This window comes from Telmatherina bonti, assembly GCF_933228915.1.
Source record: "Telmatherina bonti genome assembly, chromosome: 6".
Lineage (NCBI taxonomy): Eukaryota > Metazoa > Chordata > Actinopteri > Atheriniformes > Telmatherinidae > Telmatherina > Telmatherina bonti.
The window spans coordinates 27,544,705-27,605,652 of NC_136624.1; the positions used below are offsets into that span (position 1 = coordinate 27,544,705).

Consider the following 60,948-nt stretch of genomic DNA (forward strand, 5'->3'; position numbering starts at 1 on the left):
AGGAAGCACTGAAAGTTGTGGTGGCCCTGGCATATGAAAAAGTATTGCAACATTTGTTGTATGTCAGTTGTTATAGCCACCATCTCTTTCCTGAACCTCAACAGTACTCCCAGGTTGTTAATCATATTTGGACCAGGTAGGAGCACATCATTCAGATTTGCATCGTGATGGTTGGCACTACATCATGCAAGATAACCTTCAACTGTCCAGATCCCAAAGTGTGGCAAGTACCATCCTCTGACTGCAAAGAAGAAGCTATTTCAGCACGTCTATTTTCAAAGATTTTTTTCATTATATCAATTTAATGTTGTCTTCTCTCTGGGTTTTGACTGCTGCTACTGAGAAGGGCTGAGAGGAGTATGGTAAGAATTGAAGTTCTACTTGATGTTGACTCTATTGGGAAATGAACTCATAAAACTGGGGCATCCATTTTACAATGCTAGTCCTGGATGTGCTTATGCATGATGTTTGGTGCACTCCGTTGAGGCAGACCTCTTATTCAAACAACCAAATGTTGTGCAAAGGCGGCATGCTGTGGTCCACTCTGCAGTTTCAGAACCTTAACTTGGATTACATCTCTTCCTTAAAGAAGCAGGATCTGCACTTTAGGGCCAAATGGGGTATCTTAGGAACTTTATATTTCAAGTGGGGATGGAATCTTACAGCTGCTGGAGTAGGGATCTCCAACCTATTATCTAGTCACACTCAGTTAATGAAGGTAGGCTGATAGCAGCCTTCCCATCAGCTGACTTCATGATAAAGTCCCTCTGCCCCATGGACAGTGACACACCTGTGCATGTGCTGGGAGTATAGGGAGTATAGGCTTCCATCAACAATGTCAATCTGCTCAAAGAAGGGGTGATTTTGCCAGAGATCTATTACTTTGGTCATCTGTTATGATATATGCTCTCACTGCCTTCTCTTGATGGTTTTGGGGTGCACAATCAATGAGACAGATTTGGAGCATGACCTTCTATATGCTATTTCCGCAGAATTTTGTGCATGTTGATGTAGTTGGTAAAGACAAAGATTCTTCCTGATCCTCACCATGCTACACATGGGGGGGTTACAACATTCCTTATCAATCATGGTGCTCAACACACATGGGGAGTTGTAATATGCTTGTCACTGCTACACCTGACTGCCCTGCAGTTCTTCGCTTGGTGGGAGGTTGTGGAACAATATCGTGTTTTCTCAGAAAAGCTTTCTGATCCTCCAGCAATTTCTCCCAAAACGCCTGACATTTATGCAAAGGGTATGGTTTCTTACTAATTGAACACTGCCCCTTAATGTCATTTTGTTTTTTTGTTTGTTTTATATCAGTTTGCCTTTTCTGTTTACTCCCAAGTCTCTCCTCTTTACCATCACTTTGTTTTTGTTGAGTCATTCTTTTGATGGGGTACACTAAAATTAGTAGTACTAAAATTGGATCATTCCTCATTCTTGTTTCTTTACAAATTAAATTACAAAAGACAAAAATAGAGGTCAAAAGATGTTCTAGTTCCATGCACCATCCATTTTCCTACAGACTGAAAAGTAGTCTTCCTAGTTCAGAGCCAGTGCCTCTGGCAGTGCTGAGATAGGTCAAGCCAAGTTGATGGCCTTGCTCTTTTGCTGACTGCAGCTCAAGGAGGAGATCTCAGAACTCAGTCAATTGCTTCTGAAGACCTGTAGCTCTCCTCCAACCATTCCCAGACCACAGTGGGATGTGTGCTGTAGACTGACCTCAATTTTCTTAGATGTTCAGCAGTTTCTGGACCAAGCCACTTTATCAGTAAGATGTGATCCTCACTGGTTTTGAAATCAAGGCCTTCAGTAGCACTGAAAAAGCTGATTCCCCCACCCAATAGCTTTCAGGTTTGTCATTAAACTTTGTCAGACCTGGAGGGAATTGGCCATGGTGGGCACATTGCTGGCCCCACTGTTTAGGTGGTCTTCTACAATTGTTACACTAACCCAGGCCATACCTTACCATCAACAGGTGACAGACACTGGAAAAATTAACTGGGAGGAAGTGCACAGACTCACTTATTTACGCACACACACACCTGCACACAGACTCGCAATCACAATCACAGACACACCTCCCAGTGATTCACCGTCTTCTTTGGACCCCACCATGGTGACTCCACTTCTAGGCACCGGTGGACTGGATGCACTTATCAGCTGCATCCTCACCTGGTGTACTGGGAGATCCTGTTTTCCTTCTCCACCCAATTGTATTTCTTATGTTGTGACCATCTGTGTGTGCTTATTTGTACTGACATGTTTTTTATTGGATCTGGGCTGGGCTGACCTGGACCTGCCGCTGCAGTGGCAGGCAGGTACATGCTCTGGTGCCTGGTTGCGACCCTGGGACTTGGGGAGTGGGGGGTGTTTGATAGTATGGATGGGATGTGTGTGTGTGTGGAGGGGTGTGTGTAGAGGGTGTGTGTTGAGGACTGGTGGCGGTACATAGGTGTGTGGATGTGTGTGGGTAGGGAAGTGTGATGATGCGTGTGTGTGGGGGAGTGGCGGTGGTGCATGTATATGGGTGTACGTGGGTGTGTGTGTGTGGGGGGGTGTTGTGGTGTCTGTGTAGGGGGGGGTAGTGCCGTGTGTGTGGGGGAGTGGGGTGATGCGTGTATGTGGGGAGTGGCGGTGGTGCATGTATACGGGTGTGTGTGTGTGTGTGTGTGGGGCGGGTAGTGCCGTGGCGAAGCATGAATGCATGTGCAGGTGTGTGTGTGTGTGTGTGTATGTGTGTGTGTGGGGGGGAGGGGGGGGGGGGTGGATGGGGGCAGGGGTGTATGTATGGGGGAGTGGGTGGTGCATGTGTGTGGTGGGTTGGTGGATAAGTGTAGATGTGATGGGTGGGGGTGGGGGAGATTTGGATGTGACGTGGGGGTCAGGAGGATGGTTTTGAGGGTGGGCTGAATGTATGGCTGGGTGGACCTGTATGTGTCGGGAAGTGTGTGTGTGTGTGGCTGTAGGTGTGTGTGCTGAGACAGTGGCGGATGTGCGTGAAACTGACGATGTGTGGACAAGGGGGGACTTCATGTCCCCAGGTGGGGGTGTCCTCTGTGAGTGAGGGGGCGGTGGACAATCGGTCTGGGATTCCCCTTCTGATGCCCCTCCTCTTCTTTGTCCTCATGCCCCCCTTTTGCGTGTGGTGAGTTGGTCCCCTCTTGGGTCGGTGATGACTCTCTGGTTAGAATCGCCGAAGGCTCTGGTTACGGGGATGGCTGCCCCTGGCTTGTCCTGGTCCTTGGGGGGCCCTGGGAGTAGGGGGCATGCCTAGTGTCGCGGGCGGCTCACCTTCTGGAGGAAAGCTCACTTTCCTCCAGACTTAAATCCCTCAACCCCTCTTCCTCCCCGCTCCCCATCACACACAGGCAGGGTATTGGGAGGTGTGCATGTGGCGCTGGGTGGTGAGAAAGGCCATCAAGGTGGTCTTGATCGCTGCACCCAGCCTCGGCTCACCTCCCAGTTTTAATTACACTTAGACATCAAAACACCAAAACACTGACAACTCACATGATTAGGGGGAAGGGCATGCGGTGTATGGCGGGCGGGGCTGCTTAGGTGGTCCCTCTCCCAACACCGCGTGGCACTTCCCTCAATTTTAATTGCAACTAATACATACTTCACAATCAGTCATAAGCGGGGGGGGGGGAGGCAGGGGCGATAGGGTCCTCTCATACCCCTATTCTCGGGGCTTTACTGGGGGAGGGTACAGGTGGGGGAAGAGTGCCATCCATTAGACCTAAGTCTGGGCTGGCCTGGCTGTAGGAGAGTTTTCGCCGGCCCTGGGGGGGTGCTGGGTCAGCTGCATCTGTGGAGTGGTGGGGGGGGACGCTGGGAGTGGTGGGCTGTAATTATGGGGGCCCTGATCGGGGCCATCCTGTCCTCTGCCCCCTCTGGGGCATCTCACATGGGACATGATGGAGGGGTGAGGTGAGGATGTGTGGGAGCGGGTGTATGGGGTTACAGATGGATGGTGGGATGGTTGGGGGGGGGGGTATATGCGGAATGGGATGTGTGAGTGAGGGTGAAGTTTGGAGGGGGGGCTGCGGGTGGTGGAGGGGTGTTTGGTGGGGCATGTGTGGTTGGGTAGAAGTAGAGGGATGGGGTGGCGGGGTGTGAGCGTGTGTGGGGGCGGGGTCGGTTGGGGTTTGTGTGACTTGGTATGGGTGAGTGAGTAGAGGTGGGGTGGGGTTGTGTATGTGATGGGAGATGTGTGTGGATTGCGGAGGGGTGTGTGGATGGGGGCTGAGAGGGGAGTGCGTGTTGGGGGAGGGAGGGTATGCATGTATATGTGTGTGTGGTTTGGTGGTGGGGGGGTGGTGTCCTGTACCCGGGGAGCGCAGCTGGTGCACTGGGGTGCGACCTGGCTGCCGCTAGGTGGCGGTCTGGGGATCCTGGTCCTCCGTCGGTGTGGGCTGTGCCCTCTGCCTGCAGGGGCGGGGGGCTGCTCTCGGGCTCTTGGGGCCCTGGGGCCTGCGCTCTGTCTGCCCTGGGTGGCCAGTGCCCAGCGGGATCTGCCCTTGCCGGCCTGGGCCTGCTGGGGCCTGTTCCCCCTGACTGCGGGGGACTCTGGTTGGAGACCTCCTTCGCCACCTCCTGGGCAGATGCATGGCTGGCTCCGGAGTGGGGTGGTTGGGGTCTGTGCCTGGGGGTGACTGTCGGTTACCCGGGTCTCTGGGTTCTCCTGGCCTGCCTCTAGCCCTAGGCGGGCAGGGTCACATTGGCACGATCACTCTTCTCTGAACACGTTCCACTCTAAATGTTCTGCATGAATGTTCTGCATGTATCACAGTCACTGAGTCATCCAGCAAGTTTATTCATTAACAGCAGGTAGCTCTCTTTCTGTCTTTTTGATTTAACTTGCTAGTTTCTGGTCCTCCTGATTGTCAATGGTTTTGTTCTCCACAGGGACCATGAATCTAGAGTTGGCTTGTGTGGGTGTATATATTTATGTGTGTGGGTGGGTATGTGTGTGTACATATGTATGTATGTATATGTATGTATGTGTATGGATATGTATATATATGTATATATGTATATGTGTGTATATGTATGTATGTATGTATGTATGTATGTATGTATGTATGTATGTATGTGTGTGTGTATGTATATATATAATATATGTGCGAGTGTATATACATGTATATGTAGGTGGGTATGTATGTGCATATAGGTGTATGCATTGATCTCTTTCTTTTGTTTTTTCTGTTCTCTTTTCTGTTCTCTTTCTGCCCCTTTCCTGTCCTTTCCAGTCAGGTCCAGCAGCATAAACTCTGTAATACAAGCTATTATCCAAAGCAAATAGAAAAATAAAATAAGAATCAAGAAATACAAGGGGATCATTACATCTATAAAAGTTCCCCTTGGCAAAATAAATTTGCTCAGCAGAACACAGCATCCAGAACATCAGTCTGCTTGCTAAAATGCTGGACAAGACAAAAAAAAAAAAAAAAAAAAAAAAAAGAGAAGGGCAAATTTGTCCCTGTCTCTTCATTGGAATGAATCCTTTGAAAAATCCCTGGATCCAGGTGGTCATCTGGATCAGGAATTCTGGTCCTTGAGGACCAGTGTCCTGCTGGTTTTCCATGTGTCCCAGGTGCACCACACCTGATTCTGTGTTTAGGAGACATGTGCAGAGGTAGTCTGATTCTGAGTTCCAGCAGGAACACTTTGAAAACCTTCGGGACATTGGTCCTTAAGGACCTGATCTGGATCACTGCTAAAATCCAGTCACAGCCTTATGAGATTTCTAGAAAATGTAATCAAAATCTGTCTTTTTTTTCCCCTGCTGCAAGACAAAGATTAAAAATTATAATAATTTAAAAAAAAAAAAAATACAAGTCATTTTCTCTCTTTTTTTTTTTTTTTTCTTGGATCGGGCTTTAAAGGATTAATTAGATCAGTAACCAACAACTTGCTCCACGCAGAGGCATACAAATAAAATAAATTACGACTTACAGAATTTGAAGGTTTGATCAGGTGTAAAAAGACAAATTGAAAGAGGATATGCAAGGAAAGATGAACTGGGTTGCGTTTGGATGACCCGTTGATTAACTTTCATACGGATGCTGTATAAGTTATTTAAGTTTTACCCTATTTCCTTGAAGGGTTTCGCCCATTGCCGTGGCGTGCGTATGTGTGAAGAAGCGTCAGCCAGAAGAATGGAGTGGAAATTTGGCTGTGACTGCACTTTTACGTTTAAGGGGACTAGACAGCACTTCCCAGGTGTGTTAATGTTTGTTCAAAGTTGTAATCTGATCAACAATTTAGCCGAGAAATTGAACATATGTCCATTTCCATTCTTGTTTTTTTCTTCTTATTATTCTTCTTTGGAGGGTGCACATACACCAAGGTAGGTGTTTCAGCAGGGATAGGGGGAGCTTGCGCAGTATTTCTTAAAGTTCTACTAAAGAAAAACCAAGTTCTTTTTTCTCTTCTGGAATAAACGTAAAGGCGAAGGTGACTTAGTTGTTTTTATCTTGGTTAACTCTGCGAAGACACTCCCTATTTGACAAAGTGTTTTTTAAAACAAAGTGACCACAGCAATATGCATAACTTTTACGCAGTTAAATCTAAGAACAATTTGGATTATTTGACGAAACCTTAGAATAACAGGAACTCGTAAGTTGTAATAGTTTTTATACATTTATATATTTCTGTTCCCGCGTGTCCGTGATGTGTTTTGCGAGATTCTTTTATTTATTTATCTATTTATTTATTAGTAAATAAGTTAATCTAATAGTAGATTATCTGTCAATATTGCCGTTGCTCGAAATATTTGTTCTGATCCACGCACCTCATTTGTTCATGATCTGGAGCTTAATGATCCAATTTTTTCCCTTTATATTTTAGAAAATATTTATTTTAACTTTCTCCCCAACAATCATCACCGCAACGTTTGTATTCGAAACTTTACTCAGATTTTAGCATAAAAACTAACGAGAACCTGGATTTACAAAACAAGTGTCTTCTGTGTTGATTGCTTCAGGAATATTAGCTGTTTTCATTTTACTCCTTTACTTATTAGTTGTGAAATAACTGCATGAGGTATTTTAAAGTTGTGTGATTTGATGTAATCAAAGACCGCTTTAAAAAAAAAAAAAAAAAACCAAAAAACATGTGCGCTTCTTATTCAACCTCCACACTATCTTGCAGTATGGCTATAATCTATCTATATCTTTGTGAGACCTCTTTTAGAGGTAAACTTTAACTGTAGGGTATCATGTTTTGACTTCCTGAACTTGTCTGTACCTGCCTATAATGTGAACTGCAAGCTCTCTTGAACTTGCAGGATTTTTTTTTGTTTTTTGGGTTTTTTTTTTTTTTGCAATGGCACACTCAGACTGATTACAAGGCAGTTTAAAATGATCAGCATTCTTTGGGTTAAACCTTTTTGTTTGTTTTATATATATGTCGCTCGAACATTGACTCTGACTTACCTTGTGTAAACTTTTTTTTTATTGCTTCTTTTGATTTATTGGCTTTCATATCACAAGTAGATCTATACAAACTAGTCAAACTATACAGAACCTGATCATGCCTCACTGTCTCCATTGGTTTTTCTTCAGGTTTAATTTGAAATTATCTCCCTGTAACAGTTTTCAGTAATAGGTGTTATAACATCCACTCACACCAGCATCCCAGTGCATTTAGTGGTTGGTTTAAGCTTCTTTTTTGTAGTTGTTGTGCATTGATGAAAACCATTGTATGAAAATATTTCTTACATTCTATTTGAAATATTGATTTGACTTTTTAAATTTAAAATTGGTTCAAATCCACTTATTGCTTCTGAAGACAGTTTAATATATTGACTGTTTCTGTGTTCACAGTTGCCAGTTATCTAGTGAGGACTGGACTGCTCTGAATTGTGTCTCTTTACCCGTGCATTGTGCTCTACTGAAGTTGTTAATCATCGCACAGTTATGGGGTATCTCACTCACTCTGCCTTACCTCCACGCATATATAATATGTATATTATTTTGCTGTTGCTCAAAAATATTTGATTCTGCATTATGTTTCAAATGAAATCATGTCAATAATATTTCAAACTTACGATGTTTACTTTGTTCTTGCAGATACAATCAGAAGGCAAAGAATGCTCTGAAATGTTTGTTTATTTTTTCACTCATTCTCTGTGTCGTATGCCTAAAGGTTCAGTTTGTGCAGTAAGTATCAACACAAGTCAATTTTCTTACAGCGGCCCTGCAATTATACCTTGCTCAGTATTGAATAATACTCTATTAATCTCCAAAAGAAAATTATCATGGTTGGAGTTTACAGTATTATGTAGTATTGTGATTTTTAAAAAGGCGTTATCTTAGGTTCTCACAGTGGATTGAAATGACCTGCTGTGAGAACAAAAATAAAAATAGCACATCATCATCTCCATAATTCTCATTGACATGTTTTTGCTATCAGATTTTTTGTAGGTCTCATACCAATGGACAAGTGTTCCTTGGAAAGTGCAAGCATGTTAAACCTGGACAACAGTGCTGATGCTACACTTGATATTTGGTAAGAAAAAACCCAGCTTTTGTAATAGTGGCATTCTTTGCCCCCTTTCTCTTCTTTCTTTTTCTTCTTGAAGGCACCTGATGGTTTTGGATTTATTATTGTCCATCCTTCATGAAGCACTTGACTTGAGAATCAGCAAATGACATAGTTATGGGAACAAACCTGGTCCCTTTCATGCTTCCATGTTTACCTTGTTCAGTATAAATGCACTCTACAGTTTATTTAATGTTGGAAATAAAAAACTACAACAGTTGAATTTTACATATGTAAATGTTTTAAAAATAACTTGTTAAGTGACCCACACATTTGTTTATTTGAAAAAAGAGCAACTTTTCATATCTAGGATTAGCCCATTATAGCATTATATGTCTTCTTGGGCATTATAGCAGCAGAATGATGGTCTGGCTACTGTGTTGTTTTCTCCTAACTGAAATCAGGAACAATTACTAGCAAAAAAAAAAAAGGTTTACAATTTTTTTTGTTTTGTTTTTAATCTACAAAAATCAGTAATATCAAAGAATTTTAAGAATTGCAATTTAAATCGAATCGGCACCCAAAAAATCTGAATCGAATCAAATCAGGAAAAAAGCATATTGTCACAGCCCTAATGTGCATGTATATGTGTATGTATGTATATATGAATGTATGCATATATACATATATATATATATATATATATATATATATATATATATATATATATATATATATATATATATATATATATATATATATATATATGAATGTATGCATATATACATATACATATATATATATATATATATATATATATATACATATATATATATACATATATATATATATATGAATGTATGCATATATACATATACATATATATATATATATATATATACATATATATATATACATATATATATATATATATATATATATATATATATATATATATATACATATATACGTATATGTGTATATGTATATAAATACAAATATGTATATGTATATATGTATGTGTATATGCATATGTATATATATTTGTATATGTATATGTATATGTATATGTATATATATATATATATATATATATATATATATATATATATATATATATATATATATATATATATATAATAACCAAAACTGCATTGAAATACAGTTTCAATTCCCCACCCCTTCGCTCTTCTTCCTACACAGAGTGCTGCTGAGTGCAACAATAACTTTCTCAGAATTAGCGAGGATTGGAGAGGTCTTCACGTGGTCACAGCAAACATTGAGCTTGATGCACTGTTATATTTGTCAAAAACCATATTTAACCACTGATTTAGATGCCTCCTGCGGCATGACTCTTTAGAGGTCCTTTGTCTTTGCAGTTGCCCTTGGTAACGACCACCGATGTAGCTGTGGCTGGGATCAGTGGATCACACCAGACCACTATTTTTGTGACAACCCCTTCTGCATGTGCGAAACATGGTGCGGCGTCGCTTTTCAGCAGCACGGTTCAATCATTGCTGGGTGATCAGTCTGACACACAATGGAAATTTTTCAGTTCTGCAAACAGTAGAGATACACAGTTTAATGTGCATGTGAAGACCACAAAAACCTCCTTAAACATCTTAGAATTATAATACAGAAGTAGGAATGATGAGGTGATGATAGGGTCACATAAAGAGGGGGAGGACAGGTGCTGCAGGTCAGAGACAGATGTTACCCAATGTCATTTGGCACAGCTGGCAGGTTCTGTCCAGAGTGAGGAAATATGGAGCTGTTAGATATGTGTAGTACTGTCACTAGGTTTTGGGAAGTGATTAACATCTCCTTGCTGGTTTAAGTGTTTGTGGTGAAACGGAGGTTCTCAGCAAACGTAAAACGGTTTCCTGTTTCAGTCAAATGTGTATCTTAACATGGTTATAAAATAAGTAATGAAATAAGAAAATGTTACAATAAATAACTGCATATAACTGTCATTAAACTATTCAGTATGGGAACAAATCTATTTTAAGATCATTTTGGCTTTCATGTTGTCTCTTCAGATGTGTGAGAGATGTGTCTCTTATTTGCCCTGTGAGTTTGGCTTTTACACCTACTTCATGTCACAGCTCTTTTATAAAGACAGAATGAAATGAAAGCGTGGAAACTAAACTGTTTCCACTCCAGCTCTGAATGGAACTGCTTGTATTTGTCAGCCTGTTTAACGCTTGTTTTATCAGAATGACCCACAGAGGTTTTGTACAAAGGCCAAACATTCAGTCTAGCACTTTTGTAAAGTTGTCTTGATATTAAGGGAACATAGTTAAGATTAAGTCATGCTTCTAAGTGACACGCTTGCACATCTGTTGGGAGGTTTGCTGAGGGGTTTTTTTTCCCATTATGTAGGCCACAAAGAAGATAATAAGTTGGAAGCAGCTGCTTTTAGTTTATAAAATTAATGAGGGTATTTGAAAATAAGAAAATTGTAAGAAAACAGACATTGAATTGGACTGTTTTCCTGTTGCTTTTTATTATATGATAAGAATTTCTCAGATTTTCATAATTTAACAGTCACTTTTGAGACATGCACAAAAACAGCCATAAAAACAGCATGTCAGTGATCTTCTCTAAAACTTCTGATATGAGTCTTGCCATCAGTAACCCCCCACCCCCCAACCCCAATATAGCCATACGTGTTTTGCACTACTAGGACCTTTAGAACAAACTATATCTTTACATTGATTTCCAGAGATGGATAGTTATGCTGTTACTTTTCTCAGTAACTAATGCTGTAGCACTACTCTTCAAATAAAGTAAGTCAGTTGGTGTTACCCTAATGCTTTGTTTGTTCGTTACTAGCTCAATCAACGCAGCTTTGTAGCTTGTTTTTCTTGTTTATAGAGCTGGTGTCGCAAAATATGAGCAGCATTGCCAAGTCCACATGTTCGTGGCTTGTTTTTTATGAAGTTACCTGTAAACATTGTCAGTTGGAGACTTTGGAGCTTGTTTGTTACGTGTAGTTGCTTACTTGATGCCTCTTCTGCTCCCTTTGTGAAGCCATTATGATTCTTTCACATCTGTCCATTATAAGGAACTAGCCTAACCCCTTGATGGGGAAGGGAAATGTGAATGCAACATTCCCCTTTTTTTTCAGATTTTAATGCCTATATTCCTGTTTCCTTGGTAACTGTGGCTGTCTGACCTACTGCTGTAAATGTTGACTTTTGAGAAAACTTAAAAAGTTCAACAAAAGTTTCCGAGTAGAGGAGCACTTCCTGGAATTGGTTGACTGAAAAGGGGCCAGACACAAAGTGAAAAAGATGATGGCGTACTACTGTATATTTCACACATACCCACAGAGCATCCTATTTATTAAGGTAGAAAATTGTTGTCTATGTGTGTTCTTATGTTGATGCCACAGTTGTGTGTTATGTTCAATGGAGAGAAGTAGACAGTCATCTTTTGGTTATACATTACTAATGGAGCAGTGTGTGTCTTTTTCCTCCATAAATGATCCACTATTGTCTGGCTTGAAGAGCAAGCAATCCTATCCTGCCCTTCAAATGACAACACCTACGGTAACAAGTCATCTTACACATCTAGGCATGCTACCACAGGGAAGCAAAGGTTGACAGCTTAACCTGTGAATTCTGTCTGTGGTAGCACATTTCATAATCCTGATAGAACATGTCCCTGCTCACACACACGTACAACTTCACTTGTCAGAGAAAGAATGACAATGGCTGCAAATAACTAATGAAATATGTAAAAATATAGTAGAGTAGGAGAGTATTGGAAATTAAAGGTATTAACTGTAGAAATATGGAGCATAAGACCAGTCTTTATGCTGATGATATAACATATGTGAGGATATGTTTATCTGTAACATGCCATTTATTAGCACTGCTATCAAACACAAAAATGTTTTAAAAGAATCAACATCCGCTCCTTTCTGACAGCCTGGTGGGAATTTCTTAAACTTACCAAATCTATGCTTATTTCATCAAAGTTATAACGCCTATCTGGAACAACCCTGACTTCTTGCTGAGTAAAAAATAATAACTTTAAGTCAGTGGAATAATAAAAAGTGCAAAGAATTTAGATCACATATTGAAAAAAAAAGAAAAAAAAAAACTTCATATCATTTCAGACACATCACAATATGGAATTAGTAGCACAAAATTCCTGAATATCAGCAAATTAAATCCATAAAAACTAAAAAATAAAACTTCAGCCAAATAGATTTACAGCTTCCTATGTGGGTGGCAAATTTAATAAATGTCAATGCCCCAAAACTATTATCAAAAATATACAGATTACTGGTCAAAACGAAGGATTCCATATCACTCCCATCCTTAACGTGGTAAACAGACTTATCCAGTAGCTTTAGTGAAAAATTCTGGTCACAAATATGTTTAAATACATTTTTAAATGACTAAAAATTTAAACTTACAGCTTGTTCAGCATTAAGTTCACCACAGAACCCACTACACAGGACAGAATGTTCAAGATGGGTCTAGCAGACTCGAACACCGGCTTACATTGCACTGATAATGCACCTGATGACTATTTGCACATTCTGTGGTCCTGTACACCTGTTCAGAGGTTTTGGCTTTAGGTATGTGAGGACCTCTCAATGTGGTTTAAATTACTGAGATGACCCCAACCTAAAAATATCTTTTCTTAGCTCATCTTTTCATAGCTTGGCTCAAAACAGTTTTTTTTATAAATTGAACATTGCCCACATATTTAATTTTTTTCAAGAATATTCTTTTAAAAAAAAAAGGTAAATAAGAAGTTACTTTTAACAGTGACACAGTACTCTTTGGCGTAAGAATTCAACAAAATAATTAAGTTACTTTTTAGTTACTAATAATTATCTAATTACTTTTTTTTTTAGTAACTAGCATCATAACGATTTCCCTTTTTTAAAAAAACAGGAAAAGCACTCTGTTTTAACAAGTATTACTCATAAGTTTTTTGTCCCTTTCCACCAGGGTTCCGGGTATGTGTGCTAAATAAACATTAACAGGAAATGAATCATCAGGGTATAAGTTCTGCCCACGTTCACACTGGAAATAATTTTCTGTTTCAGGTCCAGACATGATGTGCAAACTTGCACACATTGGAAAGCTCCTATAATCTGGGAGGGAATGTTTGAACCTGAGCAATTTGACCAAGCGCACAAAAAAGAAGGATCCTCTGTCACTCTGACTGTGTTTGCAGTTGGCAGGTTTGTTTGTAGTCTTACATTTGGGATGTCTATCACTGGAAGTCCACAAACAAAGCATTATGGATTTAAATATTTAGAACCGATTTTGACCCTGTTCTGACAAGAGAAACTTATTTTTGGCATGTGGGTGCTTTGGCACAACTGTTCAACATTATCCACCAATATCACCCTTATTTATTACTATTCTGACCATTCTTAAGCCTTACATTCAGATGATAACGGCAGGGTGACCCATTTGAGTCCTGTCATCTTCAGAAATAATCTGATGACTCTGCAGTTGTGGGGTGTATCAGTGATGGACGAGAAGCAGAGTACAGAGAACTGGTCAGTCAGTTTGTTAAATGGTGCAATGATAACAATCATCTAATATTAAATACCAGCAAAACAAAAGAGATGATTGTTGACTTCAGGAGGGACAAGAATAAACAAAGCACTGTTTCCATGGGAGAGGAGGTGGTGGAGGAATACAAATACCTTGAAGTTCAGCTGGACAACAAACTGGACTGGAAATGCAACATTGAATACATCTAAGAAAGGTCAGAGCAGACTGTACTTCTTAAGGAAGCGGAGATCTTTTAATATCTGCACCAAGATGTTGCATATCTTCTATAAGTGTTGTGGAGAGTGCAGTCAGCTTTGCAGCCATCTTCTGGGGTAGTAGCATCAGAACCAGAGACTTGAAGAGAATCAACAAACTGATCAAGAAAGCTGCTTCTGTGCTTGGAGTAACTCTGGAGGTGTTGGAGCTGATTGTCCAAAGAAGAATGCTGCACAAGCTGATGAAGATGATGGAGGATTCTTCATATCCTCTCCACAATACAGTGAAGAAATAACAAAGTGTGTTCAGTGAGAGGCTTCTTCAGGTCCAATGTAAAACTGAAAGATACAGACATAATTCCTGCCAGCAGCCATCAGCCTCCAGAACAAGACCTCCTCAAGTTAATCATATACTACAATATTGAATTTCCCTTTGAGGATTTATAAAGTATTTTATAATTTCATTTCATTTCATTTTATATATGACACAATTAACCACTTTTAATAATTGCTCTTGTCTCCATTATCACCTTAGATATTTGGATGCTTACCTGGACACCTTCCTGAACTCAGCAGAGCGTCACTTCATGTTGGGTTTGCCTGTGTCATATTACGTGTTTACGGACACACCTGAGAAAGTGCAAAACATCAAGCTCGGCCCTCAACGAAGCCTGAAAGTAATCAAAGTGAAAAAGTACAACAGGTGGCAGGACATCTCGATGATGCGGATGCAGTCTATATTAGATGTCATAGAGTCGGATATTCGCCACCACTCCACGCATGTCTTCTGTTTTGATGTTGATCAGGAATTTACAGGGAGGTTTGGCTCTGAGGCTCTGGGAGAGTCTGTTGCTCTGCTTCATGCCTACTTCTACCACATTCCAAAAAATTTGTATAACTACGATCGCAACCCAAAATCCAAGGCATATATGGAATCTGGGGACTTTTACTACCATGCTGCCATCTTTGGAGGTACATGGAAAAGTGTAAGGGCCTTGACTGAGTTTTGCTACAAAAGCATCATGGAAGATAAACAAAATAATGTGGAGGCTGTGTGGCACGATGAGAGCCATCTCAACAAATATCTGTGGCTTCACAAACCAACCAGGATTCTGTCTCCTGAATACTGCTGGGACACAAACATTGGGTACAGAAAGGAGATTCGTGTCCACAGATTACTGTGGGCACCCAAACACTATGATACACTACGGAAAGCATAGTGTGTTTTGGAGTAATGTGGAAAAATATCTCCCTTTGCCTGTGATCAGTGATATGTGACCCCAGATCATCCCAGTAACTGACTTTTTTTTTTTTCCCTCTCAGAATTAATGTGCAGCAAATAATACTAACTAGAAAATGCTCTTCTTGAAGAAGAGCAAATGTGAATGCCCTTCTATGCTGAATGATTGATATGCAATTGCATAACCATTTGATGAAGCAGCACAACTATGCAACTTAATTTATCACAGTAATGCATCAGGATTCAAATCCACAAATATCTGAACAAGAGCCCATTTCTTTAACCACTATACCAGCACAGCTCTCCACTGTACTTTGGCAGAATCACCAAAATCTTTTATCATTGGAATGGGAATGTTTTGTTTTTGTTTGTTTTTTTTTTAACAATTCCTGCAACGTGTAATCTGCAAAAGAGCTTAAGATTTTAACGTGTTAAGTAGCACACAAGATCTATTAGACATAGATCAGCAGAAGGACAACCATCTGATATGATTTATGAAAATCCAGCGCCTGGATTTGAACTCACAATCTTCTCAATAAGAGGCAATTCATTTTACCACTATGGCACTACAGTTGTTCTTCACCACCTGGCAGGAGCACTAATATTTTTTGCCATTGGTATGGGATTGCCTTTGCCACCAATGTGTAATCAGCAGAATTACGAAAAGATGTAAAAGGTTGAACTGCTGTCAAGAGGCCAAAGATTATTTTAAATAATTTCTAACTAAAATTCTAAAGTCAGTCGTTAAACTACATAAATCATTGCAGAAAATCATTGCAGAAAATCATTTAGAACTGCTTGTGTAATCAGTTAAAGACTTTATTGTTCAACGTAAGCAATGCTGTTTTATTTGAAGCACTTCAACAACAAAACTGTAATATTTAACTGTCATTTCTGTCATTTATTTATTTTTTATCTTGAACTAATCCTTCATATTAATTGCACAACTTTTGAGGACAGACATTGGACAGGATATATCTTATTCGTGCAGACAGCCCACACTTTAACTGAACAGTTTTCAGCCAAAAACAAAGCCAAAGTCAAAGCTCTTTGATAAGATCAGTCCACAGTACTCTGTGTGCAAAACTGACATACCATTACAGCGTACAATGTCACTTGGAAAAGTTCAAATGTTACAAAGACCAAAAGTCATAGCAGAAATCTCCTGAATGGGCTGAAGAGTTTGATGCTTGAATGCTTAAAGTGAAACTAAAGGCAAACATTTTGCAGGAAAAACAACTTTGTTCCTTTTGAAGCATTTTAAAAATACAAATTTTATATGTAACTCTAATTGCCCAAAGTTTTTTTTTTGTTGTTTTTTTTTACTTGAATTGATGCATTGTTTTAGTTGTACAACTCTTCAAAACAGGCCTTGCGCATTGTTATGTGTGCAGATAATCTACTTTTCAACTGCAAAGCTTGCAGTGAAATCTAAGCACTTTGATGAAACAGTATATATACCAGCTGGCATATCCCCATCCCTTGTACACCAATGCATTCTTGGGTACCGGTGCTCAAAATGGACCAATCACTGAGCTGCATTTTCTGATTTGTCCAATCATAGGAAATGATTTGCAAATTTGACAAAAACTTGACCCGACAACTTGAAAATTTTTACATGTTTCAAAGACCAAAAGTCATAGCACATATCTCCTGAATGAGCTGAAGAGTTTGACATTTGAATGATGTGAGGCAAAAGGTGTGGGAGGAGTAGAGTTTCAAACATTTTACAGGAAAGATAAATGTTTTCTTTGAAGCATTTGGGAACTTCTTAATCAGTGTGAATGCAATTCATCGCGTTTGTGCCACTTCAGCCTATCAAATATTATACCCTTCGGTACATTCATGAGAATGAAGCTATGACTTTTGTCATAGCAAACTTTAGCAGATTTTGAGAAATTGAGCATTTTGTAAAAATAAATTCATGCAATGGATAGGCATGCAATTTTTTCCACTTCCAGCAGGGTGTGATTAGCGGGATTGCAAAAACATGTGCAAGCTTGAACTAAACTCCAGTGAAGATGTGACAGACTTTGTTCAATGTGAAAAACTTTTTTTTTCATGTGTTTAAAACTTATCAAAGTGTTGAAATGTTGCAGGGAGCATTGTTGGAACAAATCCTTCATATTTAACTGGGACATTTGGCAAATTAATTCCTTTGCGCCCTCAAGTGTGCAGCTGAGATCAAGAGTTCACATTAAGCAGTCTGCAGAACTGCATGCCATCACAGAAGCAACAGCCAACAAACGACGACAGAGCTATATGTTAAATGCTGCATTTGAACCCGTGCCTTGTATGTGTACCTGTGTACTGGTGCACAAAATGGACCAATCGCTGAGCTAACTTCCGTTTTGTCCAATCACTGGAGAGGATTTTAACATTTGGCAAAAATGTGAATAACTTGAAAAGTTTACATGTAAGAAAGACCAGAAGTCACATCACATATCTCCTGAATGAGCTGAACAGTTTGATATTTGAACGGTTGAAGTGAGGCAAAAGGTGTAGGAAAGACAATGGGGACTTGATGAACCAGACACTGCAAACTGGTGCAGAGCTCCGAAACCCATTTGAAGCAGTTTTCAGCTCATTATGCAAAAACTGACCAATCGCAGAGCTGAATTTTTGCAACGTCCAATGCACAGTGGGTTTGGAAGGACTTTCATCCAATCACAAGGCTGAATTAATTTTTTACAAAATGCTAAATATCTCAAAAACTACAAAGATTTGAAACAACAAAAGTCGTAACAAACATCTCCCGAAGAAGCTCCAGGGTTTGAGATGTGAATGATTGAAGTTACCTGAACGGCGCAGGAGGTGTAGCGCGGCAAAGTTTGGTGGAATAATAATAAAAATGGCCGAAAAGGATCTTCACATTCATAAGATATAAAGAACAGGAACTCAGTACAATTATTATTAATAATAATAATCTTCTAATTTACTTATATGAGCAGATAACTTCACTTCACTTCCTAAGACTGATAAAGTAATAATAATAATGTGAAATGAAATAATGTGTTTAACACAGCTACACATAACTGAGAAGTCCTATTGGTTTAAATACTTTACTTACAACCTGAGTACATCAACATAAAGTCTATGTACATTATATAAAATATGTTTAAGTATTTGTATAAGTCCATGAAAGTTTTGTGGGTTTTTTTGTTTTTGCTAGCTTGGCCGAATTTAACAATGCAGAGGTTTTTAAAAAGGATGTCAAGTTGTTCTATATTAGTTGGTTGTTATCTTTAAAAGAAACTATTTGTATTCACAACTGATGGCACAGTCTTGAGTTACTTCCTAACCACATGAGTAAGTACTGTCACTAGCTTACGAAAAAAGGAAGTATGCAAAGGGAGAAATGGTAATGTCAAAAATAAAATATTGGTTAAGAATGTGGTACATTCAACATTTGAAGCCGTGGTGGACCCAAATCAAGCAAAAAAGAAATCCAACTATTCTGGTTTTAGAATAATGGCATATCGATTTAATCTTTTAGTTTCATACATGTTGTGACTTCAACAGTTTTAATTCTGTTCAAAATGACTCAAAAATAGGTTGCATAAAAGTTGTACCTACAAGGAGCATGAGAAGCTGAACAGCCTGGCTCATAAGCTTTTGAAACACCATTTTCTCTGGAAAATCTATCTAGTTATCTCAGGAAAACGAATAAAACAGATTGTTTTCTTGAGATATGGGATTGTTTAAACGCAGGGTCGCAGGGGGATCTTAGCTGTTTCTAGTCCATCACAGAATCAACACAGTGAGAATTTAGAGATTGAAATCAAAAGGAAGCTGGGGGAGTAGCCAGAGTAAGAGAACATGCAAAGTCCACACAGGAAACCTACTTCTTGTTCATTTATATGACTTAAAATGGTAAAATGAAAAGAAAAAAATGTATCTGTACATAATTAATTAGTTATGGTAATGAATTGCAAATTGTAATAAGTGTGTCTGGTGCTGCCTTTCTTGTCTATCTGCAGCAGGAATCAAACACCTGCAATAGCTTCCGCATGCTTTGTGTGAAACAGTCTCACCAAGGCTGTCAGTCCAGGAGGAGTGTGGTGCAGCAGAGATAGGGACTGTCCCAGACACAGTCTGATAGTTAGATGGAGGAACCTCCATCCCTGATCAACAGTCTTGAGTAGTTAGGCGTTACTGAATTGTGACCATGAGCTGTGTGCTTCCTGTTTACAGGGCTGGTTACCACACAACTGCTTTCAGTTTTATACAGAATATTTGCTGGCAGTAATGGTACATTTTTGTCTTTGTTTGTATAATGCACATTTTCATGTGAAAATTAATGCATTTTTTTCTTGAAATCTTTGAACTATGTATGAAATTATATACAAATGGCAGTGCCAGATTATCTTTAAGTCATAATCAAAGTTTGAGATTTCTGTTTGCATGAACTGGTTTCCTACAATAACAGCAGTTCTTTTACTTTTTTTTCTGAAAGATGTAATGAATAGTGAATGCACACAAACTTCTGCACCAACACATAATAAATAAAAAAGCAAAAGCACTGCCAGATGGTCAGGGTAAACTTTATTGTCCCGAATGGCAACTTTTGCATACAAGCAGGATGTCACAATGGAAATTAATTAATTTAAAAATAGCCAACATTCTTAAATACAATTCAGTAAACAACACTTGTGTAAGTAGAACAATGAATTAGAAAATTACTTTAAAAAGCTGATGGGAATAAAGTAAATTGTAAAACTGTTTGTTCTGCATTTGTATCTACACCCAGATTATATGAAACATGTATTCTGTATGCAGGAGGGTGGGGTCAGACACAATGCCTTCTGCCTTCTGTCAGGCTCTGAGTCTTGCAGATAAAGTTTAGAAACAATAGTTAAGAGAGCTATTGAAAACTGATTCAATAAAAAGACAAGGAAAAATACTTGGGTTTTTAATGAAAATGCATGTGCTGGTGGACCTTTGTACACACAACATTGTCAATGAATGCAAGTTTATAGTCGGAAATTGTTCCAAGATATTTATAGTGATTGACCACTTAAGTTGCCTGGCCTTGGATCTGGCCTTGGGGAACAGGTGGGGGCTTTAGACGGAAGTCGAGACTTAAAACAATTGTATTTCTGAAAACATAAAAACATGTAGGCATGCAGGAAAGCCTCCTCTGTCTTTAAATGAGGTCAAGCCATCATGAACCTTGTAAACTTTTATTTTGTACAACATGTATTAATTTGGTGCAATAAGTACATCTTCTAGTAGTAAATGCATGAAACATGTTATCTTTTTTAAAATTTACTCCTGAATAAAGGTTAAATTTACCAGCTCTAACTTTGGTCACTGATTTAGACAGCTTAATTTTTCAATTAGTTGAGCTCAAACTAAGCTTATATTTATGGTATTTATTCATTTAAACTACTAATAAAATAGTTACTGTACAATACATTCATGTTGCAAGTAGGAAAGCTCAGAAGGGAAAACTCTCAGTCTCTGAGGGAAGACTGAGGAGCTGAGTAATCTGGCAGGCTCTGCGTGGAGGTCAGGTTCAGGTAGCCAAACAAGGCCCCAGATGTACAACTGGCAGAGGAAGCGGTGACATCTGTCTGCTTGGTGGGGCTACCTTGTGCACTCTCCAATAAACCCTGAATTCCAGTCAACCTCACTCTAGAGGCACAAAGTAATTTGATATTTGTTTTTATTTGATCAGGCATGCATTTTAATTGATTGCTGAACCTGGATCAGGCTTACCTTGAAGGGTGCACAGTAGGAGATGTTGAAATCTCTTGATGACTGGATTTATTCTGGAGTCCCTATCAAACAAAAGCATAATATTACAGATTAAATATTTGTTTATTAACTATTTCAGGGGTGGGTAACTCTGGTCCTCAGTGTTAGGAGTTTCCTCGTTGCAACACACGACACCTATCACACTTAGTTAGCAGATATGTGGAGAGCCTGTTGTCAAACTTTGCACAAGTTTATTACCTATTGATTTCACTTAGGTGTGTTGCACTTTCTATATTTTGCCTAACCAGTGATTGAGGATCTTAGACTAAAGTGTTTCTGCCATCTTAAAGTTGGTTTGGGTTGTATTTAAGGCAATACATCTTCCTAAGTTCTAGCATGACAATATATTCTTGGTATTGTGGTGAAACCTAAAAGATGACAGAAACGTCAAAAACAGAGGGGGTACATGCTCATCGCAGCATGCATCAGAAGAACAAGCAGATTTAAGCATGGGCAATACCTCAGGAAAGTGCCGTGACAAGTTCTGAAGGCTGCGTTCCAGGATGGTTATCTGATTGGACATGTGCAATAGCTTGTTTCCAAGTTTCCTGTTTTCCATTTCTAAAATATCCACCCTTGAGATAAAAATAGGAAAAATGAACATATATAAGTAGGTATAGCAGGTGTGCCAGAAACAAAACTGACTAAAAAGAGGTGGTGGAAATGCATTTTTAAGTAATTTAATCTTTGTCACCACGCATCTTGCTGTTGCTTTTCTGAAAAAATGGTGGTTATGGTCAAAGGTGGTCAAAGCTGAATGAATGAATGAATGGATGATAGGGGTGCCGATCCACTTTAAAATGATAAAGTCAGATTTTCACTTCACCAATTTCAACTGTCAATATGTAAAGTGGGCATAAAGCAGGCAGCTGTAGCTCAGGAGGAAGAGCAGTTGTCCTTCCTCAACTTACCAGTTATCCTTCAACTGGTAAGTTGGGGGATCAATTCCAGGCTTCCCCTGATTAAAATGACAAAGTGTCCTAGGGCAAGACACTGTGTCTGTGTGTGAATGGGTGAGTGTGACAAGTAGTGTAAAGCACTTTGAATGGTCTAGAAAAGCACTATAGAAGTACAAGTCCATTTAACCTGCTTGATTGTTGAATGAACTACTTGCCACTTCCACCATGGCATGGACAAGATGTTTCATTAAACAGCATTAGATAATTCCGTACCTGCATTTAGACAAAGAAGCTGTAAGATCACTATCAGTCTTGCAGTGCTCTTCTTCATTAAGCTGTTTTAACAGTTTCCTCTTCTCGGAGAGCAGTTTGTCATTTTCCACAGTTATGCAAACAACAATTTCCTTCTCCTGAAAATAATAAAAACAAAATTTGAATAAACATCTGAAGTTTCACATCTTCTCGCACATGGAACATATTATGTCTTTGTCAACTTTGTGAACTGTCTAAAAACCTCCTTTGTTGTATACTTCACATAAATTTGCAGTGCTTTCTGATGTACAATTGCTCATTGGTGACTGGTGAGCCAATCAGTGCTGTTGGGACATCTTCCAGTTGTTTTGTAGGTCCAGCTGTATCTATTAAGTCTACAATTAGTGAACCTTTAACTGGATCATTATTTATATGCACTCACTGGATACAACCATCCCACCCACAATTGATTTAGGATCATCAATAAACCTAACATTCATGTTTTGAACTGTGTCAGAAAATAAGGGTGCAGCTATGCCAACTTTCTTGCTATCAAGTGACAGTGCAAGGAACCCCATCAATGTGTAGAATTTAGCTCATTTAGTCTGTACAGCTTTGTACTTTTTTTGTTTGTACTCCCGCTGTATGGAAGTGATGTTTTCACATTTGAGTAGCCAGAAAAAGCGCAAAAGTTCTACAATCAGAAATTCAGTGAACGAAGGGGCATCACATGCTGCCCTGACTGCACATTATTCCCAGAGTTTATACTGACTTGACAAAGTAAGGATTTCTGGTGGACTTCCCTCGATCAACAGGTTTAAAATATGTCCACAAAAATCAATGTAGGTAATCTGAATCTTTAATTCTTAACATATACCAGAAACTTTTTTTTCCTTATTTTTATTTATTCCTATTTAATCCTGACTACTTAAATGTTTTATGCTTATTTGTTCCCTTTAATTGGTTGAAACAACTGTGCATTGTCAATAAACTGAACAGAAAAGAGTTGATTTCTAGGTTTAATTTTTCATCAGATAAGTTCTGCGAAACTCTGAAATAGTATTCAGCAGCAGCTTGTCTCAGTTAGGAGACAAGTGTCAGTGTTTTAGTTTTAGCATAGTTTGTACGTCGGTTTCACCACAGGCTTTTGACTGGGGACTCTTGAATTATTGTACTTATTTATTTATAAACAAGGCTTTTGTCACTGCAATAAACCCTACAATATCTGTGTTGTTGTCAATACTATAACTATTTTACTTTTTTCTAATTATAGACTCAAGAAAAGCTACCATGAGGTTTATTTGTTGTAATGTGAAGAGGCTACATGGGCGTGTAGAGAGAGCATCACATCACAAATACCAGACTACCAGAAAGCTAAAAAACTGATGTTTTGAGGCTGTCTGTACTGTTTAATCGACCCAATGCTTGATCGCAACATTTCATGCTGTAAGACTTAAAATATTACTCAATGACTCCTAGTAGATGACTCCATGACCTTAGGACCCATCCCATTCTAATTTCTAGGTTGACCCTAGATCCAGTCTGGCCCAGATGGCTTCCTCATTGAGTTTTTCCATCCAGCTGTCTAAAATTCTACATGTTATATTAAAGCTGGGGTAGATAATGGTGGGGAACTAGCAAGATTTGAAAGTTTTTCTTTCTCTCTCTCTCTTTTTCTCTCTACAAGGTGTTTTCTGTTTTCTCTTCTTTTTTATTCTCTTTCTGTCCCTCTTCTGTCCTCTCCGGTCTGATCCAGCAGGACAAACTTGTAATACAAACAATTATGCAAAATAAATAGAAAAATAAAATTAAAATCCAGAATATCAAGGGGAGCATTATATCCCTAACCCTTTGCCCAGCAAAACACAGCATCCAGAAAATCCATTTTGCCTTCTTAAATGCTGGACAAGACAAAAAAAAAAAAGGGGGCAGCTTGTTTTGGCTCCTCCCCCTCTGGTTTTGCTCCTTTGGTGGAAAACCAGAGGGGGAGGAGTTACTTGTTCCATACACAAGTTTTAATGATGTTCTGCATGTCTTTCCTGCCAGACAACTAAATACCAGGAAGTGATGCAATATGTGGTGACACTCTGGAAGGAGTTGGAGTAAAATAGCACCACAGCCTCCTCATTAAATGGTTCTTTCTCAGCATCTAAGGAAGTGGAGTTACTGTTCAGCTTTTTTTTTTTTTTACAACTACAATCATGCTAGCAGACCAGGAGGCATGCTCGTATGTACTCATACACACTTGCCAAACACAGTCCCTGTTCATGTGAAGCAAGGCTGGTTCCCCACAATGTTTCATTTGGTTGGTGTTCTGCAGGCTGTTTGGTACACCATCCTGTCAGTTTTTCATGTCCTCCCTGTACACTGTTTTGCCACTTCAGTAACTTCAGTAAAACCTCATGCCATGAACTATTTTTGCTTGCTAGCAAGTGTTACTGGAATGTGTTTTTACCATAGACTGTATATAAAGAGATGGACGGAGTCTCCGTGACGTCACCCATAGGTTTCTGAAGAGCTGAATTGAAGCTCGGTGGGCGGTTCCTACCGTCGCCATGTTGGCAGCGTCATGCGTGTCGTCTCGCATGGAAATTACAAATATGGGCAAAGAGGTGGAGTTGAGAGGGCAGACGTGAGCGTCATGGCGAATGATTGACATCGAGCGAACGCCGAGCTTTCTGTAGCTTAAAGCTAACCGAGCTAACCCCAAGATAACGGGAGCTACCCAGCTAACGGAGGTAAGCGGGCCAAAGCTAAGTCATGTTGTTAACCGGTAAAAAACCGCGGTTGTTCTACGTTCTTCTTACTTGAAGCCAGAAATTGGTACCTGTCAATCAAAAGGACACGCCCCTAAATTTGCAGAACTTAAATTACTTTAAAACGGGCGAGTTACAAAAAAAATTCACTTCCCCCACAGTTGTCATGAAGGTAAACCTGACCTATAAACCGAAAATGGATTTTTGAACCAGGCTGTAAACATGTTTATTTCTGCCGTGAAGTTGGCCTTTTTAACATGGGGATTTGCTCTGTTTTGCAGCCAGCCCCTAGCGGATGAAAGGGGAAGTGCAGTTTTATGCGCTTCTGCATAGGCTTCACTTTTGACCACCGGAGGTTGCCGCTTGGTTTTAACTCATGTGTGCATTGTACTACCTTCCCAGGTGTTCCTTATTGTGCTGATGTGTGGCAGCCTCTTCCAGCCAATCAGGAGCTCAGGATCTGAGAATCTGGTCCTTTTAGCCACCTGCTGTGCACACGATGTCTGTGCTGTGTGCAAGCTTAGTTTCATTGTGTATTCTAGTGTTTGCTATGATCCTTATGGGGATCCAGCACGCTGGGGGCCCTGCCTGTTTGGTCTGGGGGCTGTTGTCATGATGACCGCTGCTGTTTGGGTGGCGCGGGGTCCAGCACTGCAGCTTCACGGCTGCGGGGTGGCCCCTTTGCTGCCTGGGAGTTGTGCAGTTGCTGTGGCAGCGGCCCCTATGAGCATGCGGGGGACTGGCTCCTGGTGTGGATGGATCCCGAGGTATTGTCTCCTCAAATCAGCACCAAGTCAGAATTTTTATCACTTACTTAATGTTTTGAGTTGTTTTATTAACCAGAATTCAGTTAAAGAGACAGTATTCAGGGAATTATGTTTTCAGGGAATGTGGGTGGGTTCTTTGCTCTATGTCCTTGTGTGTGTGTGTGAGTGTATGGAAAGAGCTTGTGTCTTTTATTTTTAAATGCCTTTTTATCCACTGTTTTAATCCTTATGACTTGATTTTATCCTGTAAAGCACTTTGTGTTGCCTGAGGCATGAAAAGTGCTCAAGAAATAAAGTTTGATTTGATTTGATTTGATATAATCCTTAGTTTTTTTTTTTCCAGATTGGCCTTGTAGGGGAGAACATCCATTTTGTTTTGTCAAGTTTTTCTTCTGTTTATGTTACTGTAGGATAGGTTAGATGTAGGTTTATACTTTTGTGGTTTGGTAATAGTCCTTTTACTTTGTAGGTTGCGGTGTTTCGTCTTGGCCATCCCTCCTTGCTTTCTTCTGAGGTTGCATTCCTCACTTCTTTCGTCGTTACTCTTTCTTAGTGATAATTAAAAATTAATTATGTTACGTCCCTAAGAAGGAGTAACAACTTCTTTAGGCATTACCGCTTCTTAGGGACGTAACATAAATAATTATGAACAAACACCAGACAGTCATTTGCGTCAGGGTGAGCCAAGGCCAACATAACAAACGAAATGCCCCTTCCTACAAAGCTATTTGAGCTAAACATTTGGATATGGATTGTTTGAATAGCGTAGTAAATGTAGAAGCAGTTTGATGCCAAAAAATTTACAAAAAACTACAACAAAGAGTTACAGGACCACCATCAGCATTCCCACTATTACTGGAATCCAGTTGTCCCAGTGCAAGCACCCAACTAAATATTTTGTGTAAAGAACAAATGAGCAAATTTACCTTTGTTAATGAGTGGGCACACAAGGACAATTCTCTCTCCAGAGTTTTTATTCTTTCATCGCGCCATTTGGTTTCATCATTAACTTTTTGTTTTGCTCTAGACAACTTCTCTTTGTGTTTTTCCTTCATGTTGTGGCGTTTACTGTAAAGAGGTAGAAACATGTCCAGTTAATTTCTCACTGATATAATTCTCATACATGCTTATGAATGCTGCATGTCGTACTACAGAAGAAATAAAATTGTTCTTATGATGAGCAAATTCAGAGAGCTCTGTCGGGATGAAGAAATATAAAACGTTTAATAGTTGTACATACAGAATAAATTGTGTAATATGATGAAAAAGTCAATTTAACCTTCGCTCTTTGTCAAGGTATGTAAGAGTATCGCAGATCTCCGCCTTCAGAGCTTCACATTCATCTTGGGTTGAGAGCAAAGTCTTCATCGCTTGCTGACAGTAAGAACACCCCTACAGCCCAACATACAATTATCAGTAGGAAGAAAAATTGGTTCCATATTTGCCAGGTTTGTCTTATGTTAATTGTCTTTAGATTGAACACACTGATAACGTTTCCTAATCTTCAGAGCACTAGTTAAATGATGAAAAACTAACTATTGACATAAAGCTCCGGCAGCATGTAAGGAATTACCTTTGGGGGGATGTTTTCTTTGGAACATTGTGTCGGAGGTTCTTTGTTGTCAGTCATGAAGGAATTCTCCAATTGGGAGTGGGTGTTTCCACCACTCTGTGAGTCTGAGTTTTTTCCCTCTGTCGACCTTAGAAAACAGACATAGAGCCACATAATAACTTCTGCAAAATAAAAGGGTATATGTGCAAGTAACAGCCACAGATAAAACTACCTGTGGTCTATGAGGTTGTTTTCTTTGATGCAGATTTTAGTGATGACGTTATTCAAGTTGCTGTGGTAATTACTGACAAACTGAGGACAAAATATCTAAAAAAAAAAAAAGAAACTGTTTTAACTTAGTCATATATTTAATCATTGGAACGTGCAGAAATTTTTATAAACATACCAGTTCACCTACCTCTGACTGCTTCTCCAAAACGCCACTTTTACTAGTACTGATCTTATTGTGCACATATCTGCAGGTCCGATTGTTATCCATCACCTCAGCTTCTCTGGACTGGAAATCGAAAGTTCAGACATGAACTACAGTGACAACGCTCATGGCACAGCTAAACAAATATGAAGATTTTCTGAACAACAGCAACATTTAATTTCATATCAATCATTTAGGTTTAAAGATGTGCAAGTTTCTAAAATAATGTTAAGGGATTAGATTAAATGGACATACTTTAGTGTGAGTGACCTGAACCTGCACATTCCTAAATTGCTGCAGCGGCTGCTCCTGCAATGCCGACTCAAGCTGCTTCACTTCCTTCTGCAGAGATTCAATCTAGGCAAACATTACACAGGTCAATGTAGCTTTTACGTTTATGTCTTGGAAAACTCACAATACATTTTAGAAATTTGACTACAACATACTTTACTTGTGTTTGACACCAAGATTTACAGTAGATTGTTATTCTTCAGTTTCTCAAGATTTACTCAGGACAGAGACAAAAAAAGTTCTCTAAATACCCTAAACATTATTAAACACATAAATTATTATGAATTATCCATTCATTCATTCATTATCCTAACCTTATATGTAAGTCGGTTTGGATAAAAGCGTCTGCTAAATGACTGTAGAATAGAATAACTGCTTAATCCATTGAAGGGCTGCAGGGAAGCTGGAACCTATACCAGCAGTCTTTTGGGTGAAAGGCAGGGTACACCCTGGACAGCTCGCCAGTCCATCACAGGGCCACACAGAGACAAACAACCACTCACACTTATGGGTAATTTAGAGTAACCAATTAACCTAACATGCATATCTTTGGACAGTGGGAGGAAGCCAGAGTACCCAGAGAGAACCCATGCATACACAGGGAGAACATGCAAACTCCACACAGAAAGGTCACTGTCTAAACTCCACCCCAGCCAAGGATCAAACCAGCAACCTTCTTGCTGTGAGGACAGAGAACCACTATGCCACCGTGCAGCCGCTCCACAAATCAATAAATACCAATTTCTCAGGATGTGATGTTTCGTGTTCTCTTTAGTTCTGGTTTCCTGTTTTAGTTTGTAGTTTTCCTTGTTTAGTCCCCTCTCATCTAGTTTCCTGTTCATTAGTTCTCGTTTTTGTTTGTGTATATATACAGTTTGGTTTCTGTTCCTAGTTGCTAGTTCATTGTTAACTCAGTTTAGCCTCCTGTGTCCTCTGCCTTTCAGTTCCTAGATTAAAACCTCCTAGTTCTGCATCTCTGGCTCCCACTACCACTTGTGACACAATTAATTATCTGCAGCTATAATATGCCAAATTTGGCATGAAACAAACAAAATCTAACTTCTTTTATTTGTTCAATTTATTTTATCAGGAGAGCCATGTAAGATGCACATTTTTCTATAACCAGCAAAAGTTTGCCTTTTGTTTCTTGATATCTCTACCTGCGTTTACTTACAATTTCTTCTTTTTCCATGAGAGAAAGTGTCTGGGCGGTTAATTTCTCTTGCAAATTTATGCAGAATTTGTTGCTCTGTGCCAGTTCTGCTGTTTTAGCCTTGAAGACAAAACAAAACACAACATTCCACATCACTGATGCCAAAGACATGCAGATATTCTGTAAAATGATAGCCCCGATGTGAATATGAGTTGTTAGGTGTATAAAACTACACAATGTAAAACGTTAGGTGATTTCATTATCAGATTTGAAGTGCAGAAATCTGCATGGTGTAAATACTTGGACAAATTCATCAGCTTGGTTAGCTTGAACTTCTGCAGAGATGAGTTTCTGGCACTGCTCCTGCAGAGCTGACTCAAGTTGTTCTGCCTTCTTCTGCAGATAATCGACCAGTGAAAAATATAAACACATATTATTATTGCACCTGCGTCATTGACCAAGACACTTAATAAGTTGTACATTTTGAGTTTTTTTTTTTCTAATACACTCTTTCTCCTTATAGTCCACCAGATGTTCACTCAGTGTGTGTGCAGTCTTGCTGTACAAAAGGCAAAAAATATCTATCCATCCATTTTCTGTACCGCTCATTCCAAGTCAGGGTAACAGAGGACCTGGAGCCCATCCCAGCAGTTTCTATGTGAGAGTCAGGGCACACTTTGGACAGGTCACCAGTCTATCACAGGACTAACTGAGACAGATTAAAAGCCACTCAGAGTGACCAATTATCATCATTAATCTTTATTCCAGACACATTGGTCCATATCGGCAATTAAAAAACACACACACACATAAGTATGAGATGTCTGTAGAGACAGACATTCATTCCAGTGCTTCCAAAAACAGGAGAAATACCTTGTGTCACTTACTTGAGGCTCAGTCATAACCATTACAAAGACATTTTCTGAGTCCCTTGATCGACACATAAATTTATACATGAAATTCCTCAACGCAGCATTAAAAGTAGGAACGTTATTTGACACAAGCATGTGGCCTGCACTTGTCCGTCTTAGAAGTGACAACAATATTCTAAAATCCTCATGAAATGCTACCTGAAGCTTTTTCATCCTAACTTTACAAGTATTGCACCATAAATGAGCAGTACAAAAATGAGTACAATAAGCTCTAAAAATATTTTCACATCATCTGGGCACAGATTAAATTTACGAGCCAGAATATTTCCTTGTGCATCCAGTTTACAGCTCTGACAGTGGACATCCTCATCAACACATAAATCTTTTCTGATTATATGACCTAAATATTTTACTTTGTGTACCGCATTTAGCTCCTGATCTGCCAAATAAAATGAATGGGATTTTTGTTTATTTCTGATCCTCCTTGGTTCTAGCAATCATGACAACACTCTCAACAGGATTATATATGATGTCATACAATACACCATAATTTGCACAGACATGAGGCAACTGCTGTAAACCTGAACTGTAAGGAGACAGGATAACCAGTCATCTGTAAACATCAGATTTTTAATAAGACAATTACATAATTTGCATTCTGTTTTACATTCATTCAACTTTCCTGAGAGATCATCCATGTATATGTTAAAAAGCACAGGTGACAATGGGTATGGTTACATGGTGTGTTTAATACGGAATTAATAATTCAGAATTAAATTATTAAGAATTAACTTATTCTCCTGCGAGTTTACATGAAGATAATAATTCCGAAAGAATGTTTACATGAAAGGCGTCCTCACTTCATTCCTCTTTAGAGCAGCGGGTTGGGAAGGGTTCAGAGGGTGAACGTGACGTATGACGTATACCGGAAATAAACAAAGTGGGCTCTTTGCTTCTCGTATTTTCAGTCATAACTTGTAAAAACTATAATAAGTACCAGTTTCGGCGCTATTTTTATTGTAATTTTGAAGTACCAGTTCAACACGAGCATACTACTTCAGTTTTTGCAGCAACTGAGAAGAAGAAGAAAAATGGACCACCGAACACGGGAGGAACAGGACAAGTAACGAGCATGCACAGAACGGAATTAACTTAAAATGAACGGAATTAAGGTTTAATTCCTAAGTTTTTAATGCCTAAGTTTTTTGTTTTTTTTTAAACTTTCTTAAACCTGAAGTGTAGGAGCCATATTATAAGTCATGAATGTCTGCGAATATGCTAATGTGTGCAGGCTTGATTGGCACTTGGGTGGAGGGTGTGTCACTTTGGGTGTGAATGCACACATTACAAATAGTTGCACTCACCTGAGCGCATAGTTTGGCTGTAAGGATGCAAAGTGGGGTGAGCTCGGAAGTAAACTTTTTGTTGACCACAATTAGATGTTTTTGCTCTGCGTATTGTTTGTTCATTGTAATTTATTTAAAGTAACTATAAAAATAAACAAACGCAATAAGGAGAACATACATCTTAGTGCGCGTCATCAACATCTCCCGTGTTTAGCCTGCAGCGGCTGAAGTAGATAATGGCGTTGGACAGTTAGCCGCAACATGAAGTTTTTATCAAAAACCTGAAATTATCCACTGAAACCTTTTATTTATAAGCCTCTGAATACACTGGATATACTAAATAAAAACAACTTCACAGGTAAACTATCAATATACACTGCTCAAAAAAAATAAAGGGAACACCTAAACAGCATAATGTAACTCCAAGTCAACCACACTTCAGTGAAATCGAACTGTCCACTTGGGGAGCAACACTGATTGACAATCAATTTCACATGCTGGTGTGCAAATGGAACAGACAACAGATGGAAATTATAGGCAAAATGGCTCAGGTAGTGCAGCTCATACAGGATGGTACATCAATGCGAGCTGTGGCAAGAAGGTCTGCTGTGTCTGTCAGCATAGTGTCCAGAGCATGGAGGTGCTACCAGGAGACAGGCCAGTACATCAGGAGACGTGGAGGAGGAGGTGGGAGGGCAACAACCCAGCAGCAGGACCGCTATCTCCTTCTTTGTGCAAGGAGGAACAGGAGGAGCACTGCCAGAGCCCTGCAGAATGAGCTGCAGCAGGCCACGAATGTGTATGTGTCTGCTCAAACAGTCAGAAACAGACTCCATGAGGATGGTATGAGGACCTGACATCCACAGGTGGGGGTTGTGCTTCCAGCCCAACACTGGGCAAGATGTTTGGCATTTTCCAGAGAACACCAAGATTGGCAAATTCACCACTGGTGCCCTGTGCTCTTCCCAGATGAAAGCAGGTTCACACTGAGCACATGTGACAGACTAACAGAGTCTGGAGACGCTGTGGAGAACGTTCTGCTGCCTGCAACATCCTCCAGTATGACCGGTTTGGCAGTGGGTCAGTTAATGGTGTGAGGTGGAATTTCTTTGAAGGGCCCCACAGCCCTCCATGTGCTCACCAGAGGTAGCCTGACTGCCATTAGGGACAGAGATGAGATCCTCAGACCCATGTGGGACCATATGCTGGTGTGGTTGTTCTTGGGTTTCTCCTAATGCAAGACAATGCTAGACCTCATGTGGCTGGAGTGTGTCAGCAGTCCCTGCAACATGAAGGCATTGATGTCATGGACTGGCCCGCCCGTTCCCCAGACCTGAATCTAATGAGCACATCTGGGACATCATGTGTCGCTCCATCCACCAACGCCAAGTTGCATCACAGACTGTCCAGGAGTTGGCGGATGCTTTAGTCCAGGTCTGGGAGGAGATCCCTCAGGAGAACATCCGCCGCCTCATCAGGATGCCACACACACTACTGAGCCTCATTTTGACTTGTTTAAAGGAGATTAGATCAAAGTTGGATTAGCCTGTAGTGTGTTTTTCCACTTTTATTTTGAGGATAACTCCAAATCCAGACCTCCATGGGTTGATACATTTGATTTTCATTGATAATTTTTGTGTGATTTTATTGTCAGCACATTCAAGTATACAAAGAACAAAGAATTTAATGAAAATATTTCATTCATTCAGATCTATAATGTGTTACTTTAGTGTTCCTTTTTTCTTTGAGCAGTGTAAAACTAAATTTGCCCTCATCTTTCTCAATATGTTTTTGTTTTATTTTTTAAAAAAAATCATAAGGGAAAGTGTATCTTGAAAATGTTAGTAAATTACTGCATTCCTCTTGACTCGCTCCAGGGCTTAATCGGTTAAACAGAAACTTACTCTTTCTTTGGGTTGGTCCATGTCTACATGCAAGGTTGTGACCTGCTGCTCTGTCTGCAGGGCTGTCTCCATCCTCTCAACTTCCACCTGCAGAGACCCCACCTGGAATAAACACCATACAGCTGAGTATGTCTTCAGATTATTCTCAAAATTAACCAAAAATTAACCATAAAATAAATAGTCTCCAACAAGATATAAAGACAAAGCCTAAGTCAAATACCTTCCTGTTCATTCATGTTTAGTATAATTGGACCAGAACTTAAAGTGGAACTATTATGTGCATTTCAGGCTAATTTATTTTTATTTCTGAGACCAGAAGGGCTGGGATTGATTGAGTTATTGTCACAAAGGGCTTTATTTACTTCAAACCGACCCTCTCCGTAGGCTGTCAGATCAGCCTGTGGGCAAAACGAGTGGATTGAGACTCTTCCGCATTAAGCCCCGCCTCCCGCCACTGCACTACATCACTGCACTACAGGATGTCTCTCTTTGGTAAACTCACCAGCCATCGTTGGAAATAACTTTATCCGACGTTTTCCACCAGCCTGATGTATTTGTGCATGCCCTTGTTAACCAGTAGAAGGTAACCAATCACCGAACCTTATCCCCCGGGACGTCACAAGGATTTCCAAGTAGAAAAAACTCTCTAAAACGACGCGTTTTTCGTCGCCATGGAAACTCAAACTCAAACATGCGTTTGGGTGATAAAAAACGGTGCCGTTCACATGTCTGATGAGGATTCAACACTGTAACACTGTAGAAAGCTCAGAAAACTCCAAATACCATAATAGCACCCCTTTAAAGATATACAGGCTAATACCACAGAAATCTGTGCTTTTCAGATAATAAGGTGAGTTATGCATCTAGTAAGTACTGATGTTTATCTGTCTATTTCATCTTGTACATTCTGGCTGGTGGTTGGAAGTAATGCCTGTGTTATGGTTCAGTGCTACTTTGTTTGTTGAGATACTCTGGTTCCTCTCATAGGTTGGGTGTAGAGTTGCCTTTAATCCTACACAAAGTAAGGTTCACAACTGTTGTTGCCTTACCTGACTGTAAACAACAAACTCTGATTATATTTCCCAGTGTCCTCTTGAGCTACAGACAGTTCTTTCTACTTTCTATTTATTTGTGCTTCTGTTTCTACAAACTAGTCTTGATCAGTTTTGAATGATCTCTTTATTTCATTTAAAAAATTTACTTCCTGTCAGCAGCTATCTTACCGTCTGCTGCAAAGAGCCCTTCTCAGCATCCAGAGTGCGAACTCGGTTCCTCAAGGCTCTGATTTCGAAGTCCAGACGATCATTCAGGTCTTTGGCCTTCCGCAGTTCCACAATTTCTTTGAAAAACAAGTCAAATAATGAATTTATAATGTAAGAAATAATACATATTTAAAGATTTCCCATATTCTGCAAAACATTGATTGATTTGGAGTTGCTTAACTTGAGACTTTTCAAAGATGAGCTTCCACTGGAAATGGTGGGAGACTAAATAAATAGCTTTTGTTTTCTTTCAAACTGTAAAGCTCAATGAGTGAGCAAAATCATTCAAGTGAATATCAATCAACCTTTTTTTTATATTCAGCTTCTACTTTTAGTTTTGTTTGGTCAAATTTCACAGAACTTGTCCAAGGTAATTTTTGCCTTTTGCCCAGTAGGACATAATACACAAACATCTAGTCTTACAAACACAACTGAATTCAGTAGACTAATTAAAGCAGTTTTAGTCTCTCAAGTTTGTCCTTTCTTAATATTATAGTAATTTTTTACACATCCAGTGGCATGGGGCGCTTCTAAGAAACCATCCTACAGAACAAGAAGAAAAAAAAAAAAGGAAAAAAAAACTCACCATATTTCTTCAGTTTATCTACTTCCTGTCTGAGCTGCTCCACCTCCACCTGAGCAGACTGCAGCTCAGGCTCTACAAGACAAAGAGGCTTATAATGATCTCACTTCCCCCACGCTCTTCAATAAGTTACTCGCAAAGTCTGCTTTTTTCACAACAGCTTTGTAAATCTTTAGTAAGGCCAGCCTTCGGTGTAATGTAGTAATCATAGCATCAGCTGAAAGAATTGTGCTAATCTGTGGGTTTTGCTCTTTTAGCAGCTATAGTTGTTTATGGCTTATAGGAAAAACATTGTGAAAGCTTCACTGTCTGGGGGAAAAAAGGCTTATAGCAGAAATACTTTGTGTCCCCCAAAGTACAAATGAAGATTTTACGGTTCATTTAGACATTTAACCCTCTGATGCATAAAATGATAAAAAAAAAAAGACACATTTTTTTAATACCACTACATATATATATATATATATATATATATATATATATATATATATATATATATATATATATATATATATATATATATATATATATATATATATATATATATGTGTGTGTGTGTGTGTGTGTGTGTGTGTGTGTGTGTGTGTGTGTATATATGTATCTCTTTAACTTTATTTTTAAAGTTTGTTTGTAATGCTTCCTGCACTTTGAATTGTCTTGTACATGAAATGTGTTATACAAAAAACCTGTCTTGCCATACAAGTTTCCGCTGAACCTCAAACTGACTTTGATGTGTTCAATGATACATCCTGTGTGTGTGTGAGATAGAAAAAGATTATTTGCTTTATGTTCATCTATGATAAAATATATTTTCTACTTTTAAATTAAGGTAAAAAGACAGACATCAGTGGTAAAATACTTGTCTTTATAAGGTACCAAGAAGGATGTCCTGTTAAGGGTACCTCTCAATGATAAACCGTAAGTTCAGTTCAGTACTTTTTCTGAGAGTTTGGTTACTATTTTAAAATAATCATAAATGTCTTCAAGAATGATGATCTGAATATTATCTCACCATATGCTCTTCGAGTTAAATGGGCAGACTCTAGCTCATCGGTTAGGCGGCGGATCTCACTGTGAGCCATGGCCAGTCTGCGAGAACCTTCTTCTAGGTCTCGCTCCAGGCGGGAACACTCCTTCTCCAAACCGCCTGCCTGGCCAGCCAAAGGTCTGGCTTCTGTCTACAAAGAGAGGCATGCCACTGCTTACTAAGGGACCGATTCTAAGAGACTAAAATGTTGTGAAAGAAACAGAGAAGGTCTATGAGCAGCAATGTTTAGAAATATATGAAAGACCAAGCAGGACATACTGGAAAGAGTACCGGAACAAGATGCATCAGTGGCGTAGGAACATAAAATTCATTTGCCATGCAAAGGGCCCTACCTGGTGCTGGTAACTGTGATTAAAAACACTGAAACAAAAAACAAAAATAAAGGTTGCAGTTAATATGGATGCTGCAGAAGAGATGTGAACAGATAAGATGGAAAAGTTGTTAAGTTTACACATTTTACATAAACTAGTCAGCATCATGTCCAGCTGACCTGAGTGCAGTTTTATGGTTTTGTTAGTATTTGAGGGATGCACTACTATTATATACATACAGAGATAAAAATATTTTTGCTTTGTGATGTCTTGTGAAGTCCAAAAAGTCGTTTCCATGTGCTTTGCAAATGACGTGGCTCCCTCTTGTGGCTACACTGTGAAATTACATCAGATAGTTAGATCGTTTTACATGTTTACACAATAACAGAATCGTAAATATTCTGGTAAACGCATGTATGCAAGTATACATCAAACTGAATGTAACTCGTGCTCCAACTAATGGTTAGAAAGATTATTCAACTGTAATGGATCTGTCACAATTATTAAGCAAAGGAAAATAGAAAAGGATGCCTCTTAAGGTTTTTCCTCCTCTAACCTGGCATAAATTGGTGGTCATGGCTTGTGCTTCCATCTCCAAATGTCTTTCTGTGTTTCCATCACCCATCAGCTGGTCAGGATGTTCAGCAGTCTCAAGCAGGGAAGCCCTCTCCACCAGGAGGTACGCCACCTGCTCACTGGGGCTGCTGTGAATCAGCTCTGTTAGACCCTGCTGGTACAGCATTTTAGCCACCTCACTTATCTGGGCATCTACCAGAAAAATAGAAAAAGGGGAAAAAGAAGTTACCGCTACTGTTGGTGAGTTGAATGATGGTGTTTGAGGATCTTGTGCTAATGTAGGGAGTCGTTTTGGGTAGACTGTATTTTGATTCACACACCAAAGAGAGCTGATGAAAGGGACAGAGACGTTAAAATGATCTAGTAAAACTTGTTTGTGAGAAAGAAAATAGCACTCTTTTATTTTAGGAAAACTACATTGTTGTAAACATGTAATAAAACCTTGATTAGATATTTTGAACAAGTGAATCTTGGTTTTTAAAAAAACTGAATATTGGATATGAATGCTGGATTAAATTCAATATTTAACCTGTTAAAACTTTCCAACCTTGAAGAGACATAAGACGTCGTAGCTGCTCTCTGAGCTGATCATTCTCATCTTGTATCTCTTGAGCCAAAACGTCTTTGCGCTCTGTAAAGATTCGGATCTGCTCCAAAGACTTACGTACCTAGACAGAAAGATTGCAAACCGAAACAGAGCTTTTATGACGTAGTTCTTTTTAAAGCTACTAATATCTTTGATGATTAAGCAATGATGACCTCACCTCTTCCATTTCTGCTACGTGTTGTGAGCGGTGCATTTCTAGATCCTTTATCACACTGCTCAGACAGCTCCTCGTGTGCTGGAAGGCACGCCATAGCAAACACAGCTGAGCCTCCTTAGAGGAATCGGGAGAAAGTCCCTCTTCACTGAGCCATGTGGTAATCTCGTCCAGCTCCTGAAAGCAGCCATACATTGTAAAATGATGTGATATTAATAGATGATGCATTGCTTACTTCTTACTAAGAAAAAGACTTGCATTAGTGGAGGATAAATACAATTACAATACACAACACCCCTCTGCAATATTGCTTTATAACTTACAGTTATTGCAGTGCGAAGTTGAACAGCTGGATACTTACCCAAGCTAACAATTTTGATTCATTGCATTTAAAATTGAGGCACCAAAGAAAAAAACATTAATGCAATGAAAACAGTGCACTGATGACAACTTAATTTTTTTTTAAATAGTATTTATTATTTCCACCTTTGCTTTTGACCGAGTGAATCTGCATTTGCATTGTTTAAAGCAATATTATTTAAGTTTCTGACCTTAAAACTGAAGGTTTCTGACCGGTTTTGATGGATCATTGACATTCACATATTTCTAAAGATATCCCTGCTCTACAGCATCCAGGGACTGAGAAAAAACGCAACACAATTTTGAGTTCCCGCTGGTGGCATCAAGTAACAGTTGTGTTTTACTTTACAGCACCATGTCACAAGCCTGCAACTGGATATCAACACACAGGCTGATGAAGAGAGAACCAGCAGGATGCAAAGTAAATACTTAATTAGTTACTTTTAAGGAGTGTGAAATAATGCAAATGTGCAGAGTTACTTTAAAATTAGCTTTTTTGGAAAATCATTGTTTTTGTGTTGTTCAACTTACTATTTAAAATACACCAAATGTTTTTATGTTTGATTCAAATCAGCTGACACCATGAAGCCATAGATTTGACTTTTTCCTCTTTAGACTTGCTGCTTTTGTCAGTCAGCAGGACTTTCCAGGGGCTGCTAGAGCGAGCTGTTGCCACAAACTACCACAAAATGGCACAGCTTAAACTGTCAAAACCATTTACAGTGACACAAAATTGATGACTGCATGTATTTGGACAGTGTTGCCTCAGCTCTCCAGCCCCCTCGAGTGGACTGAGTGGAGGAAAGTGCCACATATAAAGAAACGTAAACATAAACACAACTTCCAACTGACATTTACAAGCAACTCACGTATATGTGTATTATTACAGAAAGAAACAGACTGCAGAGTTTGATTTGACAAATTAATGGTGTTGTCAATGTGTTTCACGTTGTGTCTTTAGTTCTAGTTTCCTGTTTTATTTTGTAGTTTTCCTTCTTTAGTTCCCTTGAGTTTTGTTTCCTGTTTTCCTTCCCATTCATTAGATTCACCTGAACTCATTTGTTAAGTCATTCCACCTGTGTCTTGTTCTGCTTGTGTGTATATATACTACTGTGTTTCTGTTCTTTGTTGCTGGTTCATTTTGTTAGTTCCATGCATTTGCGCTTGTGTTTGTTTGTCTCCGTGCCTGGGTTTGGCCGTCCAGTTTTTATGTTTCGTTTGTTATCTCTTGTTAGTGTTGCTGTATAAAAGTGAAGGTGGTGAAGCTGGTATTAAGATTAAATTAACAATACTTTAATTCTCCAATGTCTGCTAGTGTTTTAACAAATCACACAACCTTTAATTAGTCTTTAATGTTTTTTTTTTCTGTTTGCACCCCATCGTGAAAGCTGCGGACGTTTGAGCTACTCAAACAATTTTTGTAATTCTTATTCCCATATCCCATCAAAGCCTGACAACCAGTTGCCACAACTTCCCAGAAGTGTGGCTGCTGCCTGCCAGAGCACAATTAATACGATTTTGACAAGCACTAATCGTGTTTAACATGAATATCTTGCTCTGAGTGACCTCTGCCTTTGTTTACGGCTGCTGCCACAGATACTGTACCTACATGCTTGTGCAGGTACAGTTTAAATATTACATTGTTTTAGTGTGTTCAAAGTCTTTGTGATATTGTTTGTCCTGTGTGATTGTCATTGGCCAAGCTAGACTAACCAGTACTGAAATAAGTCACTATTTCAAGAATCAGAAACTGTTTTATTGCCATAAAGAAGACACTTAAGCCATTAATTCATTTTTTTGTTATAACACTTATGCTATATGCGCTAAAATGTTTGTTTTTTGTGTGTCATTGTAGGCATTGCTGTTTAAATATTTTATTGTGTCTGGCTGTTGCCATTTTATGGAAATTCTGGTCAAATAAAAGCGAAACAATATTTGGTCAAAGTGTTGTCTAATTATAATTTTATATAGAAGGAGGGCTGAGTCAGAGATCAATTTGGACTTGCCAGTTTTCCAGAAGCTGCTTTTTTATATTATCACTGAATCTTTGTCCTCTTGCAGGTAGTTTCCTGCATCCAGTCCACTGGAGAGTAGAAGAAAGCTGCACCAGAACTGTTGGTCCTATAAAGCCAAACGTATCATATTTGATACATAACGTTTCTGAGACATTTTGCATCGCTTTTTGTTGGAAACTTTGCTCAAAACCCTGTAGTACACAATCTGATACGTATACCCTGCCTCCTAATAGATACTAGGAATTGGAAGATTACGCTATAAAATTTTTGACCTATAACATGTTGATAAATGCAAAAAGATATACATAAAAAAAATTAAATTGTTTTTTTTATTAATTAAAGTGCCAATTAAAAACTTCAGATATAATATTGACATCTCTCCCTGGTTTTTCCTAAGTTGGGCTTTAAAAGGTGAAAGTACAGCAGTGTGCCTCATATCTATTGTTAGCATCATTTAGGCTGCGCCACCTCGTGGTAAGTCTGTGTAACTGCGTTCCCAGCATGTGGCAACCTCTGCATGTCGTGTGCCACGGCGTGTTGCCACTGCCATGATCTGAGCTCACTCTCTCTCTCTCATTTTGTTCATATTAAACCACATACTTTACATCCACTCTGTCATCCGTGTCTTTCACTGTCAAGGACTACAGTATCTCTGACTAAAGATGATCCCAAACATGCTGGATTCTGGTGAGACAGACACTCCTGGATTCTTCTCCATGTTGGATAAGTGGAGAGAGCCATATTAAACCAGTCAAAAAAGGCTAAGAGAACTGATAAATGTGATCCCACATTTTCCAGTTCCCTTAGCCTTTTTTGTCCATACAGAGCAATGACAGACATACAAACTTAGTTCATATAAAACAAAACAAAAAAAAAAGTTCACAACTCTCCCTGCAGTATTATTTACAGAACTGGGTTGATAGCATTTCTCTACTGTACTCAGTTTTGCATCAAGGATGGCAGGTTTTCTAACTTGCCCCTTTGCTTTTATTAAAAGGGTTTGAGCTGTAGTTTAAACTATTTGTTGAAGTTGTTTCTTTGCTGACATTTACTGATCTGCTGAAGCGGTTCTGTCTTGTTTATCGGCAGTGGATTCAAACTTTAAAAAGCTGAACGACAAAACCGAAAATCCTCCCATTGTGTTTTCCTACAGTGGAAAACGGGCCAAACCAAGCAGTTTTAAAGGACAGATTTCCGTAAAGAAACGTGTGTGTATACCGTAGGATTTATGTTACAATGTTTATCCACAACATCTTCATTTGAAAGCGCAATCAAGACGAAACAATCAACAAGAGGAGCTATAGGTTTATCTTAGGAAAATGTTGCACTCCATTGTTTTAGTCTCTCTTTCTCTCTATGTGTTTGTGTTATTGTTAGGTTTCTTGTTTTTTAGCTCGCGATTTGTTGAAATAAAATGTAAAATGCTCAGTACCTCTGGTTGGTCCATCTGTTCTGTGCTGAGATTGAGAAGCTACTTTCACGCTGACGTCTTCCTACATTTTACTAAAACATCCAACAGACTCCTGAAAATTACACTGACAGGCAGCAACAAAACATATAACCCCACTCTACAAAGGAAAAAACACAATAAGCACGATTTAGACCGTGGTATTCTCCCAGTTGCCCCCCCCCAAAAAAAAGAAAGGAAAAAGGGAGCATTCACTGCACTCCCGAGATTTAACAAATACACTAAAATATTTCATGTCAAACGCAGCTACGAAACTAAAATAAATGATCTGTGCTTATCATGAGGGGACATATAGCGGAGCTGTAAAACTGCTTGCTATGTTGTAGGTAGTCCGAGTTTGTTTCTTGATGTGAAATCTTTTGCGAACGATGATATTGGTTTGTCCGCTGGTTCATGAAGGCGTCTTACAGGACCGTTAACTGCATAACGAATTCAGTTTACTGTTAAATATAATGTTTATTAGTCTTTTATTTATTTATTTATTTCTATTGAAAATATAGACTCATTTTGAATTTGATGTCTGAAACACATACATAGGCTTACCGGTTTTTGAGCAATAGCTACTGCAATCGAGGCAACATCTTTTTCAGGAAAGTCTGCTTATTTCAGTAAGACAATGCCAAGTCGCGTTCTGCATGTGTAATAAATAGTACACTGGCCTGTCTGCAGTCCAGATCTGACTCCTTCTTTAATATGTGGTGCATTATGAAGCATAAAATACAACGGAGACCCTGGACTGTTGAGCAACTAAAGTTGTACATTTGCAAGAATGGGAAAGAATTCCACCTACAAATCTTCAACTATAAAGTGCCTTCAGCTCGCAAATGCTCATTTAGTGTTGTTAAAAGGAAAACATGATGTAACACAGCAGTAAACACATCCCAGTCCAAGCTTATATTAATATTAGTCTGAAACAAATAAGAACAAAAAAAGAAAAGATCAGTTTTAACATAAAATAGCACGTCTTTGTTTAGCATATTCAGTTGAAAACAGGTTACAGAATGATTTCTAAACAATTGTATTCTGTCTTTTATTTACATTTAAGGCAACAACCTCTGGAAGTGGGATTGCATAATGTGAAGCTGTATATGTATATGAACTAAAATGGTCCTAGAGATTGACTTCGGGATAAAACATCTAGCTGTGCCCCTGGTGGTCTGACGTTTGATATTTTCAGTCAAAAGCAAGCAGTTATCAGTACTTTCCTGCCTTACATCTGCCTCTTAACAGACTTGCTGTTGTAGTTTTCATGCACAGCTGGATAAACAGCATGAGAGCATGTGCAGCATTGGTGCAAAAATGTGACGTGAATCACACAGACTGCTATCACGACCAGCCCACTCATCCAACACACTTTCGACAAAAAATGTTACTTTTTTTGTTTCCAGCCTTTAACAAATCGGTCCATAAGCAGTGTTACCACAATGTTTCATTTAAAGCACACTGGATGTCTATAGTTTAGCATTAGAGAGTGAGTTCTGTGTGTGTGTTTACCCTTGTCCATAGGAATGTTGCGCCTGGCATAGATTTAGTACAAACCACAGTTTCCAGGGGGAGGGCAAGGAAAAGTTTGAGGAAATGGGTGTTAAGAGCTCCTCCTATATCTAACTTCACATTACCGCTCTGCAACCTTCTCTTCAAGTTTAAGAGCAGAAGTTTCTTTTAGGAAAAGCAAAAGAAGAGGAGAATAGCAAAGAAGGAAAAAATCAGAAGAAGGGTATAGACGCCAGGGCATCAAAAATAACAGGTAAAACTTTCCTCCACAACATCCTTTTTTATGATGAACTATGGAAGTGTTTGACTTCTGACACTTTAATGATGACTCTAATGGCTAAAAAGAGGCATGCAGAAAAACAGTCCTGAAATATGATCTATTTAAAAACAGATACGATTGTTTGACATATGTTTTTATATATTCTGTGATAATGCTGGATTTGTTTTAAAAGGTGTACGAGTAAGATGCTAAATGTGGAGGTTTCTCATCAGGTTTAGTCTTTAGCTTTAGGTCCAACTCTTCAAACCACATTCGCTGACTGTATTGTGTCTCTGGTAAACTGTGTCCATTTGTCCAGTTATATACTGCATTTTACCTAAAATTGCAGAATGAAAGTAGATTATTTAGATATTTAAGAGACACAACACACTGAATATAAAAGCATGGAACACATCCAGGGCTTCTGTATGAAAAGATGCATGATAATTCAATGCACCACTGCCAATATTTAAGTTTCAGGGTAGATCAAGAGAATAAAAGTAAGTTTTACATCTGTGATTTCAGTATTCCCACTGAATTCCTGAATTAACTGAATTGAACTCTTTTTTGCCACTGTGCCTCTGGACTTATGTTCAATAAGAAAACATGACAATGAGGACAATCATGCTCTTAAAAGAAATTCAGAACTGTGTGGTATTATGACATTTTCTTCTTTTTTGTCAAGATTGGGACATTTTGAGGAAGCGGAGGACTTGTAATTTTTCAATACCAAAGTGTGGAGTTTTACAACGATTATACAAAGAAGCAGCGATTAGCTCATTGAGTGTTTCTGGATAACGCTTATTGGGCAGGTTAGGTTGTGGGAATGTTGATGAAATAGAGCAAATTTTTGTATTTCAGCATCTTATGACAGGCTCAACAATGAGCCTGGAACATCAGTAATAAATAAAAAGTTAAGCTGTAGGAGATGATACACCCAACAATGATACAAATTCTTACGTGTGTAGCTGTTTTTGGTTCAACAACTAACTTTAAGCTCCCATTCATTCAAGTTTTATTTTAGATAGACTTACCTCTAAATGTCCTAGACGTCCCGTTGCTTTACAAATAACTGCATGTGATGCATGGCAAATGAATGTTAAGACCAAATTTCTATATATGCCACCGTTGTCTGTAAAACAAACTCCAAAGGGATGAGACTGATCCTCACAGTACAGTCGTGTTTATACATGCTTTTCCTGCAGTTCTGAGAATTTTGGACTCTGTGCATCTCTTTACCTTAAAGTTTATCATGATGCTTATGGTTGTTTGTGCATGGAAATGAACAACTGAATGAATGGTAGCACCATATTACTGATCAGAATAGCTTCATGTTGCTGCTGAGTGTCTCAATGAGGTTCAGCTGAACTTCGAAAAAACTTATTTTGATCATTTCATACATTTAGACACTTTGAATAAGTTTTTAAAATGTATATTGTATACTTTGACAAACTCTATTATTGTCTGTCTTTTTTTCCATGTTAAAAAACATATCACTTTTAGTGATAGTTTTTTTTTTTTTTTAAACTATCACTTTTAACTAGCTCAGAGTAAATGAGAAAGAGGCTTAACCCTTGTAAACTTTGATGCTGAAAAAATAGTTAAAATATACAAATGAATGTAGAACATAACAGTGATTAAAAATATGTGAAACCCCCAATCAGTCTTTCTTTGAAATGAACTTAAACAACACTCTTATAGCATTTGAAAAATGAAAAATGAATAAATAGATTTTTTTTTTTTTAAAAAAGGAGGGGGGGCACTTAGTCATTCTAATCTGTTTAGTGATCTGAAACTGGCAACTCTTGCTCAATATTATGACTTCCTCTGCCTGATAAAAAATAATAATAGTTTACCATCTGTGTTTATTTCCATATCCTTGGTAACTGGACTCGTTATTATTGGACTAGATATAGACTTGGTTTAAAATGACAGCAACTAAGAGTTTTTGTAATTTATTTTCACTCTTTTCACTAAGGAAATGGTGATGGGCTTAGAGGAAAACATAGTGATATGAGTATTAAAGTATGGTTTTTCAAACCTACATAGCCTTGTTTGCAACAGAAACCTTTGTATTTGAAAAAAAAAAGGTTGTACTCAAATTTTTAAAGTTGTTAGATCACTGCTTGCTGTTTATTTGAAGAGGCAACAGGCTGATGGTTTGATGTGCCCCTCAGAGACTGGGCAGAGGCTACAGTGACCCCCCCTCTTCTATGTGGCATGCTTGTGCTTTGGTTTGTGCAGAGATTGTCGGTGCAGATGCAGCCATACATGACATGCAGACAGAGTCTAGTGTTGCAGGCCACTGAAACCTGCTGGACATTTCAAAAGATGCAGAAAAAAAGGGATTAAAGTGCTATGACTTCATTTATAGCCCTGTTTAGTCTGTAATCTGACTCCTGAAATTATAAAACATTTTTCTGATTCTTTTTTGGTTTTATTGTTCTTAAAGGCAGGGTATGAGATGTTTTTCAGGACCACATTTTAGCATATTATCTAAAATTCCCATCACACGCCGCCTGCAGCAAATGAAACAAATATTCTAACACAAAAATAAAAATATTTAGTTACCTGTGGAGCAGACAAAACTGAAAAAACACCATCCATTCATTTTAACCGGCCCGTTCTAAACGATTGATGGTGATACGTCTGTCAAACTCAACTGCCTTTTGTCCTTCCCTCCTCAACCCCTCCAGAACAAGCATTGCATGTTTCTGTCCTTTGGAATATATATATATTTATATGTATATAAATTCACATCTGCTAAGCCCACGTTGTCCACACTTGAAAGAATGCAGACCCTGAATTGAGAAACATGTGTGTGAGCGTGCGAGCATGCAAGCCTGCAGCTGAAGAGAAAAAATGGAGCGGAGCCACTGAGCAGGTTGGTGGAGTGGCTGGCTGCTTAGTTTAGGAGCATCTATGTACAGTGACTTACACTGGTTTTTATGGAAGCGTAGAGCTTTTTCTCATTTAAAAAAAAAAAAAAGGTTTGGGCCTTATTACGTTACAACGTGATGATTTATTGTAAAAACATGAAACATATCATGTTATAACGTAATAGGTGTTATTTTAAAAACGTAAAACCACTTGAAAGCTGGAGGTATTATATCTCTCGGTTGGCCTGGGAACACCTTTGGACCCCCCTGCAGAGTTGGCAAATGTGGCTGGGGAGAGGGAAGTCTGGGCTTCCTTGCTTAGACTGCTGCCCCTGCAACCCAACCTTGGATAAGTGGAAGAAGAGGGATGGATAGATGGATGGCACTTGAATGCAGCTAAGATGATGTAGTTTGTATTCATAGCGTTTCTTGTGCCGCTCAAGTTTCAATCAGAAATTGTGCCACGTCATGGGGATCGGACCCGGACTCATTCTTCCTTTTGTACAGACCCATGCCTTTTAAAACTGTCCTTAAAGTACGCATACGTAATACAATGTCATCCAAAGTGTTCCAAAGCACCAAAATTTCACAATGTCTCAACCCAAGTATGAAGAAAAACTCTATCAAGTCCTGTAAATGAGCCATTTGTGATCTCCTATCCACCCCGCACACAATTTCTTCATTGAAAGTCAAAAATGACCAAGTTCACGTTTTCAGATACGTGATATGTTTCACGTTTTTACAAAAAACATATCACTTTATAACGTGATAAGGCCCAAACCTTTTTTTTTTTTATTAGGGTGACAGTTCTGCGCTTCCTAAGGTTTTGGCTACCAGGGCTAAACGCAAAACATCCGGGGCTAAAGCTCCAGAAAACCCGGCCGGCGACGCCACTGGACTTGATGCAGATTAGATAACACTGCAGTGTGCCACAAAACTGCTGCACAGCAGCATAGTTGTGGTTTTATGTCATGTCCCATTTTGATGAGCTGTCTGTGAAGCAATCAGTGATCACTCATTTGTCTCATTATTGTTTTTGTTTCTTTTCTTCCTTTCTTCTTGCAGTCCTGGTGGATATGGACAGATTCGGAAATCACCGACCTCTGGTACAACTGCTTCTACGATAATGCGACCAAAACCTGGTTGTTTGCTGCTACCACTGAAAGCGGTAAATTATCAAAGCATCATGTTTCTCTCTTCATACTGATCATTTATCTGATATTATGTAAATCAAGGAAGTTTTGAGTCATGCAGCGTTTCTTTTCCTCATAGACTGGCTCCAGTCAGTTCAGGCGCTAATGATCCTCTCCGTGGTCTTCTCCTCCATCTCTTTCCTGGTTTTTCTGGCTCAGCTCTTCACCTTGTCCAGCGGGAGCCTCTTCTACTTGACTGGGCTCTGCCAGGGCTTTGCTGGTTAGCTAAAGGTTTTTACATTTAAACACAGTGAAAAGCACAACATAACAAGATTTGATAGTTTTACTCTTGATTAAGTTTTATATTGCTTGGAAGAAAAATCTAAACTTAAACACTTTTTTGTATTTCCCTGTTGTTAAACTTATGCCACTGTTTTTTTTTTTTTTGGTCATCTGATATTTTTCTGATTATGACCAATACCTGGAGAAAATAACACTATCAACACTGAGTAGGCACAAAAATAAGCTTTTTCTCAGCATCTATTTGCGACAGAGCTATTTTGTTTAGCACATTCATGCGAGACTTCTTGGACATTTGCTTCGGACTACAGTAACCAGCCTTTTTTAAAACTATCCATTCTCATTAAAAACCACACTTGTTATTAATGAACCAAATATTGACAGAGTTACAGCTTGAAATATTGACTTACAGTGGAAATAATCATGGGGTTACATGTTTGTCCTTAAATGATTATGCTCTTTGACTCAAAAAGTAAAAAATGAACCTTTCTTTCGAGTAAAGTTGACGATGAAAGCCAGGTAAAGCATCACAAGGAAGGATGCTATTGAAGCAAGATGATTTTCAACATGTATAATTATCTTTAATTACCAGGCAGTCACGGTTGTTTTCTATAATATTCCCTTCATCTGGATGTAAACACTTAATAAAAAAATGAGATTCAGGGATTTATGTTCATGTCTACTGTATATCTGTAACATGAACATTGTTTTGATATTTCTAAAGTCTAAACTTTTTTATTTTCCTCTTGCAGGTTTCACAGACTTTGCTGCTTGTCTCATCTTTACCTTCCACAGAGAAGAAATCTTAAGCCCCAGAGAGCTGAGCAAAGTTCGGTTTGGCTTCTGTTTCATCCTGGCGTGGCTGTGTGTCCCACTCCTTCTTGTTAGCGGAGCGTTGTACGTCCACCTGCGCAAAAAGCAGTGAGAAGAAAAAAGAAGAGCACCAGCAGGAACACTTTGAAAACCTTCGGGACATTGGTCCTTAAGGACCTGATCTGGATCACTGCTAAAATCCAGTCACTTGTGCCTTATGAGATTTCTAGAAAATGTAATCAAAATCTGTCTTTTTTTTTCCTGCTGCAAGACAAAGATTAAAAATTATAATAATTAAAAAAAAAAAAAATACAAGTCATTTTCTCTTTTTTTTTTTTTTTTTTCCTTGGATCGGGCTTTAAAGATCAGTAACCAACAACTTGCTCCACGCAGAGGCACACAAATCAAATAAATTACGACTTACAGAATTTGAAGGTTTGATCAGGTGTAAAAAGACAAATTGAAAGAGGATATGCAAGGAAAGATGAACTGGGTTGCGTTTGGATGACCCGTTGATTAACTTTCATACGGATGCTGTATAAGTTATTTAAGTTTTACCCTATTTCCTTGAAGGGTTTCGCCCATTGCCGTGGCGTGCGTATGTGTGCAGAAGTAAGTAAGTAAGTAAGTAAAGTTTATTTATAAAGCGCTTTTCACAGATAAAAATCACAAAGTGCTGTACATAAAAATGGGTACAATAACACAATCAGCAACAATCAGCAAGAATTAAAATCATCCAAGAATCAACCAAAAGCTCTTCTAAACAGTAGAGTCTTTAGCTGCATTTTAAAAGAGTCCACAGAGTCAAGCACACGAAGGGACAGAGGCAGCTCATTCCAGAGTCTGGGAGCAACAGACTGGAAAGACAGGTCACCACGAGTTTTAAAACGAGTTTTTGGAAGCGTCAGCCAGAAGAATGGAGTGGAAATTTGGCTGTGACTGCACTTTTACGTTTAAGGGGACTAGACAGCACTTCCCAGGTGTGTTAATGTTTGTTCAAAGTTGTAATCTGATCAACAGTTTAGCCGAAAAAGTTGTTTTATTTGTTTCTTTTATTTAATCCACCTGACTTTGTGCGTAAAATCAAATCGCCTTTGATTTAATTGATTTTCCTCGTATTATACATCAAATTGAACATATGTCCATTTCCATTCTTGTTTTTTTCTTCTTATTCTTCTTCTTTGGAGGGTGCACATACACCAAGGTAGGTGTTTCAGCAGGGATAGGGGGAGCTTGCGCAGTATTTCTTAAAGTTCTACTAAAGAAAAACCAAGTTCTTTTTTCTCTTCTGGAATAAACGTAAAGGCGAAGGTGACTTAGTTGTTTTTATCTTGGTTAACTCTGCGAAGACACTCCCTATTTGACAAAGTGTTTTTTAAAACAAAGTGACCACAGCAATATGCATAACTTTTACGCAGTTAAATCTAAGAACAATTTGGATTATTTGACGAAACCTTAGAATAACAGGAACTCGTAAGTTATAATAGTTTTTATACATTTATATATTTCTGTTCCCGCGTGTCCGTGATGTGTTTTGCGAGATTCTTTTATTTATTTATCTATTTATTTATTAGTAAATAAGTTAATCTAATAGTAGATTATCTGTCAATATTGCCGTTGCTCGAAATATTTGTTCTGATTCACGCACCTCATTTGTTCATGATCTGGAGCTTAATGATCCAATTTTTTCCCTTTATATTTTAGAAAATATTTATTTTAACTTTCTCCAGTATAATTTAAAGACCCAACAATCATCACCGCAACGTTTGTATTCGAAACTTTACTCAGATTTTAGCATAAAAACTAACGAGAACCTGGATTTACAAAACAAGTGTCTTCTGTGTTGATTGCTTCAGGAATATTAGCTGTTTTCATTTTACTCCTTTACTTATTAGTTGTGAAATAACTGCATGAGGTATTTTAAAGTTGTGTGATTTGATGTAATCAAAGACCGCTTTAAAAAAAAAAACCAAAAAACATGTGCGCTTCTTATTCAACCTCCACACTATCTTGCAGTATGGCTATAATCTATCTATATCTTTGTGAGACCTCTTTTAGAGGTAAACTTTAACTGTAGGGTATCATGTTTTGACTTCCTGAACTTGTCTGTACCTGCCTATAATGTGAACTGCAAGCTCTCTTGAACTTGCAGGTTTTTTTTTGTTTTTTGGGTTTTTTTTTTTTGCAATGGCACACTCAGACTGATTACAAGGAAGTTTAAATGATCAGCATTCTTTGGGTTAAACCTTTTTGTTTGTTTTATATATATGTCGCTCGAACATTGACTCTGACTTACCTTGTGTAAACTTTTTTTTTATTGCTTCTTTTGATTTATTGGCTTTCATATCACAAGTAGATCTATACAAACTAGTCAAACTATACAGAACCTGATCATGCCTCACTGTCTCCATTGGTTTTTCTTCAGGTTTAATTTGAAATTATCTCCCTGTAACAGTTTTCAGTAATGGGTGTTATAACATCCACTCACACCAGCATCCCAGTGCATTTAGTGGTTGGTTTAAGCTTCTTTTTTGTAGTTGTTGTGCATTGATGAAAACCATTGTATGAAAATATTTCTTACATTCTATTTGAAATATTGATTTGACTTTTTAAATTTAAAATTGGTTCAAATCCACTTATTGCTTCTGAAGACAGTTTAATATATTGACTGTTTCTGTGTTCACAGTTGCCAGTTATCTAGTGAGGACTGGACTGCTCTGAATTGTGTCTCTTTACCCGTGCATTGTGCTCTACTGAAGTTGTTAATCATCGCACAGTTATGGGGTATCTCACTCACTCTGCCTTACCTCCACGCATATATAATATGTATATTATTTTGCTGTTGCTCAAAAATATTTGATTCTGCATTATGTTTCAAATGAAATCATGTCAATAATATTTCAAACTTACGATGTTTACTTTGTTCTTGCAGATACAATCAGAAGGCAAAGAATGCTCTGAAATGTTTGTTTATTTTTTCACTCATTCTCTGTGTCGTATGCCTAAAGGTTCAGTTTGTGCAGTAAGTATCAACACAAGTCAATTTTCTTACAGCGGCCCTGCAATTATACCTTGCTCAGTATTGAATAATACTCTATTAATCTCCAAAAGAAAATTATCATGGTTGGAGTTTACAGTATTATGTAGTATTGTGATTTTTAAAAAGGCGTTATCTTAGGTTCTCACAGTGGATTGAAATGACCTGCTGTGAGAACAAAAATAAAAATAGCACATCATCATCTCCATAATTCTCATTGACATGTTTTTGCTATCAGATTTTTTGTAGGTCTCATACCAATGGACAAGTGTTCCTTGGAAAGTGCAAGCATGTTAAACCTGGACAACAGTGCTGATGCTACACTTGATATTTGGTAAGAAAAAACCCAGCTTTTGTAATAGTGGCATTCTTTGCCCCCTTTCTCTTCTTTCTTTTTCTTCTTGAAGGCACCTGATGGTTTTGGATTTATTATTGTCCATCCTTCATGAAGCACTTGACTTGAGAATCAGCAAATGACATAGTTATGGGAACAAACCTGGTCCCTTTCATGCTTCCATGTTTACCTTGTTCAGTATAAATGCACTCTACAGTTTATTTAATGTTGGAAATAAAAAACTACAACAGTTGAATTTTACATATGTAAATGTTTTAAAAATAACTTGTTAAGTGACCCACACATTTGTTTATTTGAAAAAAGAGCAACTTTTCATATCTAGGATTAGCCCATTATAGCATTATATGTCTTCTTGGGCATTATAGCAGCAGAATGATGGTCTGGCTACTGTGTTGTTTTCTCCTAACTGAAATCAGGAACAATTACTAGCAAAAAAAAAAAGGTTTACAATTTTTTTTGTTTTGTTTTTAATCTACAAAAATCAGTAATATCAAAGAATTTTAAGAATTGCAATTTAAATCGAATCGGCACCCAAAAAATCTGAATCGAATCAAATCAGGAAAAAAGCATATTGTCACAGCCCTAATGTGCATGTATATGTGTATGTATGTATATATGAATGTATGCATATATACATATATATATATATATATATATATATATATATATATATATATATATATATATATATATATATATATATATATATGAATGTATGCATATATACATATACATATATATATATATATATATATATATATATATATACATATATATATATATATGAATGTATGCATATATACATATACATATATATATATATATATATATATATATATACATATATATATATACATATATATATATATATATATATATATATATATATATATATATATATACATATATATACGTATATGTGTATATGTATATAAATACAAATATGTATATGTATATATGTATGTGTATATGCATATGTATATATATTTGTATATGTATATGTATATGTATATATATATATATATATATATATATATATATATATATATATATATATATATATATATATATATATATATATATATATAATAACCAAAACTGCATTGAAATACAGTTTCAATTCCCCACCCCTTCGCTCTTCTTCCTACACAGAGTGCTGCTGAGTGCAACAATAACTTTCTCAGAATTAGCGAGGATTGGAGAGGTCTTCACGTGGTCACAGCAAACATTGAGCTTGATGCACTGTTATATTTGTCAAAAACCATATTTAACCACTGATTTAGATGCCTCCTGCGGCATGACTCTTTAGAGGTCCTTTGTCTTTGCAGTTGCCCTTGGTAACGACCACCGATGTAGCTGTGGCTGGGATCAGTGGATCACACCAGACCACTATTTTTGTGACAACCCCTTCTGCATGTGCGAAACATGGTGCGGCGTCGCTTTTCAGCAGCACGGTTCAATCATTGCTGGGTGATCAGTCTGACACACAATGGAAATTTTTCAGTTCTGCAAACAGTAGAGATACACAGTTTAATGTGCATGTGAAGACCACAAAAACCTCCTTAAACATCTTAGAATTATAATACAGAAGTAGGAATGATGAGGTGATGATAGGGTCACATAAAGAGGGGGAGGACAGGTGCTGCAGGTCAGAGACAGATGTTACCCAATGTCATTTGGCACAGCTGGCAGGTTCTGTCCAGAGTGAGGAAATATGGAGCTGTTAGATATGTGTAGTATTGTCACTAGGTTTTGGGAAGTGATTAACATCTCCTTGCTGGTTTAAGTGTTTGTGGTGAAACGGAGGTTCTCAGCAAACGTAAAACGGTTTCCTGTTTCAGTCAAATGTGTATCTTAACATGGTTATAAAATAAGTAATGAAATAAGAAAATGTTACAATAAATAACTGCATATAACTGTCATTAAACTATTCAGTATGGGAACAAATCTATTTTAAGATCATTTTGGCTTTCATGTTGTCTCTTCAGATGTGTGAGAGATGTGTCTCTTATTTGCCCTGTGAGTTTGGCTTTTACACCTACTTCATGTCACAGCTCTTTTATAAAGACAGAATGAAATGAAAGCGTGGAAACTAAACTGTTTCCACTCCAGCTCTGAATGGAACTGCTTGTATTTGTCAGCCTGTTTAACGCTTGTTTTATCAGAATGACCCACAGAGGTTTTGTACAAAGGCCAAACATTCAGTCTAGCACTTTTGTAAAGTTGTCTTGATATTAAGGGAACATAGTTAAGATTAAGTCATGCTTCTAAGTGACACGCTTGCACATCTGTTGGGAGGTTTGCTGAGGGTTTTTTTTCCCCATTATGTAGGCCACAAAGAAGATAATAAGTTGGAAGCAGCTGCTTTTAGTTTATAAAATTAATGAGGGTATTTGAAAATAAGAAAATTGTAAGAAAACAGACATTGAATTGGACTGTTTTCCTGTTGCTTTTTATTATATGATAAGAATTTCTCAGATTTTCATAATTTAACAGTCACTTTTGAGACATGCACAAAAACAGCCATAAAAACAGCATGTCAGTGATCTTCTCTAAAACTTCTGATATGAGTCTTGCCATCAGTAACCCCCCACCCCCCAACCCCAATATAGCCATACGTGTTTTGCACTACTAGGACCTTTAGAACAAACTATATCTTTACATTGATTTCCAGAGATGGATAGTTATGCTGTTACTTTTCTCAGTAACTAATGCTGTAGCACTACTCTTCAAATAAAGTAAGTCAGTTGGTGTTACCCTAATGCTTTGTTTGTTCGTTACTAGCTCAATCAACGCAGCTTTGTAGCTTGTTTTTCTTGTTTATAGAGCTGGTGTCGCAAAATATGAGCAGCATTGCCAAGTCCACATGTTCGTGGCTTGTTTTTTATGAAGTTACCTGTAAACATTGTCAGTTGGAGACTTTGGAGCTTGTTTGTTACGTGTAGTTGCTTACTTGATGCCTCTTCTGCTCCCTTTGTGAAGCCATTATGATTCTTTCACATCTGTCCATTATAAGGAACTAGCCTAACCCCTTGATGGGGAAGGGAAATGTGAATGCAACATTCCCCTTTTTTTTCAGATTTTAATGCCTATATTCCTGTTTCCTTGGTAACTGTGGCTGTCTGACCTACTGCTGTAAATGTTGACTTTTGAGAAAACTTAAAAAGTTCAACAAAAGTTTCCGAGTAGAGGAGCACTTCCTGGAATTGGTTGACTGAAAAGGGGCCAGACACAAAGTGAAAAAGATGATGGCGTACTACTGTATATTTCACACATACCCACAGAGCATCCTATTTATTAAGGTAGAAAATTGTTGTCTATGTGTGTTCTTATGTTGATGCCACAGTTGTGTGTTATGTTCAATGGAGAGAAGTAGACAGTCATCTTTTGGTTATACATTACTAATGGAGCAGTGTGTGTCTTTTTCCTCCATAAATGATCCACTATTGTCTGGCTTGAAGAGCAAGCAATCCTATCCTGCCCTTCAAATGACAACACCTACGGTAACAAGTCATCTTACACATCTAGGCATGCTACCACAGGGAAGCAAAGGTTGACAGCTTAACCTGTGAATTCTGTCTGTGGTAGCACATTTCATAATCCTGATAGAACATGTCCCTGCTCACACACACGTACAACTTCACTTGTCAGAGAAAGAATGACAATGGCTGCAAATAACTAATGAAATATGTAAAAATATAGTAGAGTAGGAGAGTATTGGAAATTAAAGGTATTAACTGTAGAAATATGGAGCATAAGACCAGTCTTTATGCTGATGATATAACATATGTGAGGATATGTTTATCTGTAACATGCCATTTATTAGCACTGCTATCAAACACAAAAATGTTTTAAAAGAATCAACATCCGCTCCTTTCTGACAGCCTGGTGGGAATTTCTTAAACTTACCAAATCTATGCTTATTTCATCAAAGTTATAACGCCTATCTGGAACAACCCTGACTTCTTGCTGAGTAAAAAATAATAACTTTAAGTCAGTGGAATAATAAAAAGTGCAAAGAATTTAGATCACATATTGAAAAAAAAAGAAAAAAAAAAACTTCATATCATTTCAGACACATCACAATATGGAATTAGTAGCACAAAATTCCTGAATATCAGCAAATTAAATCCATAAAAACTAAAAAATAAAACTTCAGCCAAATAGATTTACAGCTTCCTATGTGGGTGGCAAATTTAATAAATGTCAATGCCCCAAAACTATTATCAAAAATATACAGATTACTGGTCAAAACGAAGGATTCCATATCACTCCCATCCTTAACGTGGTAAACAGACTTATCCAGTAGCTTTAGTGAAAAATTCTGGTCACAAATATGTTTAAATACATTTTTAAATGACTAAAAATTTAAACTTACAGCTTGTTCAGCATTAAGTTCACCACAGAACCCACTACACAGGACAGAATGTTCAAGATGGGTCTAGCAGACTCGAACACCGGCTTACATTGCACTGATAATGCACCTGATGACTATTTGCACATTCTGTGGTCCTGTACACCTGTTCAGAGGTTTTGGCTTTAGGTATGTGAGGACCTCTCAACGTGGTTTAAATTACTGAGATGACCCCAACCTAAAAATATCTTTTCTTAGCTCATCTTTTCATAGCTTGGCTCAAAACAGTTTTTTTTATAAATTGAACATTGCCCACATATTTAATTTTTTTCAAGAATATTCTTTAAAAAAAAAAAAGGTAAATAAGAAGTTACTTTTAACAGTGACACAGTACTCTTTGGCGTAAGAATTCAACAAAATAATTAAGTTACTTTTTAGTTACTAATAATTATCTAATTACTTTTTTTTTTTTTAGTAACTAGCATCATAACGATTTCCCTTTTTCAAAAAAACAGGAAAAGCACTCTGTTTTAACAAGTATTACTCATAAGTTTTTTGTCCCTTTCCACCAGGGTTCCGGGTATGTGTGCTAAATAAACATTAACAGGAAATGAATCATCAGGGTATAAGTTCTGCCCACGTTCACACTGGAAATAATTTTCTGTTTCAGGTCCAGACATGATGTGCAAACTTGCACACATTGGAAAGCTCCTATAATCTGGGAGGGAATGTTTGAACCTGAGCAATTTGACCAAGCGCACAAAAAAGAAGGCTCCTCTGTCACTCTGACTGTGTTTGCAGTTGGCAGGTTTGTTTGTAGTCTTACATTTGGGATGTCTATCACTGGAAGTCCACAAACAAAGCATTATGGATTTAAATATTTAGAACCGATTTTGACCCTGTTCTGACAAGAGAAACTTATTTTTGGCATGTGGGTGCTTTGGCACAACTGTTCAACATTATCCACCAATGTCACCCTTATTTATTACTATTCTGACCATTCTTAAGCCTTATATTCAGATGATAACGGCAGGGTGACCCATTTGAGTCCTGTCATCTTCAGAAATAATCTGATGACTCTGCAGTTGTGGGGTGTATCAGTGATGGACGAGAAGCAGAGTACAGAGAACTGGTCAGTCAGTTTGTTAAACGGTGCAATGATAACAATCATCTAATATTAAATACCAGCAAAACAAAAGAGATGATTGTTGACTTCAGGAGGGACAAGAATAAACAAAGCACTGTTTCCATGGGAGAGGAGGTGGTGGAGGAATACAAATACCTTGAAGTTCAGCTGGACAACAAACTGGACTGGAAATGCAACATTGAATACATCTAAGAAAGGTCAGAGCAGACTGTACTTCTTAAGGAAGCGGAGATCTTTTAATATCTGCACCAAGATGTTGCATATCTTCTATAAGTGTTGTGGAGAGTGCAGTCAGCTTTGCAGCCATCTTCTGGGGTAGTAGCATCAGAACCAGAGACTTGAAGAGAATCAACAAACTGATCAAGAAAGCTGCTTCTGTGCTTGGAGTAACTCTGGAGGTGTTGGAGCTGATTGTCCAAAGAAGAATGCTGCACAAGCTGATGAAGATGATGGAGGATTCTTCATATCCTCTCCACAATACAGTGAAGAAATAACAAAGTGTGTTCAGTGAGAGGCTTCTTCAAGTCCAATGTAAAACTGAAAGATACAGACATAATTCCTGCCAGCAGCCATCAGCCTCCAGAACAAGACCTCCTCAAGTTAATCATATACTACAATACTGAATTTCCCTTTGAGGATTTATAAAGTATTTTATAATTTCATTTCATTTCATTTTATATATGACACAATTAACCACTTTTAATAATTGCTCTTGTCTCCATTATCACCTTAGATATTTGGATGCATACCTGGACACCTTCCTGAACTCAGCAGAGCGTCACTTCATGTTGGGTTTGCCTGTGTCATATTACGTGTTTACGGACACACCTGAGAAAGTGCAAAACATCAAGCTCGGCCCTCAACGAAGCCTGAAAGTAATCAAAGTGAAAAAGTACAACAGGTGGCAGGACATCTCGATGATGCGGATGCAGTCTATATTAGATGTCATAGAGTCGGATATTCGCCACCACTCCACGCATGTCTTCTGTTTTGATGTTGATCAGGAATTTACAGGGAGGTTTGGCTCTGAGGCTCTGGGAGAGTCTGTTGCTCTGCTTCATGCCTACTTCTACCACATTCCAAAAAATTTGTATAACTACGATCGCAACCCAAAATCCAAGGCATATATGGAATCTGGGGACTTTTACTACCATGCTGCCATCTTTGGAGGTACATGGAAAAGTGTAAGGGCCTTGACTGAGTTTTGCTACAAAAGCATCATGGAAGATAAACAAAATAATGTGGAGGCTGTGTGGCACGATGAGAGCCATCTCAACAAATATCTGTGGCTTCACAAACCAACCAGGATTCTGTCTCCTGAATACTGCTGGGACACAAACATTGGGTACAGAAAGGAGATTCGTGTCCACAGATTACTGTGGGCACCCAAACACTATGATACACTACGGAAAGCATAGTGTGTTTTGGAGTAATGTGGAAAAATATCTCCCTTTGCCTGTGATCAATGATATGTGACACCAGATCATCCCAGTAACTGACTTTTTTTTTTTCCCTCTCAGAATTAATGTGCAGCAAATAATACTAACTAGAAAATGCTCTTCTTGAAGAAGAGCAAATGTGAATGCCCTTCTATGCTGAATGATTAAGATGCAATTGCATAACCATTTGATGAAGCAGCACAACTATGCAACTTAATTTATCACAGTAATGCATCAGGATTCAAATCCACAAATATCTGAACAAGAGCCCATTTCTTTAACCACTCATTATCATTGGAATGGGAATGTTTTGTTTTTGTTTGTTTTTTTTTTTTTAACAATTCCTGCAACGTGTAATCTGCAAAAGAGCTTAAGATTTTAACGTGTTAAGTAGCACACAAGATCTATTAGACATAGATCAGCAGAAGGACAACCATCTGATATGATTTATGAAAATCCAGCGCCTGGATTTGAACTCACAATCTTCTCAATAAGAGGCAATTCATTTTACCACTATGGCACTACAGTTGTTCTTCGCCACCTGGCAGGAGCACTAATATTTTTTGCCATTGGTATGGGATTGCCTTTGCCACCAATGTGTAATCAGCAGAATTACGAAAAGATGTAAAAGGTTGAACTGCTGTCAAGAGGCCAAAGATTATTTTAAATAATTTCTAACTAAAATTCTAAAGTCAGTCGTTAAACTACATAAATCATTGCAGAAAATCATTGCAGAAAATCATTTAGAACTGCTTGTGTAATCAGTTAAAGACTTTATTGTTCAACGTAAGCAATGCTGTTTTATTTGAAGCACTTCAACAACAAAACTGTAATATTTAACTGTCATTTCTGTCATTTATTTATTTTTTATCTTGAACTAATCCTTCATATTAATTGCACAACTTTTGAGGACAGACATTGGACAGGATATATCTTATTCGTGCAGACAGCCCACACTTTAACTGAACAGTTTTCAGCCAAAAACAAAGCCAAAGTCAAAGCTCTTTGATAAGATCAGTCCACAGTACTCTGTGTGCAAAACTGACATACCATTACAGCGTACAATGTCACTTGGAAAAGGTCAAATGTTACAAAGACCAAAAGTCATAGCAGAAATCTCCTGAATGGGCTGAAGAGTTTGATGCTTGAATGCTTAAAGTGAAACTAAAGGCAAACATTTTGCAGGAAAAACAACTTTGTTCCTTTTGAAGCATTTTAAAAATACAAATTTTATATGTAACTCTAATTGCCCAAAGTTTTTTTTTTGTTGTTTTTTTTTACTTGAATTGATGCATTGTTTTAGTTGTACAACTCTTCAAAACAGGCCTTGCGCATTGTTATGTGTGCAGATAATCTACTTTTCAACTGCAAAGCTTGCAGTGAAATCTAAGCACTTTGATGAAACAGTATATATACCAGCTGGCATATCCCCATCCCTTGTACACCAATGCATTCTTGGGTACCGGTGCTCAAAATGGACCAATCACTGAGCTGCATTTTCTGATTTGTCCAATCATAGGAAATGATTTGCAAATTTGACAAAAACTTGACCCGACAACTTGAAAATTTTTACATGTTTCAAAGACCAAAAGTCATAGCACATATCTCCTGAATGAGCTGAAGAGTTTGACATTTGAATGATGTGAGGCAAAAGGTGTGGGAGGAGTAGAGTTTCAAACATTTTACAGGAAAGATAAATGTTTTCTTTGAAGCATTTGGGAACTTCTTAATCAGTGTGAATGCAATTCATCGCGTTTGTGCCACTTCAGCCTATCAAATATTATACCCTTCGGTACATTCATGAGAATGAAGCTATGACTTTTGTCATAGCAAACTTTAGCAGATTTTGAGAAATTGAGCATTTTGTAAAAATAAATTCATGCAATGGAT

General features: G+C 38.2%; 4 protein-coding genes across 4 annotated transcripts; 3 read left to right on the forward strand and 1 right to left on the reverse strand.

Moving 5' to 3' along the window:
- Window positions 1-6,162: 6,162 nt before the first annotated feature.
- LOC306757436 (alpha-1,3-galactosyltransferase 2-like) lies at window positions 6,163-16,109 on the forward strand. The gene is made up of 6 exons (XM_079242485.1): window positions 6,163-6,231; window positions 7,836-7,933; window positions 8,082-8,171; window positions 8,425-8,520; window positions 13,565-13,702; window positions 14,775-16,109. The coding sequence occupies exons 2-6, from the start codon at window positions 7,929-7,931 to the stop codon at window positions 15,457-15,459; spliced, it is 1,014 nt and encodes a 337-aa protein (XP_079098611.1). The 5' UTR covers window positions 6,163-6,231; window positions 7,836-7,928; the 3' UTR covers window positions 15,460-16,109.
- A 2,272-nt stretch (window positions 16,110-18,381) lies between these two features.
- On the reverse strand, window positions 18,382-43,381 carry LOC306757097 (coiled-coil domain-containing protein 30-like). Its single transcript, XM_079242059.1, has 20 exons — window positions 43,343-43,381; window positions 38,009-38,182; window positions 37,792-37,912; window positions 37,225-37,436; window positions 36,908-37,003; window positions 36,322-36,487; window positions 35,313-35,384; window positions 34,688-34,803; window positions 33,465-33,566; window positions 29,364-29,462; window positions 28,154-28,255; window positions 27,884-27,982; window positions 27,698-27,792; window positions 27,487-27,613; window positions 27,193-27,305; window positions 26,840-26,981; window positions 22,412-22,548; window positions 21,700-21,814; window positions 21,201-21,262; window positions 18,382-21,116 (listed from the first exon to the last, which is right to left on the reverse strand). The coding sequence occupies exons 1-20, from the start codon at window positions 43,370-43,372 to the stop codon at window positions 20,936-20,938; spliced, it is 2,361 nt and encodes a 786-aa protein (XP_079098185.1). The 5' UTR covers window positions 43,373-43,381; the 3' UTR covers window positions 18,382-20,935.
- A 3,035-nt stretch (window positions 43,382-46,416) lies between these two features.
- Window positions 46,417-48,861, forward strand: LOC306757098 (epithelial membrane protein 3-like; the record flags this gene model as incomplete). The annotated part of the gene is made up of 4 exons (XM_079242060.1): window positions 46,417-46,485; window positions 47,546-47,648; window positions 47,753-47,893; window positions 48,666-48,861. The coding sequence occupies 4 exons, from the start codon at window positions 46,417-46,419 to the stop codon at window positions 48,836-48,838; spliced, it is 486 nt and encodes a 161-aa protein (XP_079098186.1). The 3' UTR covers window positions 48,839-48,861.
- A 2,985-nt stretch (window positions 48,862-51,846) lies between these two features.
- On the forward strand, window positions 51,847-59,037 carry LOC306757100 (alpha-1,3-galactosyltransferase 2-like; the record flags this gene model as incomplete). The annotated part of the gene is made up of 4 exons (XM_079242065.1): window positions 51,847-51,869; window positions 52,002-52,097; window positions 57,143-57,280; window positions 58,353-59,037. 4 exons carry the CDS (start codon window positions 51,847-51,849, stop codon window positions 59,035-59,037), a joined length of 942 nt encoding a protein of 313 aa, XP_079098191.1.
- Between the last annotated feature and the right edge of the window lie 1,911 nt (window positions 59,038-60,948).

Bases quoted from the DNA above. Each gene is read 5' to 3' on its own strand.
- LOC306757436 (XM_079242485.1), top strand. The intron at 8,521-13,564 runs GTAAGAAAAAAC...TTTCTGTTTCAG, and splicing joins GATGCTACACTTGATATTTG to GTCCAGACATGATGTGCAAA. The intron at 13,703-14,774 runs GTTTGTTTGTAG...TTATCACCTTAG, and splicing joins ACTGTGTTTGCAGTTGGCAG to ATATTTGGATGCTTACCTGG.
- LOC306757097 (XM_079242059.1), bottom strand. From the start codon at position 43,372: ATGCCAGGCGCAACATTCCTATGGACAAGG. The intron at 34,804-35,312 runs GTGAGTTTTTTT...TGTTTTTCAAAG, and splicing joins AGATAAACTGAAGAAATATG to AAATTGTGGAACTGCGGAAG. The intron at 21,263-21,699 runs GTATTGCCCATG...TTTGTTTGATAG, and splicing joins TGTCACGGCACTTTCCTGAG to GGACTCCAGAATAAATCCAG.